The sequence below is a fragment of the Manihot esculenta genome, chromosome 5 (assembly GCF_001659605.2).
Source record: "Manihot esculenta cultivar AM560-2 chromosome 5, M.esculenta_v8, whole genome shotgun sequence".
In the NCBI taxonomy this organism is placed as follows: domain Eukaryota; kingdom Viridiplantae; phylum Streptophyta; class Magnoliopsida; order Malpighiales; family Euphorbiaceae; genus Manihot; species Manihot esculenta.
In genome coordinates, this window is record NC_035165.2 from 32,016,822 (window position 1) to 32,076,542 (window position 59,721).

A 59,721-nucleotide genomic window follows, 5' to 3' on the forward strand; every position below is an offset into this window, starting at 1 on the left:
GGATTAATTTTTCTCAATTTTTTTAAGGAAAATTGTGAATTTGTTGTTAGTCTTTGTAGCTTTGTTCTTGATTTTTGTTATTTTTTCTATTTTAGTTTTTATTTGTAAATAATTTTAAGTATTTAAAAATATTCCATTCATTTCATAATTTTTATTTATTTTATTTTTTATTTATATTAAAAATATAATTATTTTTATTAATTTTTTAATTATATCTATCTTAAATTTATTAAATATAAAAAATATTTTCAGAGATTTTTTAAAAATAAAATAAAATAAAATAATAATAGTTAATATATATATTAATGAAGTAGATAATTATTTTAAAATAATAAAAAATAAATAAAAATTATGAAATAAAAAGAGTATAAAAATTAATATTTTATTAATTAAATTTTTATAAAAATTATTATTTTAATATTTTTAATAAAAAATGGGTAGATTTAGACTTAGAAAAGGGTGAATTAATTGGGCCAAAAACTTAATTTTGGTCCGATTTGAATATCATTCAAAGGGTAAAAATGATATTTAATTCAAATATTTTTCTAATTAGAATATTAAGTCGTCCAACCAAAATTTATAACGCGCAGTCAGTCGTGAGATCACTGTACACGGGATATGAAAGAAAATTCTCCGGGACTCTGTGGGTCCCTTCACCCCTGCACTGGAGATGGAAAGTCTATGCTCTCCTAGTCGATCACTGGTTTAATTCTTTTTTCTTTGGCTTCCTCCCTCTTCAATCCTCTCTCCACTGAAAAGGAAAACTTTAAATTCCACAAGAGAAAGCAAATCAAAGTCGAGAATAATGGATGAGATGAAAAATCTTTCGACTTTATTGTTACTCATATTTGTTTCTGGTGTCTCTGCCTCACACGGCGTCTTCAGCGTCAAGTACAGATACGCAGGGCGTGAGCGCTCTCTCAGTGACCTAAAGGCTCACGACGATCGTCGCCAGCTCCGTATTCTTGCCGGCGTCGATCTCCCTCTTGGCGGCGGCGGTCGTCCAGATGGTGTCGGGTATTTCTGTCTTCTTAAATTCGATTTATATTATCTGTATTCAGTTTATTTGTGGTGTCTGCTGATGTATATGTTGGTTACTTCTCTTCCGTATTCCTAATGAAATTGAATTTGATCATTTCTGTTATCTTGTTGTTTCTTTGCATGCGAGTTTGTTGTTTATCATAACGTAATTGTCTCTCTTTCATTTGGTTGCGGCTCAGCTTCTTAAGTCCAAAACTGACTAATACGTACTGATAAATATGCTTAGGCTGGGAGTTTTCTAGTTCTTCTGAATGATCACTTCGTTACAACAAGAATGCACTCTGTTTAAGTACAGCTGTTTTATTAGTCTATTTGATTTGCGTGGCTAATTATGACATTTTGTAGGCTTTATTATGCTAAGATTGGAATCGGAACACCTTCAAAGGACTATTATGTTCAGGTTGATACTGGAAGTGACATTATGTGGGTCAATTGCATTCAATGTATAGAATGCCCCAGAACAAGCTCTCTTGGTGTAGGCCTTTACTTTATCTCTGCTTTTTGTCTGTTTCTTATTTATATGTTTAGTGGAAATGCATTCTCGACTATTTTTTTTTTCCTTTTTATGATGTAAATGCTTTGGTTCCGGCAGATGGATCTTACACTATATAATGTTCAGGACTCGGTCACAGGGAAGTTGGTTCCTTGTGATCAGGAGTTTTGCTATGAGGTAAATGGAGGTCCATTATCTGGTTGTACAGCAAATATGTCTTGTCCTTATCTTGAGATATATGGAGATGGGAGCTCTACTGCAGGTTATTTTGTGAAGGACATCGTGCAATATGATAGAGTATCAGGTGATCTCAGAACCACATCAGCAAATGGAAGTGTTACATTTGGGTGAGTTTGTTATGTTCCGTAAATAAATGTGCCTAATGGACCTAATTTCAATTTTGTGAGAGAAAGCACCACTAAGTACTCAATTTTTGTTATGTTTAAGACTCCATATCAATGCATTATTATTAAGTAAAGACTGATCTGACATTGTTGAAATTCTTAGGTATAAATGTATCCTTAATCCAAAGTTCTTGCAGTGAGTTTTGGTGGTGTTTAGGTTTTTAATGATACTGTGATAGTGCTTTCTATGTAAAAAACACTATTGGGGGCTTTTCCTAGAGCTTTATCACAGGATTTGTCATTTGCAAACAAGTAACTTAGGAAAATTCATTTTTTTTTATACCACAAGAAACTTAGGAGTTATGGTCCAAATGAAACTTACACTTATTTGGCATATCTCTAACCACAAGAAGTGTATTGAGTACTCAATGAGGTTGGTAATCTTATCCTTAATATTTTTTTAGCAGGAAATTGCAGAATTTTGTCTTTTTAGGAACTAGAAGAAATTCTATAATTTGATTGTGCTTGAAATGCCATCTCAATTAATTTACTAGTCTTATAATTATTTTGAAATCTTAGTTTGGGTCCTTATCATTTTAAGAGGGCATTAATCCTTTTAGTTTTCTTTAGTGTTCTTAGGTGCTCAAAATTTTAGGATTAATAGGTGCTCAGAATTTTAGGATTAATTTTGAGAATACAATGTCTTTAAGGTTTAGGATATATTTTGAGTCTGCATATATTTATGTTCGTACTTCTTATTATTTAATTTTCAATTAATAAAAATTTACTGCAATTTTTGTCCTTGCTTATTTGATGAAATTCAATTATAATTGTGACGACTAAGGAAATTTAGGTTTGATTTCCAAAATTTTTTTACTTTATAGTTCATTGGCACCTTTGTGGTGTGTAACGTGGAAATTATACTATATTAGATTGGGGTTAGATGCTTAAGAACCTTGAAGTTTGTTGTTTGTGTAGGTTTGGAGGCAACCCAAGAGAGGGGTAAATTGGGTTTCTAAAAGAAAAAGCACAAAAACACACAATGTCTTCTAAAATAATTTCCTATTATCAATCGAGGAACACAATATATGCAAAACAATCACGATAAATATAAAGCTATCACTGAAGTGCAATAAAAATAAAGAGAGTAGAGTTAGAGAAGATTGCAAACAAAGATTTATAGAGGTTTGACCTTTGATGTGTCGTATCAATAAATTTTTTTAAACTTTATTTTGCACAAGACCTCTATTGAAATGATGCCTAATATATATATGCTTTGCTCTAGAGTGCTGTATGAGATTTCTTGAAAGATTTATAGTATTTGTATTATTACATTTAATTAAAAGGGGTTCAAGGTTAATCCCTTGGTCCCTCGATTGTTGCCTGATCCATAAAACATGTGAACAATAACTAGTGACTACCATATATATATTTTGGAGGTAGACATGGAAACATAAATTTATTTCTTGTTAAGCCAAGAAATGAAGGAATGTCCTAGAAATTGGTAAGCACCAGAGGTGCTCCTCCTATCAACCAAACTACTTGTATAATTGGCATCCAAATTTATGCTAACAAATTAAATGATGTATTTCTAAGAAACTAGAGTCCTAAATGACATGTTTCATCAAGCTAATGAAAAATGTGCCTAATGGTACTAAATGAGACTCTTTAGGACTAAATTGGAACTGTGCACATAAACATATGACATACATAATATTGGGTCTGTTAGTAGTAAGATAAAGTAAATTACTAATCATACCTCGATGTAGTTTTTGATCAATAGATTTACCATTTTCATCTTTGTTAAGCTCACTGCTCGTGCACCTTGGACTATTGGAGTCTTCATAGGTTTAGAATATTCTATTCCAAAATGCTTAAGGTGCTCCTTATCGTTCTTTGCTTGGTGGATGAAGATTTTATTCTTTAGTTGTTTGATTTGAAATCTGAGGAAGAACTTCAACTCTCTCATAATACTCATGTCAAACTCCTTTTGCATGAACATAGAGAACTCCTCACACAAGTACTCATTAGTAGCATAAAATATTATGTCATTGGTATAAATTTGCACAATTATTAAATCATTATCATGCCTTTTTAGAAATAAAGTGCTATCCACCTATCCTTTAGTGAAACCATTATGCATGGGAAAAGTGTTCAACCTATCATACTAGGCTCTTGGTACTTCTTTCAAGCGTAAGGCTTACTAATTTGTAAACATATTGAGGTGATGGCTGATTTTCAAAATTTGGAGGTTGTTTTTATATAAACATGTTGAGGTAATGAATGATTTTCAAAACTGGAAAGTTGTTCTGCGTAAACTTCCTCCATAATGAAACCATTTAAAATGCACTTTTAGCATCCATTTGAAACAAATGAAAATTCATATAAGATGTATATATAAACAATGCCTTAATGGCTTCTAACGTTGCAATCGGTGTAAAGGGTTTATCGGAATCTATGCCTTTTTCTTGGTTATAGGTCTTTAGCTACTAGCCGAAAATTGTTTCTTATAATATTTTCATATTTATCTAATTTACTTCTAAACACCTGTTTGATGTTTATTACTGGCCGATTATTTGGTCGAGGAATCAAAGCCCAAACTTTGTTTTTTTCAAATAGGTTGAGTTTATCTTGCATAGCAATTACCCAACTCATTGTTATTGCTTCATCTATGTTATTAGGCTTGGTTTGAGATACGAATGCTGGACTATTTTATGCATTTCTAAGAATGCTCTAGTGATTACCCCTTTTTGAGATATCACCAGTTACTTGCTCTTGTGAATGACTGCTCTTGAATCTTCACTCCTTTGGCAAATTATGGACCTCCTTTACTTCTTGTTGTAATTGTTGAGGTGGCTCAAAAATAGATTCCTCCTTTTCTATTGGTTGAGGTTCATCATCATCCTTGATCTCCTAGCCACCAAGTTTATCTACAATATCTTCATCAACATCTTCTATTCTCATAGAAGTGTTGGGGTTTGCTACATTAGAAGTAACATGCATAGACTCTTCAACAACAAGTGGCCTTTTATTGAAAACTCTTAAGCTTGCTAGATGTAGAGTAGCCATCCTTCATATTTGGAACAACATTCCCATCTACTTCTTTAGTGGTAAAGGGGCCATCTTCAATTATGTCCATAGTTCTGGGACCAAAGGAAAATTTTCATTTCAATTTTTTATTGACTATAATCGTGTCAATTATATGGAGGCCTAATGATACTCTCACTTGTACTGGCTCCATCGGTTGCTATAATTTTTTTTTCTAAAGGAGAGTAAGCTTATGTGATGTTAAAGATTGGCTCCAATGCCAGTTGTAGTCTGGAGGCAATCTAAGGGGGGATGGTGAATTGGGTTTCTAAAAGGAAAATTATTACAAAGTGCACAAGGACTTTTAAAACAATTTCCTATCAATACTCAACAAGCATAATTTAAGCAAAATAATCACAATAAGTATCCAGCAATAGAGATAGAGAGTACTGCAAATGAAGATTTAGAGTTTCGGCCCTTTCCTGCCCACATCCTCTCCTTGTGGTTTCTCCGATGAGAGAGTATCTCCAAATTCACTATTTGTCTTCTTCAAGGTGAAGATCAAACCCTTTGCAGTTTTTGATTCTTGGATATTTGTGCAATCTTTGCAAAAGTACTTTCTCTCACATAAAACCCTTTTTAACTGAAATCCTAGACACAATCTTTGGCTATTATAAATTAAAATAACCAAAATTTTACAAAGATATCTCTCTCCAAATTCCTAAATCTTAAACCCACAAGATTTCTCAAACTCAATCTTATAGAAGATTAAGAATGAAAAAAACGAGAGTTAGCACTTGATATCAAAGAGGTAGAATTATGTTTCTCACCTTAAATCTCCTATTTTTATATCCCACACCCTCAAGAGAGAAAATAGCCGTTAGGCACAAAAATGGGTGAGCCAGTCGACTAGTTTGTTTAAAAAAGGCCTCTTGCACGGTTAGGTGCTAAAGCGGTTGATTGACTTCTCTTAAAGGGTCGATTGGTTAGGTATGATTTTTGGACTAAACATTCAGAATGACTCTGACAACAAACTTTATAATTTCTAATAGAAAACTCTGATTTATGAACTGTTTATACCGTTGTAAACTATATTAGAAAACCTCTCTAATCAACTAAAAACATGGTTGTTAAAATCGGATCAGTTTAACTTGGAACCGGGTAAGTTATAAATATTGTATTTTAGAACTAAAGTAAACCGGTGTAAATTGATCGGGTGTTGATTGAACTGGAACACCAGGCGGTTTGAATCTGATTTTCTAAATCTAGCTGCTCTCATTTGATTTAAAAATAAAAATTTGGCCTTTCTTGTCAACAGGAATTGATCGCGCAAGCTCAGGATGCTTAAACATCTTTAACTAGTTGAACACTTCCAATTTTTTGTTTTTTCTCTTCACTTATTATTTGTATCAAATATTCTTAAATTACATTAATATAAAATAATTATGAACTACTAACCTATAACTTGAAAAACTAAAGAGTTATGATTAAATAATTAATATTATTAATAATTTAGTTTATTAGTTAAATTAAATTATTACCTTATCGATTTTATTATTCCTTATAGAGTAAAAAGTACATAAATTTGTTTGTTGTTTCATATAAATATAATAATATTTATTTTCATATGTTATAAAGTTCTAATTTTAAGTTTTCTCTGTTACATACAATTGAATATTACTATTTAAAGTTTTTTTATTTTCTAAAAATATTTAGATCTTAAAACTGAAATGAACTTTTTTTATAATTATTCATAGAAATATATAAAAACATTAATTATTATAAAAAATAATATTATTAATTTTTATAATGTTTATTTAATAAATATACTAGTTAAACTCCAATTTAACCACAATTGAACAGTAAATGTAAACCCCTTCCTGGATTAAAATGTTTAACCAAGTTGGGAATGTTAGATTCTCTATTATACTTCTTATGTCTATAACTTTGATATTTATTTATATTATTAAAATTACCGAATGGGAAAACATTGTTTTATTAGTTTTACTAAATGTGGAAAACAATTTAGAGGAGTAATTGACAAAATTTTTACTCTAAAATGTTATTTTATTAGTTTTACTTAATGCGGAAAGTAATTTACAAGAAAACTAATAAAACAATATTTTACAATAAAAAATTTAGTCAATTACTCCTGTAAATTATTTTCCACATTAAATAGACTAATACAACAATATTTTCTCATTCGGTAATTTAAATAATATAAATAAATATCAGAGTTATAGACATAAAAATTAAAATATAGAATGTGTCAGGAAACCTTTAACCCTTCATTGACCGGGCTTGGTTTAAAAATCTTGACTAACAAACTCAATCGACTTCATTTTTCAAAGTTCCAAAATTTTACTGGAATTTACACACTTGTGGAAGTTGTCAAAAACTTCAACATAAAAACCTTTTATTTTCATAAAACTTAATTTTAGAGAGAAGGTATCTAGAGTCCAAACCTGTGGTTAAGAGCCAAAAATGGTTAAGATAAATTAAAGGGAAAAGTACAAAAAAATAACGTGACTTCACTCATTTTCACTTCGGGATTCTATGGTTCAGTTTTTGTCAAAATAGTATTTCGTGGTATCGCGTCATTAGCAAACAACAACAATTTTTAGACGTTGTTAGAAAATATTGATGTGGCAAGCAAAATATAATTGTTAATTAAAAGGGAGAAATAAAAAATGTACTTTAGTTTCACTCATTTTCTCTTCAGGGTCTATAGTTTAATTTGTGTCAAAATAATACCATGTGATACGATTTTCACGTCGCCATTCTTTACAGCATTTGAAAATTATCACCGTTTGCTAATGACGACGCGATACCATGTGTGTAACGACCCGGGAATCGGACCGCTACCGGTGCTAGGGTTCAGATCGACTTAAGATCGTCGGAGCCCGTTGCAAACCTATCATAACTGAAATCATATAAACCTATACTAGAGCCCTCATCAAATGCTCCAGTATGATCAACATAACATGCCTCAAGCTTGATTCAAACATACATATACTTAAGACTTTTACATTTAAGGAATCATGAAACAGGGATTACAAGGACAAACACTAGGGTAAAATACAATTCTAATCCATAAAACAATACATGTCCACAACTATACTATTACAATAGACTATACCAGCAACTCAGCCGACTTCCCGAGCTAACTCTGATCCTACAAACCTAGGGTTAGGGGAAAGGGGATAAGCTACAAGAGTCTAGTGAGCATAACATAAAAAAAGATAGCTTAATAAAACATATGATCGTATGAATGTGTCACAACACAAACAATTCACATCTTAGATGGACTTGTCATTATTAACCCTTTACAATTCCAATAGTGCCCGACCCATGACGGGTGCTGCTCAAGACTTTCTCTTAAACATATTATAGCATGTCCATAGTGCCAGGGGCGTAGAATGGGCAATCCTAGTATTTCCATATCCATCATAACATATCATAATGTACTCGAGGGCTAGTGGGTCATCTAACATTCATCCACAACAACAATAAATTATGTAATGCATTATATTTGTGAATTCTAATGCAAACAACCTAATTACATATACATGGCATTCATGATGCATGAACATACTTAAAAAGTTTGATTTCTTTAAAATAATAGATCAGTTCGGTTCTACTCACCTCTGGCTGACGCACGCCTAATCCTGCAAGCCTCTATGGTCTCCCAAGTCCGATTCTACACAGACGGACTTAAATGAGGGACCAAGCATAACTTTTACAATACTTAAAACAACTCCCTAAGAAAACCCTATAAATATACAAGAATACACATAGGAAATGAGCTGGGAAAGGCTGAACAGGGGATTTTCGGCGGCTGAAGGTCCCTCACAGATCCGAAGGTCAAAAGTCAAAACCTTCGGGAGCAGGTTAGGCGGCCAAAAGGCTGCCTCCATAGGCAGGTTCGACGGCCGAACCTGGGTTCTCCAGCAAGGTAGAACCGATTCTGCCCTAAACATGCAGTCACCAAAAACTCCCAAACACACATGCAATAGCAAAAAAAAAAAATAGCCGTGCACCCTCAACAAGCATAAGGGCATCTAAAGCTAGCCTAATCGTCATCATGCATCAACAACAATGCAAGAAGAATTCTCCATTGCTCAAAAACAAAATTTTAAACTCAAAAATATAAAAAGAAGGAAAAGACTCGATCCTTTGCATGCATTCTCAAAATAGTAACTCATGACTAACATTGAGTCCCAAACAAGAGGTTTTAGAGAAGCCAAACTTACCTTTTTTGAAGGATCACCAACACAACAAACAAGAGGCGATTTTGAGGAAGGAAAATGGATGAACTTAGAAGATCTCAAGGGCTAGAGCTTTGAATCACAACTCAAATCTTCAAAATCAAAGGAAAAGCTCATGAGAAAACTACTTAAAAGAAGTATTGTGAAGGAAAAGGGTCATGAAAGCTTACCTCTGCCCGAAATGGAGAGAAAGTTCTCTCCATTTCGGGTAGGGTCCCTTTTATAGGTGGCTGGAGAAACCACCTTCGGCGGCCGATCCTTAAAACCTTTTCAAAACTCTTTTTTTTTTCCTTACACGATTCTAAAAACTTCAAATTCATTTTATGAAAACTCTATTTTACCTTTCTAAAGATTCCAGTTTCGAGATTCTGGATTCCGATGGAGATTCCGTCAAAAAGTGGGAATTCTGATGCCGGAGTTTAGCCGGGTATTACAATGTGGTACTACTTTTAACACGAATTTAACTACATACTCTAAAGTGAACAATTGATGAAACCACATCATACTTTTTTTTGTATTTTCCCCTAAAATAAATTGCAAACTCATAACTTACATAAGGAACAAACCAACCTAAGACTACTTGCTTCATGCTTCCTGTGCATCCTCTAAGCTTTAGCCTCTTCTTGGTGTTTCCCTTTATCATCCCATGAGTGTTGAAATCCATTTTCTCGAATCTTCGTTCTTCGTCAATTGCAACGGAAGAAACAAAATCTTTAACAGATAAGTGAGGGCCCTACAATTGCACATACACTAATCAATCAATTAGTAGCACCAACCCAATATGTTTGTTAGCATCATAACTTTGGACTGAATCAACTTGATTCGCTAAGAACCTCCTAGGTTCAATAGTTTGATCTACATCAACATAACAACAAACTAAACTAATTTCAGCTTTGATAGAGCACATTTCAACCACATTATGGTGAGTGATATCAACTTATGTTCTAGGTTTTTGAAAGAATAGATGATCGTACATTATTTTGTAGGTTTAGTTCCTAATTTATACACAAAAAGTAAGTTAGCATGCTTAACTTCTCGTAGTTAACATTCAATACCTAATTTTATAGAAGTGTAACTATTTAACTTTTAAACTTTATAAATTATAGATATTAAACCCCTGAACTTTATAAAAGTATAATGAAAAGTTAGGATGCATATAACCCACGTTCATGCGTGGAGGTTAAATAGTTATACTTTTGTGAAAGTTAGGCATTACATGTTAACCACAAAAAAGATCAAGACGCTTGACTGACATTTTGTGTAAAAGTCAGAGGCCAAATGATTCATTCAGCCCTATTTTGTGATTTGCTCAATTCAATTGAATCTAACTTTGATTTGTACGACATGGGAAGATCACAGAGTTAGGATTACTAGCATGAACCTTTTCGTATGAGCAAAATATGGTGGTATGGTGTGGCATATGATATGAAAACATTGGGCCAAAATGCTAGTCAAGATATGTGAAAAACAGAAATCTAAGCTGCGAGATGTATTTGCCACCCTATCATCTTGAAAAGATGTATCAATGGCATATGCTTTTGAAGAAAGTATAATGTCCGAAGTGGAATATATACACTAATTTGAAGAGTCAAGCATTCAAGCCAAGTGACAGAAAGAGCTGCACAAAAATTGGTTGTTGATGTTCTATTTCATGGGTTTATAATTATTATTAAAAAAAATGCAACCTCTTCAAAATATCGTGGAAGCAAGAAATTTTTGGACAATGACTAGAGTTCCAATTTTAATTGATTTGTGAAATTCCCTCAAGTTTTCATGCAAAAATAATGTTTATATCATCTAGATGTATTTGCAAACTTAGAAGGATTTGCTAAAACTAATAATTCGTGAAGTTCTTAGGGATTGTTTGGTCATTTAGTATTATTTGAATTGAATTACTAAAACAGGAACCATTCTTAAATGTGGGGGATAGAATTGATAAACTTAAAGGATTGACTGAAACTGATTATTTGTGAAATGGTTGAGGTTTTTTTTTTCGGTCATTCGGACTTTTATGCATTCTACTGTATTTTTGTGTTTGCATAGGTATACTCTTGCATGCCTGTCTATGCTTGTCTATGTTTGCTTGCCAACTACATATGTATGCTTGTAATGTGCATTTGTGTCAGTATCTATGTATATGTATAAACGTAATGTGCAGATACTTGAATGCGTTTATTTGTCTTGATTTTTGGTATCTATACATGCATATGTGAATTTTTTGGTGTCTATTTATGTTGATTAGGTCTAAGCAATGTTTTCTCATAGGTGTGGGGCTAGACAATCAGGGGACCTAGGCTCATCTAACGAAGAAGCTCTTGATGGTATACTTGGTTTTGGAAAATCAAATTCATCATTGATTTCACAACTGGCTGCCACTGGGAAAGTGAAAAAGATATTTGCTCATTGCTTGGATGGTGTAAATGGAGGTGGTATCTTTGCTATCGGGCACGTAGTGCAACCAAAAGTTAATATGACACCTATGATTCCAAACCAGTACGTTATAGAATTTGAAGTCGCTCTTACCCATAATTATTGGACATGATTATTTATTTGCAGATAACTTTCAAGCAAGGACTAATTAAGTGTTGTGACATTTTCAATGGATAACAATACCAAAAAAAGTAAAAAAAAAAGAAAAGAAAAAGAGTAGGGTTCTTACAGTCCTCCCTTTCCCTCTTTCAATCTCTTCATTCCGTTCTTATACTTTAATTCCTCCATTTTTTTGCTTTCCCCCTTTTCAACCTTTCTCTCTTTAGTAGGGGCTTCTCCTGGCTTATCAAATTCCTTTGGCCTTATTCTCTCTCTCTATCCTTCCCCTTCTATTCCTCTTATCTGTTGTATTTTCGTCTTCCATTTTGTTAATTCAGGATTCTAGGTATATTTTTGTCTCCCATTTTGTTAATTCAGGTTTCTATGTATCTTTGTTCCTTTTTTTTCTAGCCCTTTGCATAGATTTTGAAGATGGGTTCTACTAATTCTAACATTCTATAAAAAATCATACATGGAACAACAGCTTGTTAAATCCAAAGTAGGAATATTGATTTGCTTATGTATACAGTTAATGTATGACATTTTGATTTTTCTAGCTAAATTTATTTATTTTTCACCTAATGACTCAAAGCATGCACTTGCACTTTTTTCCTGGGCTCACAGACCCCTTCAACCTTAGTGTGCTTTGTGCCTTCAATACTATATGTTATGCTTATATATGTATATATATAGACCAAATTTTGGTAACACTGACAATTTTTTTACCTTTTCCTTCTGGAAACTTTTGCTGCTAATGTCATGGAAAATAATTGGAGCTCCATTTACTTTTGTATGTCAACATCTTTTTTGTGTTGGTGTCTGATTTTGAATTTAAAGCAATTATTCACTGTGATAACCTTTGCAGCTATTGAGCCATTTAAACCTAAAGGTTTAGGCTTGTAGTTCTGGACTCAAAAGCATGTTTTATTTATATGTCTAACATGTCTTCTCTCGTACAAGCCCATTCATTGAACCTGGAAACATACATGAATAAGTACAGAGCTACCAATTAAGGTGAAAGAGGTTTTAGTTTTCATATTAAAAAGGAGTCCTCCTCCTAAAAGTTAAACGTGTAGTATCATATCTTGCCATGTTGACTATTCACTTTACCCTATAAGCCTGTAGTACCCAGGACAGATAAGGATATATGAACACGGGTATGACACTTTGACACTTTAAATTAGTGGCTAATCTGTGAATTTTGTGAAGTAGTTGAGCTTGACACCAAAAGCTGTGAAAAATTTGAGAAGTGGGTGAGCTTGACATCAAGGAATACTCATACCCAAGCCCACCTGACATATTTTGTCTTCCTAACTTTAATGTAATGCCAAAGAAAGTTATTGTAATCAGGAAGGTTCCCTATGCTTTCCATCATCTTGATCTCCGTTTTGATGACTTTTTCTCTGCATTTATTATCTTTTTATACATAAACAAATCAGCAGTATCTGGGATTCATGCTATATCTTGTTTGCGGTTTTCAATACATTAAGCTTTATCTTGATACTTCAAATTTTAGGCCCCATTACAATGTCAATATGACGGCAGTTCAAGTTGGTCATGATTTCCTAGATCTTCCAATAGAAGTGTTTGAGGCTGGAGATTGGAAAGGAGCAATAATAGATAGTGGTACAACCTTGGCCTATCTCCCAGAAATGGTTTATGAACCACTAGTGAGTAAGGTAGATATATGAAAGGATTTTAATCTTTTAAATGTTTTCAATATAAATTGATACTTATATATTATATATATATATTTTAGATAATCTCTCAGCAATCTGATCTGAAAGTTCATACTGTACGAGATGAATATACATGTTTTCAGTATTCTGGGAGGTATGGTCTCTGGCATTTTCATTTGGCTTCTAGGAATATTATTAGGTTTATATTTTCAATACTCTTTTATTTTTAGCATTTAATAAATGTTGTAAATGTCTTGATGTGAATATCATGTTCTCAATCTTCAACATATTTTCTATTTCATGCTCATCAAATGTAATGTTGGTGATTTCTAATTGTTACCATGTGCGATATGTTTATCTGCCTTAAAACAAGTACTTGAATGTAAGTTTTGAAAGTTCATTTATGTTTGTTAGTTTCTTTGTGGGATCCTCCAAAGCATCACTCTGCACAACTCTGTGACTAAGTTACAAAATTTATAATCTTGGTTGACCAATTTAGGTGAAGGAAAATAAAGAGTAACTACTCAAGCATATATTATTGCTGTAAATCTAGAATATTGTCCCATTTTGATAATTTTATGCCAGTCTGAATGCAGAAAATGTTCAATTTTATTAATTGAGCACTAATAATTTTCAGGACAAATATGCAGCCTTTTAGATTCTGTAATGTACATTGCTTGTTTGGTGCTTCATTTTGCAGTGTGGATGATGGATTTCCAAATGTCACTTTTCATTTTGAAAATTCAGTTTTCTTGAAGGTTTATCCACAAGAGTATCTATTCCCCTTTGTAAGTATATTGAGTTGTAAAATTCCATATTTCTTTTAATTTTCTAATCCCTTGATACTGCTGCAAGTTTCCGTATTCTAACTTAATCTAGAACTCCATAAAAGGCTCATATGATATTGTAACAATATGATTTTTAAGTTTTACAAAGTTGTCATAGAAAATCTGGGGCTTGATCTCCTTGGTGGTTAAGTTGACTCTTAATGAGCAATCATTTTTCTTTTTGAAAAGAGGTTCCCATAAGGTTCTCCACTATTATTTGAATTATATCACTGAACTTCAATATGAAGGTAAATATCTCTGACGGTATAGGGTTAAACTTCGAATAAGGAAAGATCCATGTAGTAGGAAGTATGTTTTTCTTTCTTATTGCATGCACACATGCAAACAGAGATTAGGCCATATTTAGCTCTTATCTTTATGGATACTTTGGCAAAAGTGTGCCATTTTGAATATATATGGTAAGAATATATGTATATATATATATATATCTGTGGTGGAAATTTTGATAAGGGTGCACCTTTGTTATGATCAAGGAGATGGAGAGCTGAGAAGCCGTTAGTGACTAGTTAATTAAATATGGATTGGTTAGTTATATAAAAGGAGCTAAGAATGAAATAAGAATAAATTATTTAAATACCATAGCTTTTTAATGTATACATCATGTAGCAAGTATTTTCTCTCCCTCTGATTCTTTTTCTCTCTCATGTGTTTCTCACTTTTTCCTCTTCTTTTCAAATGTCATCTTGCCTCATATTTTTTTCTCTTCATTTCCTTTCTCCTATTTCTTCCCCTGTTCCTCTATTCTTAGGCTTGGATTTGGCGGGTGTAATAGTTGACAATTTAGTATGTTGGTCTTCATAACAATTCCTTACCGTAGCAGTTGATTCATGGGTTCCTTTGATTACTAATTCTTAGGGGTGTAAACAAAGTAAGATGTCGCCAAGTTTGGCTCATTATACAATAAGCTGAGTAAGCATCATTTTAAAGGCTTGTTTAATAAATGGACTAAGCTAAAGCTCAATAGTATTTGGCTCGGTAAGACTTTTCAGTCAACTTGTCTGTAGGTTTGTGAGCTAGCACATAAATGGGCTCATTAAATATGCTCATGCGCTAGATATTTTACAAATCTATTTATGTTGGTTACTTTATTTTTTAATATTATAAGTATATCAATTTTGTTTATAATTATTTTATAATAATAATTAATTAATTAAAATTTATGTGATTATGTTATACAATATATAGTTTATAATTTAAATTTAATTTTATGTGAAAATTTAGTAGTAGAAGATGTCCAAAGGAGATCTTTGATTATTAAAATAGATCAAATATGTCCTTCAAATTTCAAAGTAGATAAAAAATGTACCCTTAGAGGATATATAAGCCTTTTAAATTCTAAAAATAATTTAAATGAACCCTTCAAAATCTAGTAGTAGTAGTACCCTTAGAGGATATATAAGCATTCTAAATTCTAAAAATAGTTTAAATGAACCCTTCAAATTCTGAAAAAAAGTCAAATAAGCCCTTACTTTCAATTCATATTTTCTTGGGTAAACTACAGTTTAGTCCCTATGATTTAATGAAATGTTTACTTTAGTCTCTATGTTTTTTAAAATCTACAATTTAGTCCTTCACATTTAAAAAAATTATAATTTAGTCCCTACCGTTAGAATTAGAGTTAACTTGCTTTTAATTTTTATAAAAAGGACTAAAATTTAGTCCCTACCACCCGCAGAGAGGAAACTAGAGGGACTAAATTGTTAAATTATTGAATATTTGCAGGGTTGTGTTCACGATGAACACCGGCGGTGTGACCCAACTAATGCTTAAGCCCGACTGTGGGCCTCGTTGACATGTGCTGTCGACATTCGACGGTCAACGGCATGGCCTGGTTAGGCATTGGCTTAAGGTGGACGCCAGGCTGGTTGTTCTCGCCGGAAAAACCAACCGAAATGGGTTTCAATTTCCTTCTTCATGATTCCGCTGATCGAGCATGGCAGTGTCGGGACGAGCCATCGGTAGGGGAGCAAGTGTTGCACGTCCCTCCAGTGTTTGGGCTGGCAACTATCCGGTTGTGATGAAGGGGTTGTCGGCTATGAGAAAACTTGTTGAACCCTTTCCTCTCTAAGGGTATTCTGGTCATTTTCATAAAAATTAGTGGCAAGTTATCTCTAATTCTAACGGAAGGGACTAAATTGTAGTTTTCTTAAATGTGAGGGACAAAATTGTAGATTTTTAAAAATACAGGGACTAAAGTAGACATTTCATTAAACCAGAGGGACTAAACTGTGGTTTACCCAATTTTTTTCATATTCTCCCTCATTGCTCTCTGGGTAACATCATTTGACAATGTGTGTGAGCTTGCATCTCCTGTTCATATCTTTGTAGTATAATCTAATTAATGTTTTATTATATCATAATTAAATTAGTAACGGGTATTATGTGAAGACAATGAACCCTTGGAGAAACCTTTTGAACTGATTGGCAAAAAACAACATATCAATTTGCTTCAAGATACACTTAATGCTCACAGCGATATTGCAAATTGAATATGTAGAATAGATAATGAGGACCTTATGCACTAGAAGAATTTTAGGCATGGCTTTGGCTAGATTTGAATTAGAAACAAATTATAGTCTAACCTCCTTTTTATCTATGTTTAAAGTTGGACTTATTTGTCTACCTATCTTAATTGATGAAGGGCTTATTTTGATCTAATAAGTGTTTGTATGACTGTTGATTAATACTTTAAGGGCTAAAAGAGGCTTTTTTTCGTAACTAAAAGTCTATTTCATTTATTATGAATGATAAACTTATGATTATATGTGAACAAAATTTATAAACTTACGATTAACATTGCTGTGATTGGAACATTTGGACATTTGGAGCACGCACACATACTTCCCCAAAATTTGGACAATTAAAAGGTTTAAAATTTAAATTTAACACTAAATCTAACTATTACTATAACTGCTACTTTCTCTCTCTTATCATTCTCCGCAAGTTTTGAATTCTTAAAAAGTTTAAAATGTGAGTTTAATAATAAACTATCCAACTATTACTATTGCTCTATCTTTATACTTTTAACCTTTTAAAAAAATTTTAAATTCAAATTTAACTCTAAATTATCTCACTATTATCGTTACCCTCTCTCTCTCTCTCTGTATCTTCTCACTTACTCTTTCTTTCTAAACTTTGAACCTGTATAAGGTTAAGATTTTAACACTAGAATATCCAAGCGGCAATAATTTTTTCACTTTGAACCTAAACATTTGAAAGGTTAAGGTTTGAATGCTCACATCTATCTTTCTCTTTCTCTCATTTAATGTCAAGATTTGAATTATGTAATATACGTTCTAATTCTCAAATATGTAGTTTTTAATAACTAATTGAAGTATCTAGGTTAAGGTTTGAATTTTGAAATAACCAATATTGTTTTCTATATGTCCATCTTTCTCTTTCTCTCATTTAAGGTTAAGATTTGAATTATATAGTATTTACTCTAATTATCAATTATATAGTTTTCAATAAATAAATAAAGTATATAGCAATCATTATAATAAGGGGTTACACGCTATTTAATGGAGGTGACACGTTGGACGCCTGGCACTTGACTTGGCTCCTCTTGCTTCACTATGCTGGGCACTCACTTCTTCCACACTATGTGCACCTCATCTGGGCTAGATGAGGGTGCCTTGCTTGGCTTGGCACCTTCCATGCCTTTCACAACACTGGATTAGACAATGGCTGGACAGGGAGTGATGTCAGAATGGTACCATTTTATATTATGTACAGAATTGACAGAACGACTGAAAAAAATCAGTTTGGTTTGATTCAGCTTTTCTATCTTTTCGATTTTGTTGTTTCATAAATTATAGAATTTAAGTAGTTTGTTTTTTCGATTTTGTTTTGGCTCAGAAACAACTCGACCAATCGCATAGCTCTACTTGTTGGGGAATAAATTTTGAAATAATTATCTTAATATACTCACTATGATGAGAATGAAAGAGCTATTTCTGTGATCTACACCGATTGGTTGTATGTCGTATTGATGGCTAGATTTGATTGATTTCTTTATAGGTTTGTGGAGGAATTAAAGTTAGATTTGAGGATTTGGTGCTATGTTTTTTTTTTCATAAATGGTGCTTTTGTATGTTCTTATCTACATGCATCTCTAGTGTTGCATGTGCCCATCATTTCAATACCAACCAATTTCATAAAATTGTATTTGCTACTCAATTTACTTGAATGAGTTCATTGGTGGTGGACTTATGCAGGAAGGCTTGTGGTGTATTGGATGGCAAAATAGTGGGATGCTATCAAGGGATAAAAGAAACATGACTCTTTTAGGAGGTACTGTAATTTTATTGTTTGTTTGTTTTCTTTTGTCCAGGATACTGTGGTAGTTAATACTATAGTTCTAGTTATTAGTAATGAACCCTAATTATTAATAATAAACTAATGTGGACAATTTTTTTTGCAAATAACATTGGGCTTTTACATGTCACCTTATTAGGCTTTATTATATTTTCTACAATGTTATTAAGGCGAGAGGAGATATTAACTATTAAGGTGACATGGTACCCTATGGCTTTATGTGAGAGGCGAAAAGGCGAGGTGAGGCAAGGTCCTTTGTTAAGTGAGGCACTGTGGCCTAAACTTATATATATACATATACATATATATATGAAGGGAGTCAACTGAATAGATATCTATGCAGATGTTGTATTACTCCCTTCCTAGTTAGCTAGCTTAATTATAACATACTTATATATAAATATGAATCCTTTTTACTATAGGAATATACTTGAAATATAAATATTAATATATCTGTGTGGATATTTATGTGGATACTATTATTTTCTTTCTAATTAATTAGCATAACTATTGGGTTATATTTCTAATTGGAACCTAGAATTTAGTTATCCAACCAGCTGTTTTGAAAGTAAACTATGGATTAGGTTTTGGTGTTAAAAAAGCAAAAAAGAAAAAAGGTCATACCCATTATTTTCAAGAGCCTTGAGCTAGATGAGGTAGGGTGCTTGCCTCTTGCAAAAGGCCTAACCTCGCCTAGTGCATTTTGGTGCCTTTCATGACACTAATTTGCTACCTATAAATTTAGACTTTTTTGCAAGAAAAATAATTATGAAATTAATTCTTGTTATAAGTTATAGAAAGTATATATGTTAATATAGGAAGTAAATATTGATAGATGGGTCAGTTGTTTAATCTTAGGGATTGTATAATCATAGGCTTGATTTTCCTTCCTGTTTATATATCGTCTCTCATATATAAATAGGTTCTAATCTCTATTGTGAAATAAAAACAAATATTATCTTTCTATATGGTATCAGAGCCTTTCTCGTAGAGATTTAATTTTTTTTCTCTCTCGTCAAGTTTTAAATTTTTTTGGAGACTTAGGGCTCTGTTCATTTGGGTTACCCATAAAGGTTAACATTTGGATCTCACCGTCGTTAGAGTCGCCACACCGTCCCCTTGTCAGATCTGAGGTTTGTTTGCCGTTCGGGTGTTGGGCGGAGGTGTTTTAGGTAGTATTCATATTCGGGTACTGTTCATCGGCACTGTTCACGGTACTGTTCATCGCACTGTTCACGGGATATTGTTCACGTGGTACTGTTCACGCCGGGTACTGTTTTCTGATTCTGTGTTTCTTTTGTTGCTATCGTTTTGGGTTGGTTGTCCTTATGGCTGAAGTTAAAACCACCACTGTAACTGATGTGATTCCTGTGATGGCTAAAATCACGGAACACAAATTGAATGGATCTTCCGATCAGGGAATTTTGATATCTGCAGATGAGTATGCACAATTCATCCAATACCAGGCATCTCTAAAATCCTCTAATTCCTCCTCTATCACTGCAATTGTTGAGTCAGGTAACTCTACTGCATGTCTTGTGTCTTCATCCTCCAAATGGGTTATTGATTCTGGTGCTACCGATCATATGTCAGGTAATTCTACCCTTTTGTCCAATCTTGAGTCTCATACATCGCCTTCTTATGTTACTCTTGCTGATGGCACTAAATCTTCTGTCATGGGTTCTGTCATGTCAACTTAACCCGTTCTCTTTCTGTATCCTCTGTGTTATGTCTCCCTAAGTTCGCATTTAATTTGCTTTCCGGGAGTAAACTCACTCGTGCATTGAATTGTTGTGTCTCATTCTTTCCTGATCACTGTGTTCTTCAGGATCTTTCGACAAAGCAGATTGTTGGTAGAGGGAGTGATTCGGAGGGTCTTTACGTCTTGGATCAGCAGCTACCTCGATCTCCTCGATCTTTGGTATGCTCCACGCGTTTAACACCTTTTGATGTTCATTGTCGTTTGGGGCATCCTTCTCTCTCGGTTTTGAAGAAGTTATATCCACAGTTTCATTCTTTGTCTATTCTAGATTGTGAGTCTTGTCAATTTGCCAAACATCATCGTTTACCTACACTGTCTCGAGTCAATAAACGGGCTTCGTCTCCCTTTGAGTTAGTCCATTCAGATGTTTGGAGTCCTTGTCCTGTTGTGTCTAAGTCTGGCTTTAAGTATTTTGTTACTTTTGTTGATAATTTCTCTCGTACTACTTGGTTATTTTTAATGAAGAGTCGTTCAGAATTATTTTCTATTTTTTGTGCATTTTATGTTGAAATCCAAACCCAATTCAATACTTCCATCCGTATATTGCAAAGTGTTGCTGAAAGAAAAAATCGACATCTTCTTGAAGTAGCCAGAGCCCTCTTATTCCAAATGAAGGTACCTAAATGTTTTTGGGCTGATGCTGTATCCACTGCTTGTTTTTTGATCAATTGCATGCCTTCCTCCATCCTTCATGGTGGTATCCCTTATAACATTTTGTTTCCCACTAAATCTTTGTTTCCTATTGAGCCACGTATCTTTGGTTGTACTTGTTTTGTTCGTGATGTTTGTCCACAGGTTACTAAATTGGATCCCAAATCACTCAAATGTGTCTTCCTTGGCTACTCTCAATGTCAGAAAGGGTATCGTTGTTTTTCTCCTGATCTGAATCAGTATCTTGTGTCTGCGGATTTAACATTCTTTGAGTCCACTCCGTTTTTTCCGCTATCATCTGTTTATAACACCCAGGAGGAGGAAGATGACCTCTTGTTATACACTGTTCGCTCTCTATCTCCTCAGACTACTCCTACACCTTTCGCTCATGTGCCAGGTCGCCCTCCCATCTTTCATGTGTATTCCAAACGCTTAGAGGACTTTGACTCCGTTCCACTACCCGTTTCTTCGTCGACCAATCCTGCTCCCACTGATCCTTCACTGTCTGATTTGGATTTGCCCATTACTCTTCGCAAAGGTAAACGTACTTGCACTTATCCTATTTCATCTTGTGTCTCTTATGATCAATTATCCTTCTCTTCTCGTTGTTTTGTCACTGCTTTAGATTTTATTTCAATTCCCAAAACTGTTATTGAGGCTTTGTCGCATCCTGGTTGGCGTGCTGCAATGGAAGAGGAAATGATGGCCCTTGACACTAATGGTACTTGGGAGTTGATGTCCTTGCTCCCAGGAAAGCGGGCTATTGGGTGCAAATGGGTGTTTGCAGTGAAAGTAAATCCTGATGGATCTATTGCTCGCCTAAAGGCCCGTTTAGTGGCCAAAGGTTATGCACAAACTCATGGAGTTGATTATTCTGATACATTCTCCCCAGTTGCCAAACTTGCATCTGTCCGATTGTTTATTTCCTTGGCGGCTACTCATGATTGGCCTTTGCATCAACTGGATATTAAAAATGTTTTTCTTCATGGCGATCTTCAGGAGGAGGTTTACATTGAGCAACCACCTGGTTTTGTTGCTCAGGGGGAGTCAAGTAAGGTTTGTAGACTTCGAAAATCCCTTTATGGCTTGAAACAGGGTCCTCGAGCATGGTTTGGCAGGTTTAGTGAGGTGGTCCAACAATTTGGAATGAAGATGAGTAAGTGTGATCACTCAGTGTTTTATAGAAATTCTGATAGTGGAGTAATTCTGCTTGTAATATATGTGGATGATATCGTTATTACAGGAAGTGACATTGCTGGCATCACATCCCTAAAAGAATTTCTTAAAACACAGTTTCATACAAAGGATTTGGGTTCCTTGAAATATTTCTTGGGAATCGAAGTTATGCGGTGTAAGAAAGGCATCTTCTTATCTCAAAGAAAATATGTTCTTGATTTGTTGGCAGAAACAGGAAAATTGGGTGCTAAGCCTTGTAGTACCCAAATGACCCCTCAAATATTGAATGCTTTTCTGATGCTGATTGGGCAGACTCGAAAGTTGATAGGAGGTCAACTACTGGGTATTGTGTTTTTGTGGGAGGTAACTTGGTCTCATGGAAAAGTAAGAAGCAAAATGTGGTCTCCCGTTCTAGTGTTGAATCTGAATATCAAGCCATGGCACAAGCCGTTTGTGAAATCTTGTGGGTACGTCAACCGTTGGAAGAAGTTGGGTTCACAAATTCGGTGCCTGCTAAGTTGTGGTGTGATAATCAAGCAGCTATCCACATTGCCTCCAATTCAGTATTTCACGAGAGGACTAAACACATCGAGATTGATTGTCATTTTGTTCGTGAAAAGGTCCAACAAAAGATAATATCAACAGGACATATCCGAACTGGAGAACAATTAGGAGATATTTTCACTAAAGCTCTAAATGGTACTCAAGTTGATTATATATGTAACAAGTTGGGCATGATTAATATTTATGATCCAACTTGAGGGGGAGCGTCATAAGTTATAGAAAGTATATATGTTAATATAGGAAGTAAATATTGATAGATGGATCAGTTGCTTAATCTTAGGGATTGTATAATCATAGACTTGATTTTCCTTCCTGTTTAGATACCGTCTCTCATGTATAAATAGGTTGTAGTCTCTATTATGAAATAACAACAAATATTATCTTTCTACAATTCTTAAAATTAATTTCCATAAATTAAATAGTAAGTATTTTTAAAATCTAATTTTAAATCAAAGTCAAGATAATTTGATTCCTAAGAATGATGATTTGATGTCGTTGTTCAATATTTAAGCTTATTATTAAGTTGTATATCTTAGATTTAATTATACCTTTAAATCTTTATTAATTTCGTGAGTTTTGCAATTTTTTGTAAAATTTTGCATGGCATGGGATGTTATTATTACATTATAGCCGTGGCAGACCTGTTTCTCGTTACTTAGGGCTGTGACTGCCATAGTCAATACCATAGGGGTTAAAATCAACAGTGTAGTTTATTTACATGCATATTATGATGTACGTACGTATGCTTAAACACGGATCAAAATTCCATTTGCTAGTATCTTATTACATTATTCTGGGTTTACATATGATATGAAGAAGCTTAGTGTTTACATATATAAAACAATTTTCTCTTTTCTGTTGTGCGTTTCTATTTTCTAAGAAATGTTTAGTTTTCATTTTTTCTGGAAAATATGGATAATGTGTTCACTTGTCAATAATAAAATATTGTTTCCTAATTCCAAATAATAAAAAATTTCATAACTTTCATACTTCAAAAATAAATCATTAAAATATATTTAAACATTTAAGCATCTTACTATTGAAACTTTTTACTTTGTATTATTCATTTATTTTGTAATAATATAATTAATTTTTATAATTGTAAATAACTGTTTTTAAAATAATTATTTAATTTTAGTTATGAAAATGTATAATTCTTGTTATAGATAAGTCATTGTTATTAATTTGGAAAATAGTTAGAAAACAGAACTTTTATTATAAATAAAAACATTGGAAACAACTTAGAGCTATTTTCCAAATGTTAGCTAAAATTTAAAAAATTAGAAAACTAATTCTTATGTTCTCCATTTAGAAAATCAACACATGTGAACACAAAACTATGCTATTCAGGTCTCTTAGAAAACTTTTCTTGAAAGCTAACTCAGTTTTCTTCAAGTGAACAAGCCCTTAGTTTTAGATTTTCTTCTCTTCCTATCTCTCTTTCATCATTTTGGATGAAAAAAAAATACTGTACAATAAATCAATAAAAATGACTATATCATAAATGACTTGAAATAGCAAAACTATTAAGGCATTGTTAATATCACTTGCATTTACAATTCTAAATTGTGCGACAATTCTTTATTCTCATGCACATTTGTGTGGCTGGTAGAATTCTTTTTTAGCTAAACCATTAATAATAGTGTGAGTTCTCTTTATTAAAAAGGAAGATTTTGAACTTTTCATCACATCATTGAACACCAAATTGCATTTTGGTGTTCTAAATAAGTAGCAAAGATGATGTAAAATTGTAGGATATAAAATATTACTTTAGTTACTAATATAAATATAATAGTTCAAACTTTATCGTCAACCAAAATTATTTTCCATAGTTATCCGCTACTATTTGCGTTGAAATAGCCTCATATCAAACCTTATTGAGGAATACGTTAATACTCTATTCTTTTTGTGATTACTCGAGTCATGACAACTTATGTCTTCCACCAAGAGAGTTTTTGCTGCATGTTATTATACAATAAAATGGTTTAAGTATAACATTAGAGTAATGCATGAACAATGGTACTTTACTCATGCACATGCACGTTTATTGACAAAGTTTCAAGTTGCTGGTTTTTTAGTCATGCTTGTACGTTAGTGTATAATCACTCTTAGTATATCTTAATAATGGCTTGAGTGGAGAAATTTATAACAGTTCAGGGGAAAAGAAAACAAAAGAAGTATAACACAAGGAGTCATGTGTTGAATGACGCTGAAACTCAATATCATTTTTGAGATTACACTCCTGGATATAATTCAAGAAATTGATGGACAACTAGAAAATATTACTACAGTTTTAATAGAGAATGATATCTGCTAATCAGTAAACCTTTTAACAGGGGATTCTTTTGAAAAGAATGCATGATTACTTTTGATGTCTTGAATCCTAGAAAAGACCCAACGGAAACAATCCTCTAACTTCTTAAAATTAATGAGATTCTTGTACAGTGATTCTAGTGTCAGCAAACACACACCAGCGCAAAACAAAAGGAAAATAATATCTTAGATTAATTCACCATTTATTAATTGGTACATAAGACTAATATAGTATAGGTATTTCATATTATACGTGTAGTCCTCTTTTATACGTACAAAATATTTACTTTATTCCCCTGAACCTCCCCCTTTTCATAAAGGTTTAAATAATAGCAATAACTTTGAGAGAGGAAAATTTACAATGGAAGAATATGGGCTATTGGAGACAAAGGCTTAAGGGTTTAAGTTCAAATAAACCGTTATATTGTTAAATAAATATTAAAAAATTATTAATAATAATACTTTTTATAATTAATGCTTCGTGTATTTTATAAATAATTTCTAAAATATATTTAGCTAAATTTTACTTTGTGAATATTATTTTATTTTAATTAAAATTTTAAATAATAATATTTAATTATTATAATAAGTTTAATGGAAATCAAATGTAAATATGTTGTATATTTTTGTCCTTGTTAGATAGCTTGATTCTAGGGCTTAATTTTGAGTTTGCTGGAAATGTGTAAAGAAGGAAAAACTAGAAAAGAGAATAATAAAGACACCTAGTGGTGGGATAGAGAACACTCACCTCCACAACAAGAGTACCGACTTTAATACCATGAAGGATGTTAGAATTTAGATAATTCTTATTTGGTTGTGTGTTATAGTGAGGAAATACAAGGTATTTATACATGCTTGTAGCCTAAATTAGGAAACTACACTAACTACTCAATCACAGTAATTTATAGAAATTAAGCTAATCAAATCAGACAAATCATCCTGTAATCTTGCTCTAGGCAACATTCTTTTAATCTATTTTTTCAAAATTTTTCAATATCACGTAGAATATTTGGTCGAGATTTGAAGAAAAATGCAATGGATTAAGAAATTTTCAGCCAAGGTTAACTCTTTCGTTTTCGTCTTGCCTTAGGTAACCAAGCAGCTCCTTCCTATTTAGTTAAACTTGTGCTGATGCCTTTACTTTTGATACTATTATGATTCCCCTAAATTCTCGCTTGAAGGTGGAGATGGGGGTTGTTACATATCCAGCCTGCAGTGCCATTTGAAACAGAGAAATAGGGAGAGGAAAGGAGAGGAATAGATTAGATTGAGAAAAGAAACAGAAAGGGGAGGAGGTTTAGAGAGAAAATAGAGATGGAGAGATTTTTTATATTTGATTCTTAAATGAATCTTCCTTGATACAATATGTATTCCTGTAAAGAAATAACTATTCCTGCCACTATCTAACTAATTCCCTACTAACTTCTATACTCTTCTTTTATTACAATTTCAGCCCCAAAGTCCCTTATTTATTTGCAACATCATCATTCTCCTTGTCATAACATTCCCCACTTCTTGAAATCATTACGTTCAGCACACATTACTATTAGGAACTGTAATGAAATTCAATGTTCAAAACTACTATACTGAAACTGGCCTTCCTTTCTTCATATTTGCCTTTCTTTCTTTGCCATTTCCAACTTCCAAACATATCTTCTTTCAGAATTACATGCAACTCCTGTCAAGATTACTTTATGCTTCTTCCTTCTTAATATCTCCCATTTATCCATCATGGAGATTAGGAATTCACAATAATAGAACTCAACGTCATGGTCTTCAAAATATTGCCACTTACTTGCAACATTCCCTGTTTCTTCAATTGCTTTAGCTTTTTCTTCATGAGAAACCTTCTCATGAATCTCAACAATGGAAGCATCCCATTCCCTATTAACTTGTACAAATCCAAATTTTTTTAATGGCACCACCAGCGCTTTTGCTAAAATTTCAATATAGCCAAGATTAAGAATAATACCTTGGGCTCCTGGATTTGAAGGTTGCACTATGTTGTTGAAGTCTTTCATTTCCCCATCAATAACAAGAAACTTACTAGCCCCCAATTTTTGTTCTAAGCCATCAATTTTACTCTCTTGAATTGGTAAGCCCGCCTCACCTCCATCGCTCCAAAAAGTCCCAATTTTATGGACTTTGTGGTGTGCAACTAAATCAGTAGTAACCCTAGAGCAATCATGTTCCTTGCCCTCGTTGTAAACCCTTCACCATGCACTTTGCTGGAGGCTTCATCGTTTGAAACGCCTTCATCTTTCTTTTTTTCAAGAACATTTCCAAGAGTTTGGGAATGAGTAGCAAAACATTAAACTTTGGGAATGAGTAGTGCAAAAACTTCAGATCCAACTAATATTGTCCTCATTTCAGACCCTAGTTGCCCATCATCACCATCTTCATCATTTTCCTCCTGATAGACATCACTTATATTGGACATATCAACAAAAAACTCCTGCTCATCAACAGAATTTGCCTCCTGCATAATCTCAGTGTTAACATTCTCCTCTCCATCACCAATAATGTCAACATCTTCCGCCTCTCGATCACCAACAATATCACCATCTTCCTCTTCTCCATCACCAACAATATTATCATCTTCTTCTTCTCTATCACCAATCGAACTCTTCCTTTTTTCCCATCATCAAACAACTGAGTTTCACCCTTAACACCAAATTGCCTTATTTCTCCTTGCAATCCCATTTCCTAGCCATTATTCCAAGGATTCTCAGATTCTTGGTCTTGGATATGGACATTCAATTCGGATTCAGACCCCTGGAGTTCTGTTTTCACTTGAATCGACTTCTCAAAATTTTCCATTTTCTTTTCCCAATCTTTCTAAAATTTCAAGCATACCCAGAAGAATCTCGTCTAATTCCATTTCTGCTGTTGGTATTTTCACAAAAAGCAAAGAAATTGAAGGAGGAAACTAGAGGATAAATAGTCTCAAGAGCAAGAAAGAACAGAAGAAGGAAAAAGATTCAAGAAGATCAAGAATAGAGAAGAATTTCAAGAAAGAAAGCAGGAAGTGGAGGACGAAAGAGGGGTTTCCAAAATTGAAGAAAGTAACCCTAACTTCAGTGTCCTTCGGAAAGAAGAAATTAGGAAAGGAGGAAGCGGATTACCAGAAGAAAGGAAGAAGAGCAGAAACAGGGTTCTGCTAAGAAGAAGAAGAAACAGAGAAATAACAGTAGGAAAGAGATGGAAGAAATTTCTGTTTAAGAAAGGTAGAAAATTCTGGAAAACAAAGAAGGAAGGAATAGAGAAAGAAGGAGAAGAATTCTCAGGGGAAGAAGAAGAAAGATTCTGTCAAGAAGAAAGAGAGAGAAAGAAATTTGAGGAGGAAGAAAGAAGAATTAGAGGAAAGAAGGCAGAATAGAAGAAGAAAGACAGCAGGAGAAACCCATAACTTGGAGGACTGCTACTGATCTGCGCCTGATTGCAGCTCCCAGAAATTTATTTGGAAGCAAAGCCCATCCTCGACAAAGCTGATACCAATTGTTACATATCAAGCCTGCAATGCCATTTGAAACAGAGAAATAGGGAGAGGAAAGGAGAAGAATAGATTGGATTGAGAAAAGAAACAGAAAGGGGAGGAGGTTTAGAGAGAAAATAGAGAAGAGATATTTCTTATATTTGATTCTTGAATGAATCTTCCTTGATACAAGCTACCCTATTTATATGTATCATGGTAAAGAAATAACTATTCCTACCACTATCTAACTAATTCCCTACTAACTTCTATACTCCTCTTTTATTACAATTTCAGCCCCAAAGTCCCTTATTCATTTGCGACATCCATCGTTCTCCTTATCATAACAGTGGGTCAATGAGCCATGTTTTGTGATTGATTCCAGAGTAATTGACAAAACCTTCAGAAAAGGAACAATTATTGCTATATTGAGTACAAGGTGCCTACTTGGCTTACATTGGCTTAGAATCCATATGCAAGGTGTTGAATCAGTGGAAACTAGTGAACAATGTGGAGGATTCTGAGAAAGTAGTGGTATAGTGGTGAATTGGAGAAATAGAGTAGGTAAGAGACATAGAAAAGTTGACCAGTAACAAACTTAATAGACTGATTGAGCAGTTTGGTGGAAGAGAAGAAATCATGCTAGGGCCAATTTGGCCTGACCTTGATCTACCAAAGCATCATCACCTAGCTAAGAAAACAATCTTTTAGTGCATTCAATTATTTTTTTGGTGTATTTCTTCTAAATATTATTTCATAAATCCGTCTATTGCAATACTGTAGATGTTCCATATTACTAAATTATGAAGAATTGCTTTTCTTTTTTTTGTTGGTTGATTATGTGAGTTTTATTTTGATTTCAAAATTTATTTTTTATAATTTATTTTAAATTTTTTTCTAGCAACTCTTACTTCATTAAAATATTAATAACGTCAAATCAGTGCTAATAAAATTTAGATTTATTTGAAAAATTTAAAAGATGGGAGCTTGATTGATCTAATTTTATACCCAAAAACATATTATGAGCTCATTTGAGACTTGAGCGAAAGTTTGGGGCTAATGAGTATCTTTCCCTAGAAAATAAACAGTGCAACCCCTAAACAAATTGGTATTCAAACTCCTTTGAATGAAAAAAGAAAATTGAAAAACTGAAGGAAATCATACCTTAGATCTCCATGAATTAATAAATGAGTTATGTATATAGTAGTTAGGTTTTCATCTTACATATGAATTTCACCTTGAACTTATTAACAATGTTCAATGTAGCCCATTTTTGACTTTTTGTCCAAATTAGCTAAGAAGTTTCAATTTAATCGTAATTTAGCCAAAAAAAAAAATAAAAAGAGCTTAATCTCTTGAATTTTGGTTAAATTCTTGATTTAAATCTAATGTTGAGAAACCTAATTTCTTGAGTTTTGGATATTTTCTTGAATTTTTTATTTTGTTTTACCACCCCAGAGAGCTCATTTTGTTGATTTACTTTATTTTTGGACTAAATTGCGCTTAAATTTTGAATTTGGCCAAAAAGCTAATAAGGGTAAAATTTAGCAATAAGTTTTTTTTTTCTTACTAGATTTTCCCACCAATATACTTTATGTATAGCTTAAACAAGCAAAAGTTGTATATATCAGTGTATGCTCATATAGATGTGGTAATTTTATACTTATGCAATATATTATATATTAAAATTACGCAAAAGTCCTGTGTTGTTCATTTGGGTTTTAGATTGTTGGTGCTCTTGTTTGACCTAAAATGTATTCATTTTGAGAATTATATTTCATACTTAGGCTTACAGTTCTTTTTTTCAACTAATTTCATACCTGAAAATCGCACAAAACAAAAGAGAATGCCAAAAATAAAAGGCATATGGATTTGATAATTGGATTTACCATGTTAACATATGATTATTTTGCTAATTACCATTTTTCCTGACAAGAATTAATGAATTGTTATAATTTTGGTTAGCAAAAACTGTATAATGTATACAAGAATTAATGAATTGTTATAATTTTGGTTAGCAAAAACTGTATAATGTATGTAATTTTGTTAAGCACTAATCCAAGTATTTTTTGATGTGTGAAATTCTTTTAGTCTTAATCTCAAGTATATTTTTCTGTGCAGATTTAGTACTTTCCAATAAGCTAGTTTTATATGATCTTGAACATCAAGCTATTGGATGGACCGAGTACAATTGTGAGTCTAAAGTTATTTTTCCTCTACTTTTGAACGTCATTATTTGTGCATCTGTACACCTTTTTTTTTTTTTTCTTTTTGATGCATTATATACTAATCTTACAATATGAATGATTGGGTAACTTATGGTATTTATTTTAGTATTTTGGAGCATATCTTCATGTTACATTAAGATAAAGGTGTGAATCCTTTTGAATAATTTAATTGTGGTCAGTCAATTTTAATTTTATTTTAATAAAATCATTCAACTTATTTATTTTTTAGAAAAATCATTCATTACTCTTATTCGAAGTTTTCAGGTTACTAAGTCTTTTCTCTATTCTTTCTCCTTCTTTTGTATCGTTTATAAATTATAAATTTTTATTTGTTAAATTCCAAAATCAAAATGTATGATATCTTGTTGTTGAATTAGATTATTTGGAATAATTTAGATTTTTAGAAAGTTATTTCAGCTATTCTAGAATCAAATGTACTAAAAATTCATATAAGCTAAAATTAAGGGTTAAATATTAACCTCCTTATTAGAAGTTTGTTGAAATTATATCATTGATACATCAAAGATAATTATCTTGAAATAGTAAATTATTTTTAAAATTTCAAAATTTTAAATTTAAGTTTAGTTCAATTATAAATTAAATGATTGAAAGTTAAAAGCAAAACTAATAAAAGTCTCAATACTAGATTGTAAATAATGCTACATTTTCTTGAAAGCCATGATTTAGTTGCATGATTGGTTTTAAGAAATAAAACTTCTTTATTTCGATATTGATTAAACAAAATACTTTTTTAAAAAATTCAAAATTTGCCATTCATGTTTCCAACATGAATTATTGAGCATTTGAAATCATTTTCAAATTGAAGTCATGGCCGCGGGTAATGGAAAAGGTCTATAACGGTCATAACTTAACGGTAATGACTCGTCGTTATGCAAATATTTTTTGAAATATTTGCAAGGTTCATGAAATTAACAAATATTTAAAAATGCAATCAAAACTAAGTTATATAACTTAATAATAAGTATAAATATATCAAATAAATATAAAGTTTACAATTTTTAAACAATGTATAGTAACTAACCTCAATTATCACCAGAATGAGCATCTAGTAGGTTCTTGAGTAGATCCACTTGCCACATATGTAATCAACTTGAGTTCCAATTTAGAGTTTTAGTGAGATACCTCTTAATTGTTCTTTAGTCTTGACATGCCCTATTGAGATTATCTTTTATTGTATCTTTTCACGAATAAAAATGATAGTTAATCTCGAAATCCTTGATCCGCTTATGAAATATTGGATTAGAAGCAATGTAGATAGCTACTTGATTATCACACCACAATTAGCAGGCATCGAATTCTTGAAACCAACTTCTTCTAACAATTGACGTACTTACAAAACTTCACATATAATTTGTGCCATAGCTTGATATTTTGATTCAACATTGAAACGAGATCATATTTTGTTTCTTACTTCTCTATGAGATGAGACCATGTAACCTGCCATAAACACACAGTATCTGTTGTTGACCTCCTATCAACTTTTGTCTCTTATAATCAATTGTCCTCTTCACCTAGAGTAAACATGAACAATGGGGGACAACTTGGTATAGCGAGAGGAAAAGCAAAGGAATTATGAAGGCCAGGCAAACGATGATGGTGTAAGCTAAGAGATTATCTTCCTCCTCCTGGGTCTCACAAACAGATAATAGAGGAAAGAAAGGAGTAGAATCAAAGAAGATGATAGGCACGAGATAATGATTAAGTTTTGGAAAGAAGCAATGATACCCTCTCTAAAGCCGAGTATCCAAGAAAGACACTTGAGTGATTTAGGATTCAATTTGGAGACCTGTGAGCAAATATCATGAACAAAATATGTAAAATCAAAGATACGGGGTTCAATGGGAAATAAAAACTTAGAAGGAAACAAAGTATTGTATGGGATATCGCCATTTAGGGCAAATGAAGGCACACAATTAACCAAAAAATAGGCTGTAGAAACTGCACCTGCCTAGAATTATTTTGAAACTTTCATTTAAAAGAGAAGGGCTCTAGCAACTTCAAGAAGACGCCGATTTTTTCTCTTAGCAACCCCATTTTGGGATGGTGTATCAGCACAAAATGATTGATGAAGAATTCCATTATGTGACATAGGAAGTTTTTTGGAAAATATTTTTTTGTATTATCACCTTGCAAGATACGCATAGAGACATTTGAGTTTTAATTTCAAAACAAAAGGCACAAAAGACAAAACAACTCTGAACAATTCTTCATCAAATACAACCAAGTAACATGAGAATAATCATTAACAAAAATGACAAAATACGTAAATGTAGGTTTGGAGAAAATAGAATATAGACACCAAACATCAGAACGTCCTAGCTCAAAAGGAGGTGATGCTTGTTTATTAATTCTAGTAGCTGAAGGTTGATGATCAAGACATAAAGACATCATGCCTAAGACTAGTAATTTGCTTCGTCGTCAGACGAGGATAAGCTGAGACAATAATTTAAGGCTCGAGTAAGTTAACTGATAAAAAGTAAATTAAAAGAGAGTCTAGGCAAATAAAGATATGATGACAAAGATATGGATGACGAGGGATTTGCAATTCCAGAACCCATTGACACAAGAGGTAGATCTAACAGAAGATGAAGTGGTAAAGGACTGATTTTAATTTTGCATAAATTAAAAAATAATAATTTCTGCACATTATTTTAACTTTTTTTTTCCAAAAATGTGGATAATTTTAATTTTGCACAAAGTAAAAAACTTAAAATAATTTATGCGTATTATTTTAACTCTTTTAAAAATGTGATTAATTTTAATTTTACATAAATTAAAATACATTAAAATCATTTTTGTACTCTTTTTAATCTTTTTTTTTTCTAGAAATATGACTAATTTTAATTTTACAGAAATTAAAAAAGTTATTGCATCTAAAATAATTGCAGAAAGATAAAATAATTTGTCTGCCAAATATATTGCATGTGTAAAAATATAGCTAATTTTAATTTTTCATGAAATTAAAAAATAAAAATAATAAATTTGAGATATGGTATTCCTAATAATAATTGAAATATAAAAGAATCTAATCATTATTACGTCCAAACCAATACAAAACTAAAGAAGAGAATATAAAATTAGAACTAGAATCTATAATTGGGTGTAAAATGGTTATTTTTTGGTTAACCAACAAATAATTATAGAAATTGGATAAATTATCCAAACCAATTCAACATTGTCATTTAACCAAGTTTATTGATTTGGATTGGGTTGGATTGATTGGATTTAATAGATTGATCCAATCAATCCATTATAAATGAATTCATTTATAATGGATGTTTTTAGGGGAATGATAAAATTCATTTGCAATTGACAGAATTCCACATTCTTTTTGCCCCAAGCCCTATATTTTAACAAATAAAGAATTATTTTCAAGTTGCAAAGTATAATATTCGTTAAACCTTGTGGTTATATATATAATTAGATATGTTTAGAAGAATAGTAGGCATTGATTTTAGAAGACGTTAACTTATAAGTTAGCAGTCCAATTCTAGTATGTTAAAAATTTTAAACCTGTGAATATAATTTAAGATTTTAACTTGATAATGCTCTCACCAATATTACCCCCTTCCCTAATATTAAAGTATATATATATATATTTTTTGGAGAAATGAGGACCAAAAGAAATCATAACTTAAAACGAAATTCATCATTTTAACATTTAATTCATAGAAGAACGTTGGGTTCAATTTAATCCTTTTTATATCGAGACAATAAATTTAGAAATTAGATTCCATCGATTTTTTTTATTATTATTATAAATTGAAACTGTTGTGGCATGCCTGAGTTATATCATCTTGATTTCAATAATGTTTGAAAATATTTGCATCTACTGAATCAGAAAATGTTGAATGTTTATATCATGGTAATATGTTTTATTTTTCTTTTTTTGACAAAAAAAAAAAAATTACAGGCACTTACAAAATCTATTGTTATAATAGGAGCTATGCTTGTTTTAACTAATAGTTCTTAAATTTTGTGCTGTTTCTTTTCATTTTATTTTTTATTTTTGGTGCATGGTATGAATATAGAGATCAACTAGTGTTCTTTCATTAAATTGGTATTTGATGTGAAATTTTTACTAATTAACTGCTGTCTGTAATCTTTATTGTCAATGGTTCAAAAATTATGTTTTCTTCCATCACCCGTCTTGGTTGATTTAGACTGAATGTGGCTTGTGAAATGATCATCAATAGTCTAGAAGTAGTTTCTTTTGGATTTGATGATTGTTCTGGTCTCATTTATCTGCGCCTACATTTTTGTGTTGTTTTCAGGCTCTTCAAGCATCAAGGTGCAGGATGAACAGACCGGAACAGTGCATTTAATAGGTTCCCACTCTATTTATTCAGCTAGCAGTTTGAATGCTCAGTGGTGTATAACCTTATTGTTGCTAAGTACGCTGCTGCACAGATTAGTTTACTGAAATGCCACCACCAGCAGAATATAGCAATGGTCATAACACAGAAGAAGAAAATCAATTATTAAAATGAAGAATCACCAAGTTTAGCAATGAATGGTGGACTATATATAGTTTTTATCCGATTTTCACTTTGGGTTAATATTTCTTCCCACAGTGAATCAATCTATAGGATTCTACAGCAGGTTTGATTGTAAATAGACTTTGATTGATTACATGGCTTAGGTTGTCTAGTATTTAGTGGAAATTTTATGATAGGTGTACAGAAGTTCTCATTCAGGATAATCTACCCATTGGTGTTATGCCCAACTCTTTAGCCTACGTAGCAGCCTGATCTAATATTAGACATCACGACATTTTTCTTCTCTAACATGTGACGTTTAGAACATTTTATGTTGTGTTTTGTATGCCGTAACATAATATGATATAATGAAATTTTCTTTTAAATATTAAATGTACCAAACATGACAGTAACAAGCAAGCCTATGCGAATGCGTCCATAAGAAATATAGGTGTGCTAACATTCATCTACAAGTCTTGGTGAGAAGCTGGTAGGTGTCTCCAACTCCCTTTGTCCCCTTTTTCTTTTACCCAACAATTCTCTGTCGTACATTTTGGGGTTAAATTCTTTGTGTTGAAAAGTTGTCCCATGTGATGAATAGAAAAGGTGGGCTGATTCACTTGTGGAAAACTGATATAGATCTCTATTTTTTTTTTTTTTTGAAAAAAAAAAAAAGGAAAATAGACGGTTTTTTTTGTATCATATATTCATACTGTAAAAAGAATTTTAAGATTAATATTCAATCTCACCATTGTACTTTATTGATAAAATTCAATTTAGTCAATTTTAAATTTTTGTCCAAATTAGCTTTGAAATCTAATTTAAGTTTAATTTGACCTACAAGTAAGCAAATCAGGAAATTGGGTTTCTTGATTTTTGACTCAATAAAAAACTAAAGAAATTTAGGCCAAAATATTTTATTTTGGGTTAAACGAAGCTTCAATTGAAATTTCCGAAGTAATTTGGATAAAAAGGTGAAAATGGACTAGAAAATCCTCAATAAATAGAATGATGAAGTTGTAATTTTTTTCCTCTATTTTCACTTTATTTTTCAATGTACTGAATATAGTCTAAGTAATAAATACTTTAGTAGAAGATTTATGTGAAGGGCCATTTGGATTAGAGGTCCGAAGGAGCCGTTGGAGGTTTTGTGCCCAATAGCTGTTTCATACTTGTTTGGTAAACTTATTAATCAGAAACTACCGCATTTAGAAAAGTTATAAGATTAGATCAATGCTGCTGTTTCAAACTTCAAAAGAAAAACCTGTATATCTCTATATTATATGTATTTTTTATGTCATTCTTATCTTTTTATTATTACAATTTAATTTTTATTTATTTGTATTATAAAATAAATATAATTTAATAAATAAACATTATATATTTATTCAAATAATAAAATAAATTAATTGAGATATTAAATTATTTACTTTAATAGTAAAATAAATTATATAAATATATCCTTCTCAAACTACTTGCAGATCATCAACAGCTAAGTTATCATAACAACTATCAGTTAATATCAATTATGAATTGCATTTAACAATTAAATCAAATAAGCACTAAGTTTTAATGGAGTAGTTAATAGTTTTTTTTATATAAAAAATTTATTATTAGTTATTACTTAATTTTTAAAAAAAAATTAAAAAATTCTTAACATTTTGAAAAATCTACTAATTAGTCCACCGATAATTTTAGTTTAAGTATTTTACTATTTAGTCTTTATAATTTTAAAAAATTAATTAATTAGTGTATCAAATTTTTAGAAAATCTATTAATTAGTCTTTTTGTATCAGAAATATTTTAAATTTTTTTATAAAATTTAACTATTAAAACTAATAGAAAAATTAATTAGTAGACTTATTAAAATATTAAAAATATTTTAATATGTTTTTCAAAATAGAAAAATCAATTAATGAGTTTTCCAAGAGATATAGAAATTAAATAGTAAATTTTTTTTTAATTTATATATTGATACAAATTATACAACAAGATACATTAAACGTTTATAATAAAAATTTAATTAATTCGTATTATTATATTTAAAATAATATAATAGCTAAATTTCAAATTATAAAAACACAATGGTACAAATTAAATTTTATATTGCCTATAATTAGTTTTCTATTTTCAAATAAGTAGAAGCACCATTAAAATCTATTAATTTTATGGATATGCAGATCAACAATGCAATTGTTGATTAACACAACTCTAGAAACCTGAAAATAAAAAGGCGACAAATATTTATATAATAAGACAGAAAAAAATTTTATTATTATTAGATTTGATGAGCCTCGTTACCCATCTAGAAAAAATAATTATGGCAAGTTATATTCATTCTCCAAAAATCCATAGGAACTTCAATGACTTCTTAACACAGTATTTATAATAGTCGAGGGGAAGGGATGGCCTGCAGAATGAAACTTGCTATGAGATCCTTTGGGTTTGTAGAAATTAATTAATTATTACTATTTTAAAATTATTCAATTAAAAATAATATTATTTTAAGATAAATTTAACATCCATTTGATTCCTACAGTAAACTAAAATCAAATCGGTTAAATTCAGAAATAAATCGATTAATCAGTTTTGATTTTTGAAGACTAGTTATAATTTTTTTTAATTTTTCAATCAAAATTAGAATCGAATAAGAACATTTCATGGTAATGATTCATGTTATAAAATTATACCACTTAAAATTATATATAAATTAAATTATTAAAAAATTAAGTTTAAGTTTTCACTTGTAAAAGTTATTATTTTCATTTTAAATGTAATATTATTTCATTTTTTATATTATAAAATGTATGTATTTTATATAATTTACTTATTTAATCAAATATATATTCAATAAGATACATATTTATTTATTTACGTTTTATTTACATTTTTTACTTTTAATTTTATTCAAATTAAAATCAGATTAATCGTTTACCATTTAGATTTAATTAAAACTGAAATAGTAACCCATTCTGTTATTGGTGTAAATTTCTTTTAATCTCAATAATATAAATATTTAAAATTAAAGAGATTAAATAATATATCTAATTGGAATTATAGAGACTGAACAATATATATATTAAATACACCTAATAATTTTTTTAATAAAAATACTAAAATATTGAGTTTTACCAAACATAGAAATGTTATAATTGATTGATTTTAAAATAAAGATAAACTCTCTGAATTTCTTAAAATTCAGGATTTGATAGTTATTGATCAAATTTTATTAATCTTTATTCTCCCCCTTTTTCTTTGAATGGTTTAATAGGCTTTTCTCACCTTAATCTATATTAAATTAATATTATGAATTTAAGTAATTCACTTGATAATTTAAAAATAACTTTTCATAATTAAAGATATAGTTCGCATACTTAGAATTGATTTACACTTTAACTTAAAAATGACGAAAAATTAAAAGATTTTAGAGCAAATTGATTATAAAATAAGGTTAATATGCATGATTAGAAATCTAGTGAATTTGTTGCTATTATATGTCAAACTTAACTAAGAAACCATGCATAATTAAATCATAACATGAAATGAATTTAGGAATATAGCTAATAGCCTCACCTAAAAGTCAAGTAAAAACTTCATTTGTTTAAGCTAAATGGATACACATGAGCTAAGTGCATGTTTGCAAAAAATGCATGTGAAAACTAGTTTGCATTATGCTTAAATGAAAATTATTATTGAATACTTTGAAAACCAAATATAAGAAATGCACATATGTGTAGAAAGTTAGTGCCAATTATCAGCGATACATTTAACCTATGGTTCAGATTTGTGGTTGAATTGCTAAACCACCAACAAAAAATGATCCAATTAAATTTGTAATTGCTACGTTTTGTGTTTGTGCTTTTTGTATAGATTAGCCATGTGTTAGTTAATAGTTATTAATGTATTTGCTAAATGTTGAGGAGGATTATGAGACAAAGACATATCACCCATTGCATGTGCTTTTGATCAATAGTTTTTCAAAATTGTCTTCGTTTTTGCACACCAGTTATATATGCGTACCAATAATGGGATTTTTGGGCAAATAGGTTTTTTTTTTTTTTCCAATATTGATTGGTTTTATTAAATTGGATTATGTTCTTCTACTTAATAAATTTAACTTTCTGAGTCGTTGACGATAATTGCAAAAATAATAAAGGAAGCTATAAGAAATTCTTTTTTTTTTTTTTCGTATTCACAATTTAATCAGCTCAGCTCATTCTCTTTTGCGCGTCAATTCAAACGTCATTATTTAAAAATATGATGTCACAGCCTTCTCGAAGTGAACATAAGTTTTCAAATTTTTCTGCTTTTTCAGTGAATGTTTTATTAAATTCTTTTCGTATTTAACTTCGAATGCTCTATATCTTTCGTTTACAATTTATTGAATAACTTATTACGAGAATCAGACTGGAAACTTTCTTTAAGGGTTCATGTAAGGAAATTATTGATTAATGTTTTATCTTTTTGCGAATGTTTTGAATGACATACTTGCCAGACACTAATTCCGTGAAACAACGGCCAAGGCTTAAAGGGCATAATCTAATTTTTTTTTTTTTTTTTATAGTGGTATGAGTAGCACATCATACATATATATATATATATATATATATATATATTCTTTAGAAAGAATGCCGGGGAGAGAGAGAGAAAAAAGAAAAAGAAAAGAAAAAGAAAAATAAAGAGGGAAGGAGGGAGGGGGTCTACAATTGATTCTATAGTTGAGGGCAAATCTGGAAGAAAAATCAGAGGATCGAACATTTGTGAGGCCGATGATGCCTTTTGCGATGTATCTTTCCACTATTATGCCTTTTGCTCTCCTTGTCACCGGTATAGTACCTCCCCTCTTCCATACACTTTGCTCTTTTGCTGTTTAACACAAATAATTATCACATCATTTATCAGCTTCTTTCTTGGAAGCATAAAGAAACCGCCCTTTCGGCCCTAGCTTGGTTATTCCCTTTTATATATATACATGATCAATGACACAGCAGGCATGCAAAAATTTAATTTACTGAATATTGGTCCCAATATTATTACTCAACCCTCAACTATATATATACATGTAGCTCAATATGAAAAGTTGAATGTGTTACTTTGATATGACATGACAGAATCTTTTACTAATCGAACAGAAACATGAAAGCTGAAAAATTCTTTCAAATACATTTTTAAAGCAAGGGGAAACAAAAAAAAATAATAAAATAAAATAAAATAAAATAAAATCTTTTGGAGGCATTTGTTCTGGGCTCTTTTGTGGTACACGGAGGTTTTAGGCATTCGTTTAATCATCTGATGTTTTCTTCATTTCGTAGATAACTGATCAGCTTTGCTTTCTTAAGTTTCGATACCCATTTTTTCCTCTTCATTTATGCCTTAGCATAGGCCTCCTAATACAGCGGAATGGCTAAATATTCAATTTAAACTATACTTATTAAGGATGTTACATTTAACTCTTCTTTTTTCATATTGACTCTGAAATTTTAATTTAATCTAAAAATAATTTTTTTAAAAAAAGTAAACTTCTTGATGCCTTGGTTTAGCTTAAAAATTAAGCAGCTCATGTTCTTAACTTTCGTAATTTTTGAACTAAATTTAGCTTACCTTGAAACTTCTGCACCAGTGCAAAAAATTTAAAATCACAATAACTACAGGAGTGAAATGGAAAGATTAATCCAAATAAAAACCTACCCACCCAGCAGTAGCATTCTAAAATCTCACAACGCGTCAGTAATCATATTTAATCCATGCAAAACACGCGAGATTTTTCCACTAGGAATAAGATACTAAAGGATAAAGGAAAGCAAGAACCAAATAAAGTTGCTCGTATAAAGTTCCCACTTGCACAAGACATCAAGAGGGAATCCGCCACAACTGACTGGCAAATCATGCTTCCTATCCTTTATATAATGAATTTTCTTATGTTGGGGTATATATTTCTGTGTGTCGGCAAGGGATTTTACTATAAAATAGAAAAGGAAAGGAATCTAAAAAAGGAGAGGATAGTAATTCACCATTCAGCCTTATTTTTTCCCTCACCCCTTTCTTCCAACCTAACTGAATATACTGATTTTCAACTCATAGGGAAACTTCTAGTTCAGGTCCTAGGAGTGTCATTAGGGTAAAATATGCATTTCTCGTGGCCACTAGTAACAATCAATATCCTAGAGCAACAACATCCAAGAATCTAAAGAAAAGACTACCCTGCATTCTACTCAAGTGTCAGACATTCAGTTCATCGAGACCAAGTAACATTACAAAAAAAAAACTAAAATAACCAAGTAAATAAAATTTAAGAGTTCCAGAAATCTAAGAGGCTTCAGACCACCTGTGCTTACCTTGTCAAAAACTGAAGCAAGAAAAGACTTATATTTATGTATAATTAGAAATGGAAGAATAAATTTATAAATGTTTCCAGATATGTAGGTCCGGGGGAAGAGGGTCTTCTGGTTGGGGTGGGGAAAGCAAATAAGCATGAGCAGCTAGATTAACAAACAAAGTATTGATCCTATTTCCATATAAGACAATTATTTCTAGTAATGAATATATAAAGAATTCACATGCTCGACAATAGAGCACATAATAAAGTTATGCTACCATAAGAAACTAGAAGTGACAAAAATTTAGAATATTAACAAAATTAGTCATTCATAAGCAGAAACATCTGACCATCCCAATTGTTCTAAGTTCATAATACCAAAGGTAGATATAAAATGAGAAAACAATAAATGAGAGAAACTAACAAGCCAAGCTACTAACAAGAAACAGAGCAAACAAGTAGATAGTAATGAAAAGAGCCACAAAATAATGCAAATAAGAAAACAGACAACCCAACCAAAGCTAACAACACCAGATGAAGATGTCCTAAAGGGAAATAGAATTTTTCAAATCAAACTTATCTGCTCTGTCCCCTTTTTTGGTTTAGCTTTTTAATTTTAGTTTTAATTGAATGGTCCTTACTTGGCCATCATGACTTTGACAAACTCCTCATAGTTGATCTGACCATCACCATCCACATCTGCCTCACGGATCATCTCATCAACCTCCTCATCTGTCAGCTTCTCGCCGAGATTTGTCATGACATGGCGTAGCTCAGCAGCAGAAATGAAACCATTCTGATCCTTATCAAAAACCCGGAAAGCTTCCTTGAGCTCCTCCTCAGAATCAGTGTCCTTCATCTTGCGGGCCATCAGATTAAGGAACTCCGGGAAATCAATAGTACCATTCCCATCAGCATCAACCTCATTTATCATGTCTTGGAGCTCTGCTTCAGTTGGGTTCTGACCCAGTGAGCGCATGACAGTCCCAAGTTCCTTAGTAGTAATGCAGCCTGCAAGAAAATCAGAAATATTGCAATAGTTTCATAGTCAATAATACAAGTAAACGAGCATATCTGGTAAAACTATTGGAGAAGAAGTACTGGGAACATTCTAAGGACCAAGAAATATCATCAGGAACTTTGTGTTTATAATGCAAGCCTCCAGAATAACTAGTTTGTAATTCTCCCAACTCAATGAGATGAAACTAAGGTGAATATTTCAACTAAGAAACTGGGAATATGACCATAGATACCAGCATCATAACTTTGAACTCAAAAAAGAAGAGGCTTTAAATTAAGCAGGAAATAAAGACATTAACAACAAGAAAGCCAAGAAAACATCTATTATCTTTATCATGAAAAAAATCAACATAGAAATGTAATGACTCAATGGAACCAATGCAAGCATTGTTCAATATGCCGTCACGAAAACCCAAGTACAACAAAGAAATTACTGTATGCTCTAAAATTTGCATATATAGAATTTAATTAAAAATGAAAATAAAATAATGCTCGCAGGTCCATCACTCTCTTAAAAGTTAAAACACAACAGCTAGTTGAAACGGGGAACTATATTCAGATCCCTTATTTTTCAACATAACATAAAATAAAGTTATCCAGTCAACCAATGCCAAATCACTAAAAATTGCAAGAAAACAAACATAAAAATATACATCCATCCACCTAGGATAAAACATGGCTAAAAAATACTTCAATATTAGAAATCAATACTACCAAACCAAACAAAACAGAGGAGATTATAGGATAAAAATTGAGTCCTCCTGGAAAATCCACACAGAAGGCGCCGTACCCCTCATATCATAATCAAGAAATCACATATTTAACAAACAACCAATAATGATAGCGGAGCAGCAAATAGGATATTGAGGATCTGAGGCTCGATTAAATTTTTGTTGTGCTCAAGCACAGCTCATTTAAATTTTATTAGACTCAAGCTCTCCCATGCAGCTCACCTGTCAAACTTGCAATCTCAAGTTACATTTGGCTTATTTATCAAATCTACAAGCTTAATTCATATTTAGCTTGTCAAGCTCGAGCTTTCTCATTATTCAGTTTGATAACCAAGATTCCCGTAAAAACCTAGAATTATTTTATTAATTAGTATTGTAATACTTCTATTAAATTTTATCTAAAAATGGAAGCCAAATAAATCAAAATAATTAAATTGATTATTATAATGATCTTTATTTAAATGATTACTATGAATAAATAATTAACAGATACGAAATGATAAACAAGTTTTCACAAGACCCTAAATGAGCTATTACATGATCCTGTCAAGCTTACAAAAGAAGCAAGAGTTAATAACGACTCAGATCACTAGTACACTCAAATCGAACATCAATGAGTTTAAAATTTACTAATTTTTTTAGAAGAGATTCAAAATCATGCTCCGAGTCAGCTTTTCTTAAACAATAAGTGAAAAGAAACAAGCATCTAGCTAGCTCATCATCCTAAAAAATATCGAAGAAGCATTGGAAATCCGAAAAAAAATAAATAAATCTAATAAACAGAGCAAAAAGGAAAAGGGCAAAAATTAAAATAACAAAAACAAAAGATGCAAGAAAATAAAGAGAGATTCGATGGAAAATACCATCGCCGTCTTTATCAAAGAGGCTGAAGGCTTCCTTGAACTCAGAGATCTGGTCGTCGGTGAGCTGATCGGCCATATTTTAAGGTTTGTGTTGTGAGAGAGAAAAAGAGGAAGAAAATATCGAAGCAGAAGGAGAAAATGATAACAATAGATGATGCTCTCTTTAATTGGCGTTTCTTGACTCCGATATGGAAAATAAATAGCCAACGCGAACGTGGGCCACACAAAAATGTGATGGGCCATTAATAGCAGTCCATTGCACCAGTGTTAAGCACTAAACCAAGTATCTGATTCTCTCCCATCTCCACACCACACGCTATCCTTTTTCCCATGGGTCTTGACCCTTCAAATAATTATACCTTTTGTCTTTTGGGTAGGAAGGGGCAACAGCCCGTATACTAAACTCTACATTACACGAGATCTAAGTATCTGGGATCAAGTAAACCCACGAGAATCATCCAAGTACCAATTGTCGGCCAAAAAAATATACCAAATTGCTGGCTAAGTGTTTCAGTTGCACAGAAAACCTAGCCAACGAAACAGGTTTTTTCAAAATCATTCTAGAAAGGGATCATCCAATCCATATTAGGAGCGCCATGCAATTTAACTATGAAAGGGTGCATTCAAGATTTTCTCCATTTAACCTCCTCTCTTCAAAGTATATCTTTCTCTCATGTTCCTTATAGAATCATTACTGTCAGCAAAGAGTTTAGACAGATAAAATACAAGTGAAATAATTAAACAATTGATCATTTCAGAAATGAATCTTATAAATAATTCATATGAGTTAGACCATTTAATGCATTGTATCATTTATGTGAATGTTAACATACAAACAATAATTTGGAACGGAAATTTTTTTAGAGATTAAAAGGAATACATAACTTTAAGAATTGTGTTATTTAATTCCAACCCAAAAGAAAATTTTTAATTTTATATGGAAAAAGTTCAATAATTTTTACAAGCAACTCACCGAATTATGAATATTTTAAGTGAATTTCAAGTAAAACAACATAACTTTTAATAGAATTATATAGTAGGTTTATAATTAAATTAAAACTTTCTAAAGTTATCGTGAGTTAAAACAAAACTTAAAAAAATCTTTTTTGATATTTATTCCAATAACTAAAATATAGATAATTTTTAAAATTATTATTATTATTGTATAATTATGTGGCTTTTTGACGAGAATATCATAGTAGACATTGAAATAACACAATTCAAAGGAGTCATTACAAGATATATAACCAAACCACTGCAAACCATGATTATGGAGCATTCGTTATAAAGCCAAATTTTGGTGGAAGAAAAAATGAAGCTATACCTCTCTTCCCTCAATTATCTCCCTTTGTATAGACTTGGAGTGGATGGATAGTGGTTAAGAATTTAATTTTTTAGTCTCTAAACTCTTCTCAAATAATCCCTAAATCATATATAATATTATTTTACACTACAATGAATTTTTTATATATTACATACTTATATTAATTTTTTAATTAAATTAATTAAAATAATCTATTAATCACTTAATTTTGAGTAATTTAATTAATTATTCTCATAAATTAATTTATTAATTCTTAAATTAATTGATATGGTTCCAGAAATAGAAATAAAAGAGCTATTATGACATTGTCCTTTTATAGATATAAAAGGTAACTAAGAAAGTGTTTGGAGGAATTTATCATGTGGCTATTTGTACTAGAATCAATAATTTATAGAGTAGCATCGAGATGATATATTAGAAAATAAAAACCACAACAACAGAGAATAATTTGTCCAACTAAAATAAATACTCAATCAACATCCAACTCAGCAAATAATCATTTTTACTTTTGCCATAATGGAGAGAATCAACAAAGTCAAAAAATACCTAAAACAACTGGAACAAGAGATTTTCCATACCAACAAAATCCCCAATCAATACTAAACAGGCCGAAAAAGGATGTTTAGAAGTAATAACAAGGTTCGGTTTGAGGGAGAGTGGCATGTGAGTCACACACCGAGATCCCAGTCACAAGAAGTTAGCGAACGGCTGAGAATAGGGCTGCGATTTCAATAGTGTAGGCGGTGATGAAAGAAAATAGGTGAGTACCAAATTTAGTTTTCCAAAATTTTGAAAGTTAAAAATTGAATTGAAATTTTAAAATGCAAAAATTTTAATACTATGAAAATAAAAAATTTATTTTATTTTATTTTAATTAAATTAATTTTTACAAAATTTATCTATTTATATATAAAAAAATCAACCTGATTAGAAACGATACACCTAATTAAAAGTATTTATAATAAAAATAAAAAATAAAATCACAAATAATTAAATATAATTATACGAATCTCATTCCTTTGTATTTCTTATGAACGCCCACTAGAACAAATTGAGAGAGAGAAGAATCTTATGCACCGAAAGTTTTATCGACTTGAACAGTTACATTTTCGATGATATGTTCGAGCTTCACCTCTGAGTCCTCCTCCTCTTCCTTGATTACAGGCATTGAGTAATAAAGTTGAATCCTAGTGGCAAGGAAAAAGGCATAAAAATTATTTGGAATTGGATTCTTAATTTTTTAATCAGGGTTTTTCTTAATTTGATTTGATGAGAATTTATTTTTAATGAGGATAATTAGGGTTTTTTTTCTAGTAATTAACAGGAAAATAAGTCTAAATGGACATATATTCTTGTTCATCAGCGAAATTAAATTATAATAATAATATTTTAATGTAATTTTAAATAATTTGATTGAGCTAATTCTTTTTAGTAAATTAAAATATAAGTATGATTTAATTTATGTGAGTATGAAAATTTAGTTAAAATTTATAAAAATAATCGATTAAAATTGTAAATTATATAATAGAGTTAATGAATAAAAAACTCCTTTTTTTATTTTTATAATTGCACTTGTCATTTTATGATTCGATAATTAAATTTCACACTTTTATATTTATTCTAATTTACATTCTGCTATTATATTTTCTATTAAAAATTAACGAAATTCACATATCATTTAACATATTATTATCACGTAATTCAAAATTTAGAATACATTTTGATTACAACTTAAATTAATTAATAAATTTTTAAAATTTAAAGTACAATTTTAAATTTTTTAAAGGATATAATTTTTTTATTATTTATTTTAAATTAAAATTTATAATATTAAAAAATAATTTATATTATTATTACTATTATTATTAGAAATCTTTTAATTTTATCGTTCATTTAATATATCAATTTATTTTAATTTAATTTAAATTAATTCATATTTTAATTTTTTTAAATTCTGTACTAATTATTATTATAGTTAAAAAATAAGTGTATGATCAATAATATATATTAATTATATTTAATAATGTATAATGTGATTGAAAATAGAACTGTACCATGATTAACTAGATCTGAAAAAAATATAAAATAGTGATGAATATTTACGACAGTCACCCTAATGCTCGAATTAATACACTGGAGAAGCAAGTGGAAATAATAAAATACTTAGAATTTTAGTATAGAAGAATATCATAAGGTTAATTGTAAAAATATGAAGATAAATATAGTATTTTTTAATAATTCGATAATAATGTGGCTAGTTGCTTAAATAAAAAAAATATCGCCGGTTAACGAGCCAAATATAATGAAATTTATTGAATTATACATAATAATAATAACTTGGTGTTGATATTCGCCCTATAAATCTTGACGGTGAACTGATTATTTAAAGTGTCTAGATATATGAGATCACGTTATTCACATATTTGCTCTTAGTTCATAACTTATTTTAGACAACTCTTCATGCAACACCAATATAAAATATAAAATTGTTTTAAAATTATATTTTAAATTTATTTTTTAAAATATAAAATAATAAAATAGTTATAACTATTTTTTAATATATTTTTTAAAATAATATTTAATATATTGTATATGAACTTCATTGATTCTTTAAGTTGGAATTTCATTGATGTGATAGAGTGATATAATAATTTTGTTAATCTCTAACGAAAAATTTAATGTCAGAATATAATTAAAATAAATAATATTAGATTTAATTAATAAATTATAAAAAAATAAAATACAATTGCAAAATGAGAAAATGATGAAATCTTTTTTATCATTTAACTCTTGATAATATGAGTTCTATATTAAAAAAAAAAAAATTTTGTTACTGAACAACCATGGTAACGTATTTTATTTTATTTTTTCCTTTTTTCAAATTACTCCCTTTTCAAATCCGACTAAAATTGCAACTCAACCTTTTAAATTGACTATAATTGTCGAAAAAAAGCTCTAACATTGAAAATCTTAAAAAATATAGTTACCCTTGCAGAAAATTATAACCAAGAGCTTACTCGGCACAGCCTACCGAAGTTTGTGTACCGAACTGAGCATTGTTTTTGGCACTTTCAAGACCTGGGGGAGAAAAACGTAGCCTAGTTCAATCCCACAAAAATTCAATTCAATTTTTTTTTTTTTATTTTTTATAAAATTTTCATGTTTGAAACATAAAAATCTAATCATTTTTAAGTTCTAAAACATATATTTGAAATAAGCATGATTGCATAAAAATTTATTAATTTTTTTTCCCTCGTAAATGAAGGGATTGATAAAACTAAATCCAAAATCCTCCACTCTCCCACAACCGTAATTTGTTTGTAATAATACATGCAAAAATGTGTAAATCCATCTCTGTTGGAACCACATATCTGAGACATCTATTTAAATTTAATGATGCTAACAATTTAAAGACAATATTTCAAACAACAATTCATCATCCCTTGACCAAGTGATGAACCTATCTTCAGAAAAAGCTAGCAAGTGTGGCAATTACCATTAGATGGTAAACGTCTACTTCTTAGACTTTGCCTTAAATATATTCTCCTTATAGAATTTCAGCTCTCGAATGCTCTCCTTAATGTCATCCATGGCTCTATGTTTATTTTCCTTTGAAGGGGCCTTCCTATGATCTGCAAGGGTAATGATCATTCACAAACTGAATTTAGAACTATGTATACAAGCGCATCTAAATAGCTCAAGCATTTCTTAGCTAGTCATGTATGAGCACGGATGCCATAAGGTACCATTTGTCTACAAATAATATAAGGAGAATTGAGTTCCTTCGCAGGCGGCTGTGTTTATGAATAGTGACTACCCGCAAAGATTCTTATCATGGTCATGTTATTCAATAGCGACTTGGGTGCGTGCCAAACTTAGTTGTGTTTTTTATGCGACTTACACTCACGTTGCGTTTTACACCCACAATTTTGAGTTTCAATTAGTCAAATTCACACCCTTATGGTAAATAAATTTCTAAACCTCCTCTCCCCCTAACCTTTTTTGTAAGTTTTTAAATCCCCTTTTCGTCAAAACCTCACTCACCCACCGACTGTAATTAATACTAATATTGATAACATGGAAAAATATTGCGACACTAAATTTCAGAATCTGCACAATAATGTAGATAGTTACCTCTGGGATACCAGCGGATACACAAAGCCTTAACACTGCTAACATCAACAACAACATGAGAGAAGAGACTAGCCAAATCTGGCATGTATTTCTGCCAAAGGTGAAAAACATGCTTAGGAAGTCTATGAAATTGAAGTAATGAAGGAATAACATAATGTTGAATGCTTATCTAATATTGGAAAAATCTGCAAGATGAAGATGATGCTAGCACATATGCTCCATAAATCAAAGGATGAAAGAAACAGAAAATATGGATTCACAATTAGAACTAGGACTGGTAGTACAGGCGAGGGATTCATCCTATACACGCTCTAGTATTTTGGAACCAGATGAACTTTTTACAACTGGATAGAGAGTGAGAAGTTTGGCTGTGAAATAAATCTCAACTACTTACACTTAGTTCATAAAGTTGCAAAATATGTCAAGAATCTTAAATTCCAGCAATAATCAACAATCAAATTTATCATCAAAATTCAGCACTTCACCTGTGAAAAGGTACCAACACTCCCAATGCTGAATTTGTTGACCTAAAGGTACTTTCATAACAATATTACTCTAATTCATAATTTTGGTAAAAATAGGCAGAAGGTTTTTTCCATCTTTTAATTTTAAATTGTTGCCCTCCAATCAAGAAAGAAAACAATGAAATTTAGGCAAAAATAAATTTAAAAGAAAATTAGAAAAAATGCTTTAACTTTGCTTCTCTTTTGTGTGTATATCTTGGATAATAAAGTGACATCCCATAATTAATCAGATGTGTTTGTGTACAAAAGCCCAGGGCTGACAATTCGTGTCTTAACTGTATGTAAATGGATTCATGTCGCAATGACACAAAAACAGTCATAACCCAACTACAACACTAACAATTATTTCTCAACCATATGCTACGTATTTATTACACAAGCAAAAGGCAACCCATGTAATTCATTTCAAAAAAAAAAAATTATGGTAATAGGTTATTCCATTTAACAAAAGAAAAAATTGCTTGCAAGCCTACAAAGACAAAGGAGTAGCCATTAGATTAGCTTTCAAGGTGGTTGCACGTGCTTTTATAAGCAGGAGCAACACTCCTGTACACTAGCGTTGTTTTTTCCTTTTTAGTTATTTTGTTGTGTTATTTTTGCCCATGTAAAATTAAATTTTTACAACATTTATCACTGTTACTACTAACTATAAATATTAAGAAGCCCTCTTAGACATAAGGCAAAAAGTTTACACTAATTAGCAATTATAATCCAAATATTCTAATTTTAATACAAAGGGTCAAACCTTTAAGATTGCAAACAATTGCATCCAAAGCTCTAAATCAAATTAATTAAATTTGAATTCGTAGACCAAAAAGAAGCTAAAACACAGTTTATAGTTAACGCATTTTGTTGTAGATAACAAAATGAGCCCAAATAACTATTTTAACACCCTAAAATTTACATTTTACTGCTTTAGATTTTCAGGTTTGGCAACTTTTAACGCTTTGACACTTTCTTATCCTATTAAATACCCCAGTGGTTAAATAAGTAGGTAGTGCGCCCCTTAACAACAATTGAGCCATCCTTCCCCATGAGCTAGCATCAGGTGAGTTAGGTGTAGGGAGTCCATTTTCTTATAATGGCATTAGAGCCAACCAACTGATATTGAGCCCCCAACAAGTGTTTCATACTCTAGGTGTTAGGCGTGGGTGTAAGGGATGTGTTAATTATCCCACATTGATCAAGTGTACCAGTAAGGTGCCCTACATAAAAACTTAGGCAATCCTTCCCCCTTGACCTAAATTTTAGGAGTTAGTCCCAGAGCAAGGATGATAATGGATGAAGTATTTTTGAGTATCCGATCTAATCGAACACTGATAGAATGGATAGTATAAAAAGGGGCTTCAAAACGGGTTTGTATTTGAAAAATTAATACCCAGGTCGGGCGAGGTTGGATCAGGTTTGATATATTGAGCGACGTTATCCGAACTTATTTATATAAATAATTAATTTAATATAAAATATATATTTTATAATAATATTTATAAATTTTTTTATATGTTTACAATTAAAATTAGAATTTAAATCTTTTATGAAATATTTTTTTAATTAAAATTATTAATGAAAAATATTTTCTATAAAAATTTTTAATTAAAATATATAAAATTAAGACAAAATTACTATTTAAACCTTATGTTATGGAGAAACTCATTAGTGGTCCCTATATTTTGAAAAATAAAAAATCTACTAATTAGTCTCTTTCAAAGCTTCAATGTTCTTGTCTCTCTCCAATACCCAGCTGGTCCTCCAAGCAAGTCGCAAATCACTTTTTCCCCTGGGAAGTTCGAGGAAGGCAAAGCTGATTCTCGTGCATTAAATATCCATCAAGCACATAATAATTAGAAGGATAGCCTTGATAACACTTGATACAAATTTCTTCAAAATCTTCATCATTGACATAGAAGGTTCACATATGGTTCCTCAATCCAAAGAACCTAGAAGAAATTCAAGGATAACTATAATCAGAAGTCTGGACCAATAGCCAAGAAATACCAACTAGAAGAACTCTTTAATCATCGACAAGTTGGATTCATGGACGGTACCAGGATCAATTTGAACTGCGAGTTGCCAAATCGACGGCTTTGACATCCAATCAGAAGCAATATCTCATAATTGGGCTCAAAATATAATCAATTTGAGGTTCAAGATTCACTGACTAATGGGCATTAAAGATGCTACGAGTTTCGAACAACTTAGAGAGCATAAAAGAGACGATAGTTTGAAAGATTATGATAATTATGGACTGGGCAAGATGTATCACTCACCTTGGAAACTAAATTGTGACCTAAGATACACCTCCAAAGAGTTGAAGTTCACACCAAGTCAAATAAAGGAAAGACGTAAGAAGGGTTTCTTTAAGCATTATGATGATCTCTCCACATATGGGACAAATGCAAACAGCTCATTGCAATCAAAGTATTGGATGAAACCAACTAGGATTCCAATTCAGGCATGGAGTTAAAAAAGAGCCAAGTGGGAATGTCACCTTATGAAACTTTGAAAATAAACTTCAAAATTCAGATTCTTTACAACTTTTTATTTGAGGACAAACTCATTTTCAAGAGGACACAAACCCAGCAAGAAAAGCAGATCAACTAGGTTGAACTAGGTCAACTAAGCAAAGAAGGCTGAATGACCAAGAGGAAAGAGGTTCAATACTAACATAGCAAGGGAGAATGATCGACCAATGTGAAGGGGGGTCAATCAAGTGAAAGAAGTTTGGATAACCGAGTGCAAGGATGCCAAAGGATCAAGTGAAAGAATCTAATGTCAGACCAAATAAAGTAGAGAGAGGATGTCAGCTCATTAGAACATGAAACAAGCATGATCAAGGAAGAGTACACATGATAATGGGTTTTGTAGTTCCGCGAATTTACCATAAATTTATTATCAATCCCAGAATTAAGAAAAAGATTAAGCCAATCTAAATACCTGTAGTTTCTAATTATGTTCTTCCAACACGTATATTTATACCTATAATTTGAACAAGGTGTGACAAAATTTGAAGTCACAATTCTTTCTCTTTTTTACAAAGGTTAGTAGCTTTTTCATTGAGCTTGGAAGGTTAGAGGCTTAGAGCTCATAGTCAAGCACCATATATCGAGGAAAAGGTCCTAGTTTCCCTTCACTTATGATGTAAGCGACATGTAATCAGGACCATATCAAATATCTAAGTTTGTAAGTTCTATGGTTGCTTCAGATTTTGGAATTATCTACACCTCAAAATCACAATCAATGACTAGTAAAAACTCATAATAAAAGATATGAAATCACAAGCAAATAAATTGAGAAAAAACATGTACTAATTAGTAAATAATGCTAAAAAATTAGATTTTTTTTTTCCGATACCTTTAAAAACAGAAAATCTACATAAACCGAGTTTCCTGCCAAAAGAGGTGAGTATGTACCAACATGTCTCCTAACAAATTCCATTACCTGCATGATTCCAGTATACAATTTTTCATTTTGTACAGCATATAATTGCATAAATATCATTAAGGGGATAAGGGAACAAAGACAGAGCAACCAACTAGAATGCCAAGATGTGAAATTTAAGATGCATGAAATAAGGCCATCATGGTCAAGCAAAGAAATCAGCAGAGTTAGATGCCTGAGAGGGTCCACATGGAAGGAAAAAAGGAACATGATCATTCATTAGAGATGCCCGCAAAAACATTATGCACAACATTAAGCAATAAGATTAAGAACAGAAAGGCAAAAATGAATCACAAAAACTTCATGTGCTTCACACAATCAGAAAAGGTTCTCCCTCTCTCTCTCTATATATAGTATATGTATGTATATACACACAAAGATATATGAAGGAAAAAAGAAACTTAAAAGAAAAACAAAAAATAAACAAACTAATGATGCATAATAAGTATATAAGCTATTTAATTAGATGATAAATTTTGCATCAAGAGTCACTAAAAGAAAAAAATAACCAGTTGGAATTCATAGGCATACTGTTCAATATTGTTGGTTGATTGCCTTGTGGGGCTTGAGAAGAGCTGAAGCAGATTACATATCTATAATTTGATGGAAAATACATACTAAATGAAGTCAAAAGGCAACAAAAAATATGCTTGTCCACAAGGAGCCTTTGGCAAAAAAAACCATGTGCAACATTTCTTCTGCACAATCAAAACTAACAAAGATAAGGGGAAAATTTGTCTGCTTTGAAATAATACCTTTAAATCCATGATTGATTAATTTACCAACAAAATTTTCATATAAGCCTGTCTTTAATTTAAAATTACCTGTTCCCTTACTGCTATATAGTGAAAGCCCAAAAACAATGTGAAAACAGAAGGCTATCACACAAGACCCATTGCCACAAAAGTAGAACACATATCAAATGGGGATACACATTAGGATGCACATCAAAACAAAGCCTTACACTTAATAAAGATCTTGCAAACCTGCTTTTCAGCCTCCTCTTCACTCACTGAACTTTCTAGCACTTTCTCTGTCAAACCTAGAGAAATTGCTAACTTGTTTAGAATTGAAGAAATCATGAAACACTTGTCTACTTATCAATAGTGTTCTTACCACTAGCTGCATGATGACTTTGACACCATTCTCCCATCTTCTCTAAGCACTCTTTACTCTGATGGATAACCAAATCAGGACCCTAAAAGAGGAGATATTGTTGAATTGCAAGTAAAATTCACATCAGTATGATGCCAAGTTAATCAAAATGCACAAGAATAACTCCTCCAACATGATTAGGCTCAAATGGTTCTATGCTTCATAATGTTCAACTTTACTTGAAAAGGCAAGCAGTCTATTCCAGTATAACAAACTTCCATGGCAAGTCATAGCCAATGCAATTTGAAATGCACAATGTCCCAAACCTTCAGACTGGCATTTTGGTCCATGGTGGGCCCTAAATTGATCAGCTATAATAAAACCCAAACAACCCTATAACCTTCAAGCACGGAATTATGAGTGTCTCGAATGTACAAATAAAGTGCAAGTCTCTAATATGATCTCCATGATGTCGGGCAGCAAACCAAAAATTTTCATTTCTGTTAGAAAATTTCACCGGTTATTTAAATTTTCAACAATCTGGTCTAGACACTTCAGCAGATTCCAATAACATCAAACCCAAAATCCTACATATCATTCTTATACCACTCTAGGTAGTAAAATTTCCTGTTTCCTCAATCCCATCATAATTCTTTCTAAAGTTTCTTAGGAAAGCAGGGTCACATTATACTTCATAAAAATAACAATAAGTTGAAATGCTGTTTTAAAAAATAATAATAATATTCATGATTATCCAAAATAATACCAGGGATAGCATAAGCTCTATCCATAAAAAAGTCATGAGATATAACTCAGCAACTACTTAAACAAATTGACAGAGGGTCTTCAAATCTGGTCCATGTCTTAACATATGCTGCAATAAATCTAGCAGGAGTTGTGTTAAAATTATTTAGCTTCCTCGAGAACAGCTCTAGAAGGATTTCAGATACAACAGCCATAACGAAGAAATGCTAGGGCTTGAAAAACTGAAGAAGTGACATATATACATTGTAGTTCAAATAGTGACGTTAAGAAATAGTTCAATAGCAAACAACATCCAAGACATATATATGCAATAAGCAAATATTGATTTACATAAATTATCCCACTACAAAAATAGCAGAAACCATTTCAGGATTCAAAATATTAAAAACAATTTGGTTGAATAAAATGCAAGGCAATGAATCAAGCAGCATAAAATACTACAAAGTAGAAACCGAAAATACCTCCACTGACTTAGTCAAATTGCCATCTGTTATTATACACGCAATTTCCAGTATTCTATCAACTTCAATATTCAAACCTAAGCAGCAACACAAGTAAGAGGGAAAATAAGTTGTGTTCTAGTAGTTTCTATGCCATTACATCATCAGCTTAGCCAAAATAGAAATAATGTAAATGGCATGAAAATTCAACAATAAAATGATACAAATATGGCAGTAAGTCAATAACTCTTAAGGTTAAGTAGAAAATGAGATTAGTTAAATCTGCTTAAACCCCAATATAAGGCATAAGAAATGGTCTGATGTCAAATACGTCAGACAAATTATGTCAAATGTAGTTTAACTCTCCAGACAACCAAACACAGATAAACAGAAGTAAAAAATAAAATAAAAATAAGCACGCTTACCAGTCATTTCCATGTCAATCCAAACAAGAGGCATCTTGTACTCCACCGCAGATGTAACTAGATTTTGTCCAATCTGTTTCCCATTTTCTATCTCCAGACCAGAGAGTGATCCATTTACAATGTTCCGACTCGTTTCTGCAACAAATAAAAAGACTTCATCAACTGTTAATCTACTCGGATACAAGTAAATCCCATGATCGCCTTTGAATTTCTTATAAAAAAAAAAAAAGTCATCTTAAAACAATCTACTAAGCAAAGGCAAACGCAAAGGCCAAGAAGAAGAACCAAAATCATTATTAACTTGGTGACCAAGCAGTTTAAACTACTCAACAAGAAACTACAATCACTGTTAACTTCGTCAGTACGCAATGACGGATAAAGCCCAAACCCTAAATGCCCACAATTTGAATAACTGTACCCGTTTTATTGGTAGAGACTGGTTTAACTTGGGTGGAAGAAGAAACCGATGACGACATGACGGCGTCCACCTGATCATCTTCAGCGTCGAGGTCCAGCACAGAAAACGCATTGGAAAGACGGTCCATATGTTCAGTTTCAAGCAAACGGCTAAATCAGGTTACTTTGACCGGGATTGGAGCAAAAGGTGAGCAACAGAATGTTCTTCTCATCTGCGATTCCTATCTACTGCGAGGTAATGATGATGGCGCTCCCCAGCAATCTTCCGCACCCTACCTAATCGGCTCAGCCCTTATATTTTCAGCGGCCGTTTGCACTCTGGGGACCCTCCGTCGACAGGTTAGAAACCGATCGTCAAAGATGAGTATGGAACTCTAAATATGATAAATAAAGAGCTGAACCCCTGCACTAGAGTAGTGAAATCTAACTCTCAACTAAAAATCTCAACTCATAGCAATTGAACAAAGTTAGCCTCTGATTAAAAAAAAGAAAAAAGAAAAAAGAAAAAAAAAAAAAGCCGATTGATTTATCCGAAAAAAGTTAAAATAAAGTTCCAAATTTTTAATTTTGAATAATGAAAATAAATCTTTAAAATTTATTATTTGTTCAGTTTCACTTTTTTTTCTTTATTATTTTAAAATTGTTATCTATTTTTTAAATTATAATAATATATAAATTAATTATTATAACTATTTAATAAAAAATTATTTTTATTTTATTTTATTTTTAAAATTTTTTAAACTATCTTTTAATATTTAATAAATGTAATGTATTTAAAATGAATATATTTAAAAAATTAATAAAAAAACTATTTTTTAATATATATAAAAAATAAAATAAAATAAATTATAAAACGAAGAGAATATAATTTTAATTAAAAATTTATAAGACAAAAAAAAATTAATTAACTTTTATTAAAATATGAGATTGTCTTTATCATGCTACTTACGTTTTTATTATTTTTTAATTTATAATTTGGTAAAATAATTTAAATTTTTTTATAAATTTATTTTTATATTCTAACTTTATTAAAATTTTATATTTGTATCACAATAGTAAGGAATACAGTTAATAAAACACTCAAAAGATCAATATTTGTATCTTGACTGTACCAGCAGAAATGAAAAAAATAAATTATTTTTTGACTTTTTTACAAGTTTAATTAGAATGGAGGATAAAATTTAAATAAATAATAATGAAAGAAAATTAAAATATAAATGTGAATTTATAAAAAAAATTTAAATTATTTTATCTATTAAATAAAATTATAATTAATTAAATAATAATAAAAAGAGTTACAAGGAGTGACAGGTGGTAATCTCAACTTTTGATCAAAATTAATTTTGATTTATGGTTAAAATTGTGATAAATTTTAAAAATTCGATCTAATTTTCTCAAATTAAAATTTTAAGATATAAAATATTTAGATTATTTAAATTAAGAGACTTAAAATTAATTATATATTGTTATACTTAAATTGTGTTGGTGCTATTGTATTGAATTTCAAATCAGTTTGGGATAAGAGTAATATAACTTTTTAGACACTCAGTCCTTTAAGCTAGTTTTTGAATAAATTAAGTTTGGTTTAAATTTAACACCGGCTCCCTGTGCATAGAGCTATTGATTTGGTGCGCGACTACTATGAAATATAGGATGATTTACTTTGTGTGCAGATGAGATGAAAGAACGACAACACATGATTTCTAATCTTTTTCGGAGGAAAGATTATTTCGAACTGACTCTTGTTTTTATAAAATCAATTTGTTTTTTCTGATGATATAATAAGAACGAGTCATGATCACCAAGTTTACCAAGAACAATAATTTGTTTTAGTTAGAACCACAAAGGACTTAGCAATCTCTATGCAATTCGAGCTCTTAAAAAGCTTTTAATTCATTAATAAGGTGCATGCTAATAAATTTGAGGATCTCAGAATTTGTTTTAGGTATGAAGGCTATCTATGTAGTGGTGGTTTAGTTATGTTAGAGAAGTCTAATTTGCTTGTCTCTGTCTCTCATTGTTTGAATAATTACATTGATATGATAATCTTGGGTCCTACTTCCTATTTTTGGATACATACTAGCTTTTATGGTCTCCTTGAGCACAATAGACACTAAGAATCCTGGAAAATGTTAAGTGTTTCTGATCTTCTTTGGCTCTGGTTAGGTGATTTTAATGATCTCCTTTCCTTGGAGAATAAGAAGGTTGGGAATCCATATCCTGGGTACTTATTTAAGGGCTTTCGAGATGTCATAGCTTCCTGCCACCTTATTGATATTCCCTTTCATGATTATCCCTTCACATGGGAAGAGGTCATGATACAAATATGTGGTTCAAGAATGTTTGGATAGAGCCTTTGCCTCCCGATCATGGTTGGAAGTTAACTTCTTTGCAAGCTACCTTCTTTGCAAGCTTTTGTGTCTGATCGTAGTCCTATTCTTCTGGAGTGTGATTGCTCTAATAAATGGATTTGGTTTTTGTGTCTGATCGTAGTCCTATTCTTCTGGAGTGTGATTGCTCTAATAAATGGATTTGGTTAGGGCAATTTCATTTTGAAAATTTTTTGCTGTCTCATCTTAGCATCTTTCAAATAGTTCAAAGTGCTTATGAAACAGTAGGGCAGGGTGCTAAGGATAGGCTTGCTTTTTGTGCTAGTCAATTGTAGTGTTGGGCTAAAACTTTAAATGTTGATTTCCATAGAAGCCAAATCTATACATAAAGAGCTGGAGATCCTTTGTCATAATGAGGATGCTTTTTCTTTGCTATTGTGGATGGTCTTAAGGAGGATCTAAATAGGATTCTTCAGGATGAGGAGGTGTTTAGCAACGTTTAAAGACTTTTTGGTTGGTTGAGGGTGATAGAAACACCTTTTTTTTTTCACTCTCATGCTTCTATCCGAAAGAGAGTTAATTCTGTTGAGTTTCTATTTGATTTTGGAAGTAATCTTGTATCGAGTAAGGAAGGTATGGGTAATATTGTTTTGGAATATTTTACTGACTTGTATTTTGCATCTTGGGG

At 31.3% G+C, this 59,721-nt stretch overlaps 3 protein-coding genes across 7 annotated transcripts; 1 reads left to right on the forward strand and 2 right to left on the reverse strand.

Annotated features, from left to right (window-relative positions):
- The first annotated feature begins 582 nt into the window (after positions 1–582).
- Positions 583–35,516, forward strand: LOC110616229 (aspartic proteinase 36). Of its 3 annotated transcripts, none has more exons than XM_021758582.2 (10): positions 583–1,017; positions 1,387–1,516; positions 1,661–1,881; positions 11,439–11,666; positions 13,219–13,381; positions 13,462–13,535; positions 14,082–14,169; positions 18,447–18,522; positions 30,606–30,677; positions 35,008–35,516. In XM_021758582.2, the coding sequence occupies exons 1-10, from the start codon at positions 806–808 to the stop codon at positions 35,154–35,156; spliced, it is 1,413 nt and encodes a 470-aa protein (XP_021614274.1). In that variant the 5' UTR covers positions 583–805; the 3' UTR covers positions 35,157–35,516. The 3 variants fall into 3 exon arrangements, with proteins under 3 accessions (XP_021614274.1, XP_021614275.1, XP_021614273.1); XM_021758581.2 differs by having other exon boundaries at positions 584–1,017; positions 1,634–1,881; XM_021758583.2 differs by lacking the exon at positions 11,439–11,666 and having other exon boundaries at positions 1,634–1,881.
- A 4,273-nt stretch (positions 35,517–39,789) lies between these two features.
- LOC110616230 (calmodulin-7) lies at positions 39,790–44,362 on the reverse strand. The gene is made up of 3 exons (XM_021758584.2): positions 44,142–44,362; positions 42,169–42,538; positions 39,790–40,077 (listed from the first exon to the last, which is right to left on the reverse strand). Exons 1-3 carry the CDS (start codon positions 44,215–44,217, stop codon positions 39,954–39,956), a joined length of 570 nt encoding a protein of 189 aa, XP_021614276.1. The 5' UTR covers positions 44,218–44,362; the 3' UTR covers positions 39,790–39,953.
- A 4,308-nt stretch (positions 44,363–48,670) lies between these two features.
- On the reverse strand, positions 48,671–57,178 carry LOC110615604 (oligoribonuclease). 3 transcript variants are annotated; one of them, XM_021757573.2, is made up of 8 exons: positions 56,705–57,178; positions 56,287–56,421; positions 55,883–55,959; positions 54,678–54,735; positions 54,548–54,603; positions 53,475–53,561; positions 49,600–49,690; positions 48,671–49,097 (listed from the first exon to the last, which is right to left on the reverse strand). In XM_021757573.2, exons 1-8 carry the CDS (start codon positions 56,829–56,831, stop codon positions 48,979–48,981), a joined length of 750 nt encoding a protein of 249 aa, XP_021613265.1. In that variant the 5' UTR covers positions 56,832–57,178; the 3' UTR covers positions 48,671–48,978. The 3 variants fall into 3 exon arrangements, with proteins under 3 accessions (XP_021613265.1, XP_021613264.1, XP_021613266.1); XM_021757572.2 differs by having other exon boundaries at positions 54,678–54,759; XM_021757574.2 differs by lacking the exon at positions 53,475–53,561 and having other exon boundaries at positions 54,678–54,759.
- Between the last annotated feature and the right edge of the window lie 2,543 nt (positions 57,179–59,721).

Coding starts and splice junctions, on each gene's coding strand:
- LOC110615604 (XM_021757572.2), bottom strand. CDS start 56,831: ATGGACCGTCTTTCCAATGCGTTTTCTGTGCTGGACCTCGACGCTGAA. Junction 55,960..56,286: donor GATTGACATGGAAATGACTG/GTAAGCGTGCTT, acceptor GTTGCTGCTTAG/GTTTGAATATTGAAGTTGAT. Junction 54,604..54,677: donor AAGTCATCATGCAGCTAGTG/GTAAGAACACTA, acceptor CAATTTCTCTAG/GTTTGACAGAGAAAGTGCTA.
- LOC110616229 (XM_021758581.2), top strand. CDS start 806: ATGGATGAGATGAAAAATCTTTCGACTTTATTGTTACTCATATTTGTT. Junction 1,018..1,386: donor GGTCGTCCAGATGGTGTCGG/GTATTTCTGTCT, acceptor GACATTTTGTAG/GCTTTATTATGCTAAGATTG. Junction 11,667..13,218: donor ACACCTATGATTCCAAACCA/GTACGTTATAGA, acceptor TTCAAATTTTAG/GCCCCATTACAATGTCAATA.
- LOC110616230 (XM_021758584.2), bottom strand. CDS start 44,217: ATGGCCGATCAGCTCACCGACGACCAGATCTCTGAGTTCAAGGAAGCC. Junction 42,539..44,141: donor CTTTGATAAAGACGGCGATG/GTATTTTCCATC, acceptor ATTTTCTTGCAG/GCTGCATTACTACTAAGGAA. Junction 40,078..42,168: donor GTCAAAGTCATGATGGCCAA/GTAAGGACCATT, acceptor TGTGTTAAACAG/CAAAAGAGCAAAGTGTATGG.